Genomic DNA, 72,089 nt, shown 5'->3' with positions numbered 1-72,089 from the left:
AACAAACTCCCACTTGTCCTCACAAGTGTATGTGCGATAACCGATTCTCATATCCTTTAAAATTTCTCCCACTCAATGTAAAACAATTTGCAAATCCGAAATCACAAAGGTCGTATTTTACAAGTGATCGATATCAAGAGTGGTTTTCCCGACTAGAGAGTAACTTAACTGATAAACGAATCAACATTCGAGCATGGCCATGCATTTCAGTTACAACTCCTCGAGTGGCCCTGAGAAATAACTATACCTGATAAGGGATGGATATTTTCCTCAACTCGAATCCTGCGACGTAAGCACGTATGAAATGACCCGGATAAAATCTACTTAGCCCCGATTCACGGTGAGACCGTGAGAAAGAAACCAAAGTCACCCAAAAACTGCCTTAATCTCAAGAGACAGTCGATAGTCAAAAGAATCGACTCTAGGAACACAATGGATGTCCTATCCACGACCTGGCACCGAATGTTATTAAACATTTAGAATTCCATTACGTTGTCACAAAAAAATTGTCCTACGAGGTATCGTCATAATCTCGTATCTGTGATCGATTAGTCAACCGTTTAACTTATGGCTCGTTGAACCCACCATCAATCGACTGCACAATATAATAGCCGGAGTTATCAGCTCACATTGGCAATTACGGACCTAAACAAATATAATGTAATTCGATTCACTTTGTATGCGTTCAATGTTGTCAATACAATCCACATGAAAAACAAAATATTATATATAATACGATGAAGTTGTAAATAATATATGAAAAAGATAATGTATCAAATCCATAATCAAGTACTACAACTTAGGAACATGTTTAATTCCCATGGAATTAACATGCCCTACATGCTTATCATAATTCAACGGTTTGGTGAGAGGATCTGCGATGTTATCATCCGTCGCAATCTTGTCAATCACTATCTCTTCTTGCTCCACGTAATCACGGATCAGGTGAGCCTTCCGAAGTACATGTCTATATTTGTTGCTAGACTTTGGATCCTTAGCCTGGAAGATGGCACCTCTATTGTCACAATAGATGGTGATCGGGTCATTCGAACTAGGAACTACCGAAAGCCCTTGTAAGAATTGACGCATCCATATCGCTTCCTTTCTGCCTCCGAAGCGGCATAGTACTCGGATTCAATAGTAGAATCTGCTACAACACTCTGTTTGGAACTCTTCCAGTGACCGCACACCATTAAGAGTGAAGACGAACCCGGATCGAGATTTGAATCATCTCGATCCGTTTGGAAGGTAGCATCTGCAGAAACCGTTCGCGTATAGCTTAGTATCGCCTCCATAAGTCAGTACCCAATCCTTAGTCCTCCGTAGGTACTTGAGGATATTTTTACTGCTATCCGAAGTGTGTTTCACCGGAGTCTTTTGGTACCGACTCGTCATACTCAATGCATATGCCACGTCCGGGCGTGTGCATATCATGGCATACATGATCGATCCTATTGCAGAAGCATAAGGAACACGACTCATGCGCTCAATACCTTCAGGGCGTCGTGGGTGATCGAGACTTGCTCAACTGCATCCCGATCGTCATAGGAAGGTTCCCCTTCTTGGAGTTGGTCATGCTTTGAACCTCTCAAGAACCTTATCTAGATAAGACTCGACTAAGTGATAACGTCCGTCGTGATCTATCTCGGTAGATACGGATTCCCAAAATACGCTGTGCCTCACCCCGGATCTTTCATCCGGAAATGGTTCTTCAACCATTCTTTAACCGAAGAAAGGAGAGGAATGTCATTCCCAATCAAGAGTATGTCATCGACATACAATATCAAGAATACAATCTTGCTCCCACTCGACTTGATATATAAGCATGGTTCTTCGACCGATCGAGTGAAACCATACTCTTTTATCACTTGGTCGAAACGATGATTCCAACTCCGAGAAGCTTGCTTAAGTCCATAAATGGAACGCTTAAGCTTGCATACTTTCTTAGGATGTTTAGGATCTATGAAACCTTCGGGTTGCACCATGTACAACTCTTCCTCCAAATAACCGTTTAAGAAGGCGGTTTTCACATCCATTTGCCAAATCTCATAATCATGAAATGCGGCAATCGCTAAGATTATCCGAATGGAACGTAGCATGACTACAGGTGCAAAAATCTCATCATAATGCAATCCTTGCACTTGAGTGAAACCTTTTGCCACAAGTCGTGCCTTATAGATATCTGGTTGCGCGTCTACAGAACGCTTTATTTTGTAAAGCCATTTGCACTGTAGAGGTTTTACCTTATTAGGTAAATCAACTAGATCCCATACGTTATTCTCATACATGGAGTCCATCTCGGATTGCATGGCTTCGAGCCATAGCTTTGAGTCAGAACAGGCCATAGCACCTTTATAGGTTGCGGGTTCATTACTTTCTAGAAGTAAAACATCATTTTCCTCGACCATACCAATGTATCTGTCCGGAGGATGAGAGTCTCTACCCGACCTCCTAGGTTCCTCAGGAATATTAACCGTATCATCAGTTGGAGGTACAGCTTCCTCCATCTGTTCCTCGGTTGTTGGTTCTGGAATCTCCGATAGCTCGAAGGTTCTATTACTCGACTTGTTCTCGAGAAATTCTTTCTCTAAGAACGTCACACTAGCCGCAACAAGTACTCGATGTTCGGTAGGCGAATAGAAGTAATGACCAAATGTTTCTTTTGGATAACCTATAAAGTATATCTTGACCGATCGCGGGCCGAGCTTATCTTCGTGTCTCCACTTGACATAAGCCTCGCAGCCCCAAACCCGAATAAAGGACAAGTTAGGTACCGTTCCCTTCCACATTTCATATGGAGTCTTGTCGACAGCTTTAGACGGACTTCGGTTAAGTATAAGAGCAGCTGACAAAAGAGCATAACCCCATAATGAATCAGGCACTACGGTGTGACTCATCATGGATCGAACCATATCAAGTAAGGTTCGATTTCTCCGTTCGGACACACCATTTAATTGAGGTGTTCCAGGTGAAGTTAACTGTAGAGCGATTCCACAGTCTTTCAGGTGTTGATCAAACTCATTTGAAAGATATTCGCCACCCCGATCTGAACGGAGTGCTTTAATCTTTCTACCCAGTTGGTTTTGTACCCTATTCTGGTATTCCTTGAATTTCTCAAAGGACTCACTTTTATGCTTCATTAAGTAGACATATCCGTATCTACTCAAATCGTCCGTGAAAGTGATAAAATATCTATAGCCATCTCTAGCGGTAATTGACATAGGTCCACATACGTCCGTATGTATGAGTCCTAATAGGTCACTAGCGCGCATTCCAACACCTTTGAAGGAAATTCGAGTCTTCTTGCCAATGAGACATGATTCACACGTGCCATATGCAGAAAATCCGAATGAGGGAATAGTCCCATTATCGACGAGTTTCTTTACGCGTTTCTCATTTATGTGTCCTATTCGACAATGCCATAGATAGGTTTGATCTTTGTCACCAACCTTTAATTTCTTATTATTCATGTGTAATACTTCCATGGTTTGATCTAAGATATAAATTCCATTCATGGAAACTGCTTTGCCATAAATCATTTCATTAAAAGAGAAAATACAACTATTATCCTTTATTGAAAATGTAAAACCGTCTTTAGCAAGTACGGAAACAGAAATAATGTTCTTAGATAAACTGGGTACATAGTAACAGTTATTTAAAGATAACTCAAAACCACTAGGGAGTTGGATTACATATGTTCCCTTTGAGGCAGCAGCTACTCATGCTCCATTCCCGACTCGCAGGGCCACATCACCTTTTTCGAGAGGTATGATGTTCTTTAGGCCCTGCAAATGATTATACAGATGAGAACCACAACCAGTATCTAGTACCCAAGTTCCGAAACTTGCATGGTTAATCTCAATCATATGAATATAAGATGACATACCAACAGGAGCGAAGCGGCCTGCCTTGATGTCCTCACGGTAGACGGGATAGTTCCTCCTCCAATGTCCAGTCTTGTGACAATGGTGGCACTCTATGTCACCGCCCTTGCTCTTTGTCTTGCCCTGTGAGCCACTAGTCTCACCAGGCGCACTCTTACCGTTTCCTGGCTTCTTGAACTTTAGCTTACCTACAGCTAGGTCGCCATGAACCTTGCCCTTACCTTTACTCTTGTTGTGAATCGTGAGAACATCCTGCTTCATGCTCCCACTCAATTTCATATCCTTCTCGGTCTGTACGAGAAGGGAGTGTAGCTCATGAGGACTCTTTTTCAAGTCATTCATGTAGTAGTTTGCCCTGAAAAGGGCAAAACCATCGTGAAGAGAATGAAGCATTCGGTCAATGACAATGCTCTCACTGATTCTACAATTCAGTGACTCCAGTTTCTCGACATTCTCAATCATGTGAAGAATGTGTGGGCTAACCGGTTGGCCCATTAAGAGTTTCGCATCAAAGAAGCGACAGGTATGCTCATATGTAACGATTCTCGGTGCCTTTGAGAACTCGTTAGTGAGCGTGGTGAAAATCTTGTTTGCACCTTGGGCAATGAAGCGTCTCTGCAAATTGGTTTCCATTGCAAAGATGAGTACGTTCTTTATCGCACCCGCTTCCATAACGAAATCACTATAAGCGAGTGACTCGTTGATTCCTGCATTTGGGCCTGGTTGGCCGGTATTGGCTCGATTAAATACCCGAGCTTATCGTCGCGATGGCGATATTCCGTAGTGCCGCCTCCCAGTCCCCAAAATTGGACCCATCATTCTTCAGTCGTGTGGACTGATTCATTTGGTCCATGAACATTTTAAGCCAGGACGAACGATCTAGTGTGGCACTTGGCATTGGGATTGCGTTATTTCCAGCCATTTGTTGTAACAGTATTATTGATAATAAGCGTGTTCTACACTGCGAAAGAAGATTAAATAATAAGCATGCATCGTTTTTATTTTAAGTCTAATGAACTAATGTCATAACGCGAAGACTCAAAAACATTTATACAATTGACCTCCCTCAAGAATTATATAAATGACCCCAAGACTCAATTCTCTGTAAATTGATAAGCTAACTTGTTAGCTAATTCTACCGTTAGAATTCCTGGTTGATAAGTTTCTGTAAATTCTATCTTTAGTCCATCATAATCACGAGAAACTCTTCGGACTATGATGTTGAGGTAAACTAAGTCAACACAACTACTTACCCAACGTAGAAGGGGTCATATTAGGCCTACCGACGAAGAAGGGACTCATAGATGTTTGCCCTTATAAAGACTAATCTCAATTTCCGTTTTAGAGGAATATCCCATCAAATATTTTTAATTCATTTTAAGTGAACTATAATCTAGCATGCGAGAATGATTTAAACTAAAGTGATGGCTTATAGACTGTGACATCTGCATGTCCATGAAAACTAACATACAACTATATGAGTCAATTTTCATGCATTTTAGTAGTAGGTGGTTTGGTTTTAGGCGGAATATGATGCAATTACTAGCATGTGAATGAAAAGCAATAAAATGAAAAACGTAAAAAACAATAAAAAGTCCTAGTGTGGCCTATCCTATCAAAATGAACAATAAATACAAGTTTGGAATCCATCCTTGGACCCGAGAAGCTTGTCTTGATGTTCCATCTTGATCCATGTAGCGGGAGTGAGCTTGAATCTTCATCTTTAGTCTTCTTTGAAATTACAATAATTAAAATTACAATAATTGACCTATTAATTACATTCTAATTTCAAAACCCAAAACTAAAATAAAGGAGATTCGAGATCTCATAATTACATAAAAATTATGTTTCCTTCATTACGAAAACATAATTAACTAAGGCCACACTAAGTATTACGAATTACAACCGATTGCAAAATTAAATACGTAAATAAAATTCATTCATTCGATTCATTCAACATAATTAAAAGTATCAACTAAAATAAATTAAACATACATAATACAATAAATTAATTATGTTGATTAATTTATCCAAACCACCTATTTAAATTAAATTAAGTGACAATTCCGTAATTTAATCACATTAATTCATACATAATCCATATTAAACTTGTAATATGAATTCTATCCGTCAAAATTTTACACTGCTTTAAAATAACTCGGTATCATTAAATTGTGAACCGATTCACAATAACTAATTGGCCAAAATAAAAAATAAAAAACAAAATCCAATGCTTTAAATATGTCTCGGCCAAAAAAAACAAAAATTTTTTTTTTTTAATTGTCACGGCTGAAATAAAAAAACAACCCCTTTCCTATTTAAATTTGGTAAATAGGAAAAAAAAAACAAGGAAAAACTTTCCATAAAAATTTTTCTCCATCTTTTTCGGTAAAAAGGCAATAAAAAAAACTTTCCTAATTTTTTTCTTTTCTTTTTCTCGGTTTACCAAAAACAAAAAAAATTAACAAAAATTTTTTTTTTTCGGTAAACCCTAAAAACGGCCTCTCCTTTTTTTTTTCTTTTTGCGGCAAAATGCCCTAAAACTAGATTTGATGACTAAATTGTTTACCTTTGCTATTAGAACATGATTAGCATATGAAATAATGAACATGATCAATTTATATGACAAAAACTATATAGCAAAAACAATCCTTTTATCATAAACATGATGATTCCATTCAATTTTAACTTAATTTGCATTAAATTAAAACAACCAATTCTTCATATGATAATTTTAACTGGTTATAAACTATAATATGAAAAATAGAATGGAAAAAATAACATCAAACTAGAAAGAAAAAACGGCACAAAAACGGCACACACAAAAAAAAAATTCCGAATCATGAAATTTGAAACCCTAATTTTTCGAAAAACAGGTTAAAGTTTACATACAATTTTTATGAAAATCATCAAGATTAAAATCGTAGCCTAGTGCTCTGATACCACTTGTGGGAAATAAGTCTGTATACTTCCCTTAAACTAGAAGGATTATAACGATTTAATGCAGATGATCAATGGTCATAAAATAAAATACATAAACAAAAGTAAAGGATTCAGAAATAACCTTTGGTCCTAGCAAATATGGCCAAAGAACAATATCAAAATTGATATTCGCCTATTAGTTGCACCCAAGACGATCTGAGATATGCCCTTTGATTATGCTAGAAATCAATCTAAAATTTTCTGTAAAATTTTATTGTCTTTGTGTTCTTGTGATGAGAAAGAGGAGGCAAGGTCAGAAAAATATTATTAGGTCAGAAATAATTCTCTACATTTCTTTTTATATAGACCGAAATCCGAAATCAATTAGGAAAGAAATCACCTCCTAATTTTCGGCCAAACAGACCGAAAATAAGGAGTGTATTTTCCTTATTTTGGTCTTTCCAAAAATATATAAAGTGTGTTAAATTGTCATCTAGTGAGGATCGAACCCATGACCTCTTGGCTTGTGTACCCTCACTATTACCACTATGACACATTCAACTTGTTGATATTAAATACAGCTGATTATATTTAACTAAGAATTAACAGATTAATTCGTCCAAACTAACCTTATATATATTAAATTTAAATATAACTTATTATATTTAATTTACGAATTGACAGTTAATTCGTCTCAACTTAATATTATTTAATTTTCATTAAATAATTATCTCATCAACACATTGACTAACTTTTTAGTCATTTTTGGCATCAATGTAATTATATTTCTATAACCACATTTCTCAAATACGTCCTATAGGTGTGACCTTTAGGGACCAGTTGATCACCGCCATCTGTATGATAATAACGTCAAACTTTTTAGCAAGCCAACCGTTATTAGGTAAACGTTAATCAACTGATTAAATATACGAATTATACCCTTGTGAACCTGTAAGAGATTTACAAATGTTATCACACTAATTTGTGGAGGACACCAGCTCCAACAATATTGGCTTATGATGACTCAAGGAGTCGGGATAATTAAGTAAAATATGTCCATGACATGTTGAAGAGTGTATTTCATAATTAGTCGTACTTTGATGTGTGGTGTTGCATATTATATCATTGTTGTTGTTGTATATGTTGAGGATATGGTTGTTGTTGAGGAGACGTAAGATGGTTGGGAGACTGTTTTACGATTGAGTCGACTCTTGGAGCTTCCTACTCCAAGAGGGATGTGCACATTAATGACTTGAGTACGGAGGGACTTGTGTGGTTGAGGCATGGCGTCTGGCAGGGGATCTGAGTCTCTCTCGGGCCCGGTACCACGGCCGTGTTCCGAGTACCTATTTGTGAGGTGTGATGTCGTGAGCGTGTCCCTGACACCGGTGGTTGTGGGTACGTCTGGGCGTGTCCCGGTACCGGCATGGTGATTGTATAATAATGTCTCATTCATATCATTGGCATGTTGCGTATTTATCTATTATGTTATGTCTTATGTTTACATATTGAAACTGATGTGTGTATGTGTCTGTGTAAATTGTCACCTATTTCCGGGGTGGCCTATGTCGATCCATATGATATTGATCATATGGGGACCAGGTTAAGTACAGGTTGGTTTGATGTCACGTGGGGGACGGGGCACGCTTTGGACTTGAAGTCGTTCTGCCTAGTTAGATGACTTAGATAACAGTCGAGTTGTATAATGTCTAGTTTACATTTATTATTCATTTATTCTCTCAGTTGTAGATTACTAAACTTGTTATTTTTTTAAGTTATTTCTTAATTGCAACTCCGATTCACCGCGTCGAAAAACTGAGATGGTAACATCCTCCCATTACCTTGGCCGGGTAAGAAGGGGGTGTTACAAAGTGGTATCAGAGCGACAATTTTGGAACCTAAACCAATGAACCAAATTGAACCTAGGCGTGTCTAATAAAATGAACCCGACATGAGTACAATAAGAGATCGGTTTTGGATGAGTAGGCGCCCTCATATCAAAACTAGTGCATATTATCTCGGTTGGTCACTATGTGGGTGGATGTAAGTACGGGTGAACGCTATGTGGAATGTTGTGTAGATACATGTATGTGCGATTATTGTTATGTTTCTCGCATGATATACTTGTTCAAATGAGGTGTGATCATGTATAAGAGTTGGATGCTTGGGTTAATATATGTATCATGTTTTGGAAATGATTAACACGCGTTAGTTGAGGACAACAATCCTGTTCTTTTGATTCATATTGCGTGCTAGTTGAGTGCTTGTTAGTGTTATCGATAGTGTATGATTAGTAAGGGATGTTGGTGGAGTAGCTACTAGTTCTACGGTAGTGCATCAAAGGCGGTAAGTAGGAGGATGTATGGACTAACTCGGGTGAGTCACCAATAGCCGGTGGACTCCCGAACCTTCTCTTTATGTTGCAGGGACATCATCATCCTAGTTCGATTCGAAATTGCAAGCGGTAGGCAATCACTCTAACGAGTGCGAGTCAACACTAGGCCAAGTATAGTGCACTTGATTGAGTGGACCAATTTCCAGAATCTGGAAATTGTAGGCACTCGACCGAGTGAACTCGGCCACTCGACCGAGTGAAAGGTCACTCGACCGAGTTCTTTATCGGGCTGAATATTACACGAGTCAATCCCTTTTTACTCGTGTCTTATCTCCTTCTTATCTTCTTCAACCTTCATATCTAACATCATAAATCCCCAAAAATTAATCCCAAAACTCCATTTTCATCATTTTGGTGCTTAGATTCAAGATTCTTACTCCCTTTTACTTATCTAATCCTTCTTATTTAACAAATGTAAGTGATTTATTCTTTGTTTAGTTTTTCCCCAATTTGATTTTTCTAGATCTACTCCAATTTGCTCAAGTTTCATGAATCTCTTGCATGTTTTTGTTTCATTCATAGTAGTAATTGCATTCTACATCACTATTGTTGTCAAAAATCAAATTTTTATGTTGAAACCTTGTCTACCATTAAAGAACTCGAAAATGCATATTAGTGAGTCATTATTTGATTTTTGTGTTTGTTGTTGGGTTTAGTGGACAACAAAAGCCTAACCTTTGTTGTTAGTGTTGGATCTTATTTTATATATGCAAATTTCGTCTTAAAATTTCGAAATATAGAGAGGTGATGCCAAAATTTTGATTTTTCATGTGTAAAACTTAGCTTATTTCCCTCATAAGACTACTATCTTTGTTAAAAATGCGGTACATTGTTTTAAAAACGAGATTTCCATCTTCAAAATTGACCCAAAGGTTCGAAATATGTATTGTACTTAACTAGAATTTGACTTTGTGTCTTAAACATAGTTTAATTATGTCATTAAGCTATAGTCTTGTAAGTGTTGTTATGAAATGGTTTGAGACAAAAAATTTCGCATCTTAAAAGGGTATACATTTTCGAAAATGATAATACAAATATTAAAGTTCCGGTTTTCATGCTCAACATGGTTTAATTGTTTCATATGGGTGTTAAATTCTTCACCATGATGTCTTGTGTAGCCTTACAATGAGAAAAATTTCCGTCTTAAGACTCTTAAAAATCTCAAGAATGGGTAGTAAGTGTACCCGGATTTTGATTTTTATGCTTAAATCACACTTGAGATTGTCTATTAGTTCTTCCATTCTTGCTAATAATGTGTTGCATTGACTTGAACTAGAAAGTTCGCCTTAAGATTTTCTACATTTTCGAAATATGGGATTATGCCAAATAAATTTTATCTCTATATTTATTCTTGAAGTAATGGTATTAAGGTCAATAAAAGTTTTCATCATTTTAATTGTTTTGGAATGTGACATAACTTCACCAAGACATCGTTTTTCCGAAAAAATTTGTTTTAAGTGAACTTTGTTTGGATGAAAATTTAAGAATATCATGTCAAGCATATTCTCAAGTGTTGGTTATCAATTTAAGTCATTGAGGGGAAAAACTTCTATTCATTCCCAAGTTGTTTTGATTCTTACCTTTTCTATCCTATATCTTGTTGCGTGGTTCCATTTTGTAGCATGTCAAGGAACACAAGAAGCACCCGTGGGACAAACAACCGTCAACTCCAACCCGAACCGGAGGCACCACCCGCCATTACCCTTCTGGGATACCCGGGAATAGAGTTTGAGAGTGATCCTCACAAAAATGCCTTCTTAGCCTATGTCCAATGACGTATGAATGCTACTAGGTGTGTGTCGTAGAGTGCCTTGGAAACCTTGGAAATAGAGGAACAAGTACATGACATTTTTAAGGTACTTGGTATGGAGGGGCTATACAACTTGGCGGAGATAAGCTACCGCAACCTCACCCTCGAATTTTTGAGCTCTTTTGTCTACAATAAGAGAGACCATTCCGTGAGTTTCGGACTCAAAAACACCTCCTTCAACCTATCCAGTGATGTCTTTGCGGAATGTTTAGGTGTAGGAAAAGGACCGACTTCACCCACGACAAGGTGGGAAAGGATATGAAAGCCACCAAGTACATTGACCTTTATATGGATAACCAAGATACCGAGGTGAGTGCCATGAAGATAAATGATGTGGAGCGCCCCGTCTTGAAAATTTTCCTTCACCTCATGACCAACGTCCTTTATGAAAGGAGAGACCCTAGAGAGCTTAGCTCCATAAAAGTGTTACTTTTGAGCTCTTACCTCATCCCATGCTATGAAAGATGCTTCAACTTTAGCCCCGTGACTATGGTGAGTCTAGCCTTTGAGAGGATGACCAAATCCGACAAGTGCTTTTTTAATTGCAATGCTCTAGTGACTAGATTGGCAAAGACCCTATTGGGATATGAACCGGGGAGATTGATAGGCCTATGAGTGTGGAGGTGCCGTACTTCGACATATCTTATATGAAGAGCATGTTTTGGCTTGCGGATAGGAAAGAGAAGTATGGCTACTCGTGGAAAGTGAATGCGAACTTGTACATGAAACTTCCAGCGCCGGGGAGATTTGATGTAAAACTAGTACAGTTTTTGTGTTAGTTTTAGTTTAAATTAAATACACAGCGGATTTAATGTGTTTATGTTTAGTTTTTTTGTATGACTAAAACAAAAAATAACAAGGATATGACGTGAATAAACTCTCCTCCCTCGCAAGTAACTCGAAGATACACACGAATGGGTTGTATGGCTCTCACCTCGCAAGGATTGAATCATACACAAATCTCAACCTCGCAAGGAAGAAATAAAGAACTTATAACTCGCAAACAATAAGCACACAACAAGAAACTCTTGTATTAAATCTTAAACTCCATTTTTTTAATAAAACTGAATACAATTACCTTTATTTATACTAAAAATAATAACCTAATATTTCTAAAAATAATAATAATAATAATAATAATAATAATAATAATAATAATAATAATAATAATAATAATAATAATAATAATAATAATAATAATAATAATAATAATAATAATAATAATAATAATAATAATAATAATAATAATAATAATAATAATAATAATAATAATAATAATAATAATAATAATAATAATAATAATAATAATAATAATAATAATAATAATGTGGACAGCGGGCCGCCCACGGGGGCGCTTGGTGAGAAACGAAACAAGCGTTTGCATTTTGTATGGAGTCGCCACCAATTTTTATGGGAAATTGGAACCGTTCGAGTACCTCGTGTCATGTCAAGACACAAAGTAGTGACATGAACACTAAGCAATCGTTACCCTTAGCATTCTATGTCTAGAATGACTCTCGTGGATGCCAATGAACACGGGTGCTCACGGAGATCTGGAGTAAGGGGTGAGGGTACGTATTAGGAAGCTCTTTTGATCGAACACCTAATCCCGCCCGCCTCGATAGCGGCCTCTACTAATGATTAGGGAAGTTATTTCGTACTTGATATATCGTCGATTATATGCATGCAATGCAACATCCAAGTTTTAATCCTAACATGTGAAGATTTAACTAAGTTGGTGAACAATTAAGTTAGCAAACAATTGATGTCGAAGTTGGGATTTAATGTTCAATTACATGTGAAAACATACAAACAATACAAGGAATACAATAACTATGAATTACAATAATGAAAATTACAATAATTACATTGGATAGGCGATTTATGTCGAAAATACCTTTAAAACGGATAATTTGAGAAAATGGAATAAAAGAATAAAAAATAACAAATTAACGAACAGGAATTAGCGTGATAATACGGATATTAGTTAATTAATACGTAAACTAAATAACTATGTCAAGGCAAAAACGGAGTTCGGGACGAAACTCGGCCGAGAACAAAGCGCAGCAGAGTGCGTCCTTTGAATAAGCGCGGCGAGACGCGCTGCGTCTGTTCCTTGGCTCAGTTCTGGCTGTGAAGCCGTAATTGCAAGCCGTTAATGTTAATTGGTGATTTTAATGATCAATTAAATTATTTACTCGGATGAAAGTGATTAACATGTTATTTAACATATGAATAGGTCATGAAAACAAGAAAACATGAATAAGACGGAATTAAACGAATTAATTACATAAACGAACGAGCGATTAATTAACGAATTAAAAACAAACTAAACAAATTAGACTAAACATGATGAGTTAATGACGAACATATGATGGTGACGACAAATAACGATGCAAATATATCAATGACGAATTCCGAAACTCAATATGAACGAATTGAATCTCTACAACCCGTAATTGAATTTAATGACGAAAACCCGCAAATATTGGATTATTAGGGATTTAAGTCGGATTTATAACGAATTAAAACATGTTAATGAATGATAAATTATACATGTGAAATTAATATGCTATTGTGGCCAAAGAATTAAAGGAAACGAAAACAAATATGAACAATTACGAGAGGACGAAGGAAGAAGAAAGGAAGCGAGGAGAATCTGGCCCTCACGAAGAGGCGCGGCGGAATGCGCTCCTTCGAAGAGGCGCAACGATTCTTTGCGTCCTTTCTCGACGGTTATCTACTGGAAATCCGCAAAAACAAGTTTTAACAAAGGGTTTTAGAAATCGGTTTTAATGGTATTTTCGACGTAAACCTTACAATTGATGATACGAAAAGTAAAATACAATAAATAAAGAGGAATTATACACCCTCAGACTTACATGTTGACGGAACGAGATGAACTAAGATATCGACTAGTGAATGCTCGACGCGAATGCAAAGAGAGTGCCCTCGTAAGAGGAAAACGATTGATTGATTAAGTTGATTGAGTGTAGTTGGTCAAATTGGTCGGTCATGCAACGGAGAGGGTGGTACCGGAAGATCCGAGCTTACGTGGTCGGAAGTCCAAGCACGTAGGCGCCAATTAGTAAGAACGAAGTCTAGAATGCAAAGGGAGAAGAGAAGGGCGGACACTCGCGTGAGAAATATGAGGAGCGAAGGCTCCTATTTATACTAATCACGTGAAGGAATAGGGTTTCGGAGACTCTTTGGAAGTGAATCTCGGAAAGATATAAAAAAGATACGTAAATCATGCAAAGAAGGGCCTGGGAAGAGGCGCAGCGATCATCAAGTCGTCCCTTGGAAGAGGCGCAAAGACTGGCTGCTGCGTCTATTCCCAGGAGGTTTCCTCCTGCTGAAGAAAGATTTCCGCGTTTGAGTTATGGTAGGACGGAAATAATTCGATTATCTTATGAATATTACGGGATATTACTTGCCAAAAGATAAAATTTATAAAATATGGAATAGAAATATCCTAACATTCCGAACATTCGACTCGGGATTTAACAGTTATCAGAAAATGGAGACGGTTTTTGACCCGGACTCCGAATGTACTCTAATTACTGCCAAAACGACCGTATCAGGACGTAGATGACAACTAAGAGGTTGACATTAATATTTGAGCAAACACTTGACGATAATCTTACGAACTGTCACAAATCGTTCCGCGAATCAAACATGCGGCCCAATCATCACCGGGTGGTTTGCGGGAGGTGCAGAAATGAGGTATCTACAGAGCCCCCACTTTGACTGAGGCTTGGACAAGGCGAAAGTCAAAGTATAGCCATCAGGTCAATCGAAGATTACAACCTGACGACTATGGCGACGCGAGGCGGCTCAAGGGGTCTGAACCAAGGACCTGTCGTCGGGAACATTTTAGAGTCTGTCGACTTCCGGGGAGGGTCGTTTAAAGTCCATTAGACTACGTAAGGAAGCTCGCCAGCCATAAGAAGAGACCATACCTGAGACCTCTTTCTCGAGATGCTTCCGGAGTTGCGTAGGAGCTAAGGTTAAGCGTAGGAGCTAAGGGTAAGACCTAAAAGATATATAAAGATTTGTGCTAGGGTATGGGGCCCTAAAGGAAAGCATCAACGGGAAGGAGGTCAAATATAAGTCCAACCTAAGGGGTAACCAAAGTTTGGGTGTAAGAACTCTAAGAAAAGGTGATCCTAAAGGATGTGATCCTAAAGGAAAAAAGGTGACTCTAAAGGATATGATCCTAAAGGGTATATGTATGTGAACTCTAGGGAGTTTGGGAACTTAAAAGAAGCTATGTGTGTGAACCTGGGTATATGAACCTAAAAGAACGGCTGGTATGAGAATTTAAAGGCTTGTGAACCTAAGAGGATTTGGGATCCTAGGGTTAAGTTTAGGGACTAATGGTTTACTAATTCTTGTTTTAAACACGTGCGTTTAAGCTTTCTGAGGTATGAGAACTCCAAAAGGATTTATGGGTTTATGAACCTAAGGTCGTTTGGTGCGGGAGCTTAAAGGCTTATGAACCTAAAGGAGGCCATTTGGGATCTAAGAATCTAGGGGTAAGAATCCTAACTTTGGGTTTACGAACCTAAAGAAGGAGGCTTTGGTTTGGGAACTTCTGGAGAACGACACCTTTGCCGAACTCTACGGGGAAACAATAATATCGAGGGTAGCAGGACGTCGGTAGAAACTGCTGGGGAATCTGCTTGCGTCGGTCTCAAGCGAACTCTGGCAAAAACTTGAGGTTGAATCTGCTTGCGTCGGTCTCAAGCGAACTCTTGTTGGGGAACATATTGACGATTAGGAACATCTTGATCGCCATGGAAGAAATCTTGAGTGAGCAATATCGCAAAATCTTTATGCTACTGGGACAAATATTTTGACGACTAGGAACATCTTGATCGTCATGGAAAAAATCTTGAGTGAGCAATACTGCAAAATACTGCTGCGCTGGGGAGAATGAAGACTTGGGTGAAGCCCCCAGTCGGAGTGAGCACTGCTTCTGATACTTACCTGCATGGTTAGTAGCCACACAAGAATGCAATCTAATATATGCACGTAAGCGATTATCTCATGGACCTCGAATGAGGAAACACATAGGTTTTGCAAAAGGCGTTTCTTTATAAAAGTTGTTTAAAACTTGTGTAAAGGAAATTTGTCGTTCGTAATGTGTTATGCATATTCAATGGGCTTTAGTAATAGTTCTTGACATGACACAGACCTACTAGGACACGATGCGAAATGTAGACTTAGGTTGGACTGACGCGATACTAACTTAGATTTGACGCGACACAGGGATAACTTTGACAGACTTTGCTTAAGCATGCGCAACCCCTAGCCAAGTGTGGGTGGCAACGCGTATCAGTTCCAAAGGTATAAGAATTGCAAGAATGATGAAGGCATATAAAGTTAAGGCATGAGCCATGGATCAGCTGTCTACTAGGACTTCTTTCACCACCGTTTGCTGTAAAAGAGACCCCTCTTGAGGCACGATAAATCGGAGAATCGATCTAAGACCCTTGTCATTGTCCGGACCGAGTACTAGCTAGACTTAGAGGAATAAAGGAAGGGTGGCATCTTGGAAGAGAAGCCCCCAGGATGAGAAGATGACTACGGACTTTGGTAAAAAAGAGGTCAGCGACAATAAGAAGCCCCAGGATAGAGGTGTTGGTTGTAGAAGGGATGTTAATTGAGGTTGGAAGGTTGAAAATAGAGGTTGAAAGTTGGAAGTGGAGATGGTTGTGTCCTTGAGGACTGCCTATGTATTCACGTGAAGTGAAATCAAACCAGATCGTAGTTCTGAGGCTTGGTTAATTTTGTTTGGGTGTTGTGGTTGTATCCTTCTTGTGTAAGAAAAGACTGCCTACGTATCCACCTGAAAAGGTGAAATCAAACCATGCTCGTAGTTCAAGTGTGTGCCTAAGCTATGTTGTTAGGGCCTTAAAGTGCAGGGTCACAAGGGTGTATTCCTTTGGTGACTCGAAGAATTGATTTGAGATAACTCCCTCTGATCATAGACCAAAGAGGTATAATTAAGTTTGTAAAAATTTCCTTGTCGCGTGAGCACACTTAGAGTGGACCCTAAGGATGTTGGGTATGTCCCGTTAAGGTAGCAAAGTATTTGAAGACTCCGTGTATGAGTCGAGGTGAAACTGGATTAGATATTTGGAATGTGGAGCTCGGTAATAAGAGGCTTTGATGAACAAATCTCTGGAGCTTCATTTTGTGGAGTTAAGGCTTAATGGGATTATGGCTTGTAATATGGCTTGGAAATGGAGTCTCTTGGCTTGATGTAGCCTGAGCACATAAAGGGTAGGTTAAATGACGTGGGATCAAGTTTCCATGTCTTGGCCCTAAAGGATAGGTATACTTGACGAGCTCGAGAGGATTCTCAAAATTCCTAACTATCTCCTCGTAACGGTCTCGAGAAGGACTTAGGGTGTGTGATGTGTGAAAGGCTAAGTGAGGGTGCTAGCTGACCATCTTCATTGATGTCTTGATTCTATATAGACTTCAGCAGTATTCCGTTTAGTATTTGATTTCAGACTTGTTCTTGATTCAGATTCAGATTCTTGGTCTAAAATATATTTCGGCTTTTGCTCGATTTTTGATCGGGTTTTGAAGATAACTTTGACCTTGGGTATTGACTTGACTTGATCGATTGAGCCTTCTTCTTATTTTGACTCTTTTGTGTTGGATTACGGGTATAACTGCGACTTTGAATATTGATCTCATTTTCTCTTGCTTGAGCCTTTTGTCTTTGATCATGGCTCGTATCGTCTTGGACTTGCTCGTTAACATGGATTTAGGTCAGACTAGCACCTTTGGTGTGAAACGGGTTGGTCTTTAGTAACACGGGTTGTTTATTGTGGGGAATGGGTTTGCCTTCCGTCATGGATTGTTAACAAGGGAGATGGTCTGGATTTGTCCTAGAATCTCTTGAGATATGCTCGTCCTAGACTAGGGTTATATTGTGGTTTCTATTGCCAGACATGGAATAGGTTAAGAAAAGAACACGGAGTTTCAGGTCCTCTACAACTTGGAATGGAACATCATCTAAGTGCACTCACATTGACTGTCATGCGTTCGTTTTAAAAATGTCTCAAATCAATTCTTGTTGTCACAGGAAATGGTAAAGGAAGAGATATGATAGAATATGTGGAGTGAAAAGTGTGCTTTTATTGATATGGAAAATGAATGTATTTAACATAGACTCGAGAAGACATGTGACTCGTGGGACGGCCCCAGTTGTCACTAGAAACGGAAATGGACACGAAGAAAGACACTATGATAAAAATTATGGGATAGAAAGCCTAAGACTCGGACTCGGATTCGGACTTTGACTCGATTTCAGATCTAGACTCGTAATCATCGGCCCACGCTTGAACGTTTACTCTTCTAGCAATCGGCTTCGGCATCTGACTTTGAGCATTCACCCATTTGAGCACCTCGTCCTCATCATTAGGAACATTGGAAGGATAACAGTCAAGAAGAGTTTCTTGATAAGTGGTATATCCATGAGGATTGCCTAAGCTACCTTGTGGGTTAAAAGTTGAGAGGGACAACTTCCCGTTTTCGATCATATCCTGAATGACATGTTTTAATTTGAAACATTTCTCTGTATCATGCCCTTTGCCTCTATGGTATTTGCAGTAGGCATTCTCATCCCAGAATTTGGATTTCTTATCTGGTTCTGGCGTAGGTCCTATAGGCTTCAACATTCGTCGCTCCATGAGTTTTTGAAGGGCATCGTTGTATGTAATACCAATGTTGGTAAATTTCCTAGGAGGTGTGCCCTTATTTTCGGAAGCCTTTGTAAATGACCTTGGAGGGTTATTAGGTTTCTTTGAGGAAGGATCCATGAGGATGCCTTTATTGATTTTGATTCCTTGATGATAAGAACTAAGAATAGATTGTCCATTTGTTGCTTTCTCCTTAGGACTGTCAAGTTGAGGGTTTGTCTGGACATTTTTCATCTTAAGAGGTTGGGCATCAAGCTTCTTACCTATTTCGGCAAACTGTTTCTCCATGTTGGAAAGCCGAAAGTTTAAGCTATCAATAGCTCCGTCTATTTTGGAAAATTTGTTGTCGAAGGCCATGGAAAGCATGAGCATTCCATTTTGGATATCTTCGTCTTCGAGGACATTGATCTCTTCATCGTTACGAGGATTGAGGAGATGAGAACAATCCAGGAACGATTCTTCTTCATGTTTAATGATATTAGACCCAAGAGGGTCGATCTTCTTGGATTTCTTGGCGGAAGGTGGCTTAGGAAGCTTGCCCTCTTCGATCATATCTTCGATGGTGTGTTTCAAGAGAAAACACTCTTCAATATCATGACCTCTACCTTGGTGATATAGGCAATATTTGTTGCCCTTCCAGAGGTTCACTTGTTTCTCTAAAGGTGGATCCGGAGTCGGTCCTATTGGATGTAGCATGCCTTGGGCAGAAAGTCTCTTCAAAGCATCGGCATAAGACATGCCTAAATCGGTAAGCACCCTTTGATGCCTCCCAGGTTTCTTTTCAGCTGTTTTTGGCTTTCTAGGACGATTGTTATTGCAAGAGGTAAGCTTTGGATGACCTAGACTAGAGGTTTCTCTAGGTGGTGTGTTCTTTTCCACCATTCCATTTTCAAGGGTGAGGACGCGAATGCTCAAATTCTCCACTGTAGCTTGAACTCGTAGGACCATGGCATAAACGTCCTGGAGAGACATGGTGATTGTGGCTTGATCTGCTTTGTGACCTTGCTGATTGACAGAACTTGCTGGATTCCTACTCGACAGAAATGACGCGCGTTACACTCGGTTCGACATGGGATCACGCATACTAAGGCAACCAACAAAGGAAGGGACAAGATGACAAATCTAGAGTTGACTTGTGAATTCATGAAATGTCGTGAGCGACTTCTCGTGTTTGAATTCAAGGTGCTTGACTTTAATTTTAGACTCGAGTGTTAACTTTGACGGAGTGACATTTATACAGTTGACCTTGTTGACGGGATTGAAGACACGTGTTGATTCTGGACTCGAGGTTTGCTTATAGGTGTTAAGAAGACTGTTGTAGTTTAGACTCAAATATGAGGCCCATTGAGACTCGTGTGTTGAGTCTCGGAACGTGTGACTCGAGGTGTGGAAATGTTTAGATCCTAATTGAATTGGGGTAGGGAGTCCAAAATGACGGCGTGACGCCTTAGGACTTGACTTGAATTTGAAAAGACCAAAAAATGTAAAGGAAGACGGGTTTATGACTCGACAGAGTTCCGACTAGGACATAGTTGGTTTGAACTTTGACTCTAACTTAGCCCAATTAAATTTACATATTTACATTTACATGTTGGAAAATATTTTGAATAAAACGTTTTTGTTTTTTTTTTTTTTTTTTTGGATTTTTTTTTCGTTTTTTTGTTTTTTTGTTTTTGTTGTTTTGTATTTAGTTTTGAAATGGGTTTTAGGCCCGAAGTTTGACTCGATATTTGGACAGAGTTTTGACTCATTTTGCGCTATTTTGAAGGCCCTTTTTTCGAAATTTTGATTAAAGAAAAGGGTTTTGATTTTTGCAAAATCGTCATGGTTTTGTTTAGAAAATGGTGATCACATATGGTACAAACATTATACAAGCATTATAACGGGATGCTGAGTGCTTTTAAAAGGGTTTTGGTTTAAAGGGTGGGTTGCCATACCGAACCATCAAACCCGAAGTCTGTGGAGAGGCTCGTGCCAAACAAGAGTAAGGCCGATTCCTAGTCCATTTCCTCAAGTAGTGAAGGCCCTTGATACAAACAAGAGTAAGTACCATGGTATGGATGACGTCAATCGCTATCCATCCTTAGGCCCAAATAAGAATTAGGACCGTTTAGACGGGACGATTGGTCGAATGGGTTGGGTTGGGCCTAGGAAGGCCGAATGAAACGATCTAGGAAGACCGAGTTATGAAAACCGACAATTGTCTTGTACAAACTATTCCCTAACCTTGTTCAAGTTTCACCCTTGCTACACGTAAGTGTATTGTCCCCAGCGGAGTCGCCAAACTGTGGACAGCGGGCCGCCCACGGGGGCGCTTGGTGAGAAACGAAACAAGCGTTTGCATTTTGTATGGAGTCGCCACCATTTTTTATGGGAAATTGGAACCGTTCGAGTACCTCGTGTCATGTCAAGACACAAAGTAGTGACATGAACACTAAGCAATCGTTACCCTTAGCATTCTATGTCTAGAATGACTCTCGTGGATGCCAATGAACACGGGTGCTCACGGAGATCTGGAGTAAGGGGTGAGGGTACGTATTAGGAAGCTCTTTTGATCGAACACCTAATCCCGCCCGCCTCGATAGCGGCCTCTACTAATGATTAGGGAAGTTATTTCGTACTTGATATATCGTCGATTATATGCATGCAATGCAACATCCAAGTTTTAATCCTAACATGTGAAGATTTAACTAAGTTGGTGAACAATTAAGTTAGCCAACAATTGATGTCGAAGTTGGGATTTAATGTTCAATTACATGTGAAAACATACAAACAATACAAGGAATACAATAACTATGAATTACAATAATGAAAATTACAATAATTACATTGGATAGGCGATTTATGTCGAAAATACCTTTAAAACGGATAATTTGAGAAAATGGAATAAAAGAATAAAAAATAACAAATTAACGAACAGGAATTAGCGTGATAATACGGATATTAGTTAATTAATACGTAAACTAAATAACTATGTCAAGGCAAAACGGAGTTCGGGGACGAACTCGGCCAGGGAATAGGCGCAGCGAGAGCTGCCTTTGAATAGCGCAGCAGACGCTGCGTCTGTTCCTTGGCTCAGTTCTGGCTGTGAAGCCGTAATTGCAAGCCGTTAATGTTAATTGGTGATTTTAATGATCAATTAAATTATTTACTCGGATGAAAGTGATTAACATGTTATTTAACATATGAATAGGTCATGAAAACAGTAAAACATGAATAAGACGGAATTAAACGAATTAATTACATAAACGAACGAGTGATTAATTAACGAATTAAAAACAAACTAAACAAATTAGACTAAACATGATGAGTTAATGACGAACATATGATGGTGACGACAAATAAAAGATGCAAATATATCAATGACGAATTCCAGAAACTCAATATGAACGAATTGAATCTCTATAACCCGGAATTGAATTTAATGACGAAAACCCGCAAATATTGGATTATTAGGGATTTAAGTCGGATTTATAACGAATTAAAACATGTTAATGAATGATAAATTATACATGTGAAATTAATATGCTATTGTGGCCAAAGAATTAAAGGAAACGAAAACAAATATGAACGAATTACGAGAGGATTTAAGGAAGAAGAAAGGAAGCGAGAATCATGGCGACCCTCACGAAGAGGCGCAGCAGAATCTAGCGCTCCTTCAAGAGGCGCAGCGATTCTTTGCGTCCTTTCTCGACGATTATCTCTCGGAAATCCGCAAAAACAGGTTTTAACAAAGGGTTTTAGAAATCGGTTTTAATGGTATTTTCGACGTAAACCTTACAATTGATGATACGAAAAGTAAAATACAATAAATAAAAGAGGAATTATACACCCTCAGACTTACATGTTGACGGAACGAGATGAACTAAGATATCGACTAGTGAATGCTCGACGCGAATGCAAAGAGAGTGCCCTCGTAAGAGGAAAACGATTGATTGATTAAGTTGATTGAGTGTAGTTGGTCAAATTGGTCGGTCATGCAACGGAGAGGCGGTACCGGAAAGATCCGAGCTTACGTGGTCGGAAGTCCAAGCACGTAGGCGCCAATTAGTAAGAACGAAGTCTAGAATGCAAAGGGAGAAGAGAAGGGCGGACACTCGCGTGAGAAATATGAGGAGCGAAGGCTCCTATTTATACTAATCACGTGAAGGAATAGGGTTTCGGAGACTCTTTGGAAGTGAATCTCGGAAAGATATAAAAAAGATACGTAAATCATGCAAAGAAGGGCCTGGGAAGAGGCGCAGCGATCATGCGTCCCTTGGAAGAGCGCGCAAAGACTGCGTCTATTCCCGAGAGGTTTCCTCTGCTTTGAAGAAAGATTTCCGCGTTTGAGTTATGGTAGGATGGAAATAATTCGATTATCTTATGAATATTACGGGATATTACTTGCCAAAAGATAAAATTTATAAAATATGGAATAGAAATATCCGGAACATTCCGAACATTCGACTCGGGATTTAACAAATTATCGAAAAATGGAGACGGTTTTTGACCGGACTCAAATGTACTCTAATTACTGCCAAAACGACCGTATCGGGACGTAGATGACAACTAAGAGGTTGACATTAATATTTGAGCAAACACTTGACGATAATCTTACGAATCACACAAATCGTTCCGCGAATCAAACATGCGGCCCAATCATCACCGGGTGGTTTGCGGGAGGTGCAGAAATGAGGTATCTACAAATAATAATAATAATAATAATAATAATAATAATAATAATAATAATAATAATAATAATAATAATAATAATAATAATAATAATAATAATAATAATAATAATAATAATAATAATAATAATAATAATAATAATAATAATAATAATAATAATAATAATAATAATAATAATAATAATAATAATAATAATAATAATAATAATAATAATAATAATAATAATAATAATAATAATAATAATAATAATAATAATAATAATATTAATAATAATAATAATAATAATAATATTAATAATAATAATAATAATAATAATAATAATAATAATAATAATATTAATAATAATAATAATAATAATAATAATAATAATAATAATAATAATAATAATAATAATAATAATAATAATAATAATAATAATAATAATAATAATAATAATAATAATAATAATAATAATAATAATAATAATAATAATAATAATAATAATAATAATAATAATAATAATAATAATAATAATAATAATAATAATAATAATAATAATAATAATAATAATAATAATAATAATAATAATAATAATAATAAATTTTCCTAATCAAATTAGGAAATAAAAATTAATCTATTTAGAATTAGGAAACTAAGCTTTCCTAAATAAATTAGAAAAGTATTACACCAATTTGACTAAGGAAAATATAAGATAATCTTATTTGTACTCAAATTACTTATTACCTAAATACAATTAAACTAGGACATGACTCCTTATGGTAGAAGTCTCGACATCTCTGCCTTGGATGCCAAGTAAACATGTGAACAATGCTGGAGTCTATTAAACAGTCCCGGTGAGTGTTCATTGATATGTCTCGGTTCTGACTGATTTCTTCCCAAATTACAACGTTTGCTTGTCTCAAATAAATCTTAAACCCTTTAATCTTTGAAATATCTCGACTTATCAATAACTCATTATTTATTAATTCCCCTGCATCAATATTGCCTGAAACCTCTCACATACCGGAAATGACACCACCTCGTCCTCCGGCCCAAACTTATCTTACTCCGGTTGAGCTTACCTATGCCCTTAGTGATGAAGAAGTAGAACGGGTTCGTAAACCGACACTACCCCATGGACTCCCTCAACACTCGGTGCATGATCCATCGTCCTCATACATAGCCATGCCTTCACCGCCCAGACGAACGTTCTAGACATTCTACATATGCCCCCATCATCTTCCTACATGCCCATGCCTTCACCACTTCGTGACCCTCCTAGGTATTCTATGCACATACCATCGCATACCGGGAATATACCCAACCTCAACCGACCTATGACCACAATTACCATATGTCGGACCTTATCAATCGGGTGAACACTGACCTAATGCTAAGGGACATGCATGAGTGGACCTATAACCAAGGTGTGCGACCCGCACATCGTCCTAGCTATTGGTCCGGGGATGGGAATACTTCGAGAGTCTTCAAAGCTTATGGGATCCAGCCATCGGATTGGGGTACTAGAACCCCTCACAATGATGGACACTTGCTTGGTCCATGGGCAAGAGCCCACTATGCCACCAGAAATTTCTTTGGCGATGCTTATCAAGGAGGTGGAATTGGTGCTTACTAAGGGAGTGGAAGCGGAGGAGGAGCATCGGGTATGGCATCGAGGCCTATGGACCATGATCGCCGCTATGATAGGGTGGTGATTGAGGATGCGGAAACGGACACCTCGGGAGAGGCAAGTAGCGAAGAACGTAGCACCCGAATAGAGGAGTCGCCGGTGAACAATGAAGAAGCCTTAGTCCAGTGGGAAAAAAGACTTGGTAAGAAGAGGAAGTTCTTATGTTAGATTTGGTTGTTTTGAGTCGGACTAGCTTAACATTTGTCTCGATTGAGACTTGAACATTCTATTTCATGGTATGTAATCTTGGTCACAAGACCAAAGACTCATTTACATTTGGTAGTATGGTAATATGGTAGCCACCGTTGAGACTTCATTTCTTTTGTGTGAATAGGTACATTTGAAGGTCATTTACGAGCAAATGACACTTTGCTCAGGTGACACTCGACCGGGTACTAACTTCACTCGACCGAGTAGATCCCTTCACTCGATCGAGTAGGACCATTAACATAACCTGGAAACCTCCTGGAAATTGGGCACTCGACCGAGTAAGTTCGGTCACTCGACCGAGTGGATTTGCTCACTCGACCGAGTTGACTGTTTGTACCCCGTTTTGGATAATTTTGACCAAATATCAAGTGTGTACCATTGCTTAGTACCATAATTAACGGCCTCTTAGTAGTTGAGTGGGCCAAGTAGGACTTGCATGATCGATTTTTGTGATTTGTTTACGTTTGGCAATGATATTTGGTGTGCCATTAGTGCTTGATGTATTAACATTTAAGATGTGTTTAAATAATCAATAGCGACATAGCATGACTAAATATATGGCATGTGATAATCTTATGTGACATGTGATGATTTCCAGGACTTTATAGTGAGTACCATTTATGAATTTCATGATATTTGTTTGATACACAAACGAACCTTGTGATGGTTATAGACGGAATACTTGCATGAAGTGAAAATAGACACAAATACATGTGCGATCATGTGGTACATTTGACGCGGTATATGTGTGGCTTGAGGATGGTAATTGAGTTCCATGAGAATACATAATTTATTATGTGGTGTTCATCACTTTATTAAATCATATGTTACGTTAGGTAGTTTATGAGAGTATCCATGATCTTGAGTGTTGAACTTCGGGACGATGTTCTCTTTTAGGGGGGTGAATGTAACAATCGGGAAGTTAAGGAAAAGAAACCAGGTGTTATGAGAGCGACAATGTCGAGGAAACCTTGAGTTGAGAAGTGTTTGTGTATAAGAGAGTGGACCCGGTAAAGTGCTCAGGAAAGAGAGGAACTTGAGATTTGGTAGCGAGGTGGGGAGAAACCTGAGAGAGTGGTGGGAAACAGAGAGTGAGGCGAACTTCGGGGACGAATTTCATTTTAACGGGGGAAGATTGTAATACCCGGCCGGATTATTTGGGGCCCGCAAAGATACCTTGGGATGCTTGAGGAGACCGCATGAATGGTGGAGAACTACTCAGAAGCAAAGGATGGTCGTATACTAGACCAAGTGTGACCTAGACTAGACCTAGTGAGGCTGCAGTGGACCGAGTATGGGGTTTACTTGATCGAGTAGCTGACGCTCGGTCTTGTGGACGAGCACTCAACCGAGTAAGTGGCACTCGACAGAGTGGACTCGGCACTCGACCGAGTGTCGCTGAACAATACCTGATAAACAGCAATTTCGGGATCGTAGCTTATCTTATCCAAATCATTTCATTCTTTTTCCTTCTTACTCCAGATCCTCTCTCTTCTCTCTAAAACCCTCACAAACACCTTCCTAATGGGATCCAAGCTTGGTTAGTGGATTGTTCACCTCCCTTCTTCCTTCCGTCCACCTTGGTAAGTTAAAATCTACCCTTTTCTAATTAGTTTGAACCCTAACTTTTGGGGATTTTCTTTGGGTTAATTAATTAGTAGTTAGTGTAAGTAATATGGGTAACAAATGGGTTATAATAAGGGGTTTTGTAGTGTATAATATTGTAGGATGTATTGTGATAATATTTTGTGATTTGTATAGGATGAGGTGGTTTTATGAAACAGAATCGAGTCGGATTTGAGTAGCTTATGAAGATTTACTAAAAGGTAGGTTTATCCTACTCGGTTTCAATAATGTGTGTGCATACTTGTGTGTCTTTTACATCATTTGCATATTATGAGTCATATTGCATCACATGGTAATATTTGAGGATCCTGGTGAGTCTCTTCTGTTGTCGGAAATGCATTATAACATGATATTGGTGTATGATGACTCAAGGAGTCGGGATAATTGAGTAATAGATGTCCATGACATGTTGAAGAGTGTATTTCCTAATTAGTCGTACTTTGATGTGTGGTGTTGCATATTATATCATTGTTGTTGTATATGTTAAAGGATATGGTTGTTGTTGAGGAGACGTAAGATGGTTGGGAAATCGTTTTACGCTTGAGTTGCCTCTTCGAGCTTTCCACTCCAAGAGGGATGTGCACATTAATGACTTGAGTACGGAGGGACTCGTGTGGTTGAGGCACGGCGTCTGGCAGGGGATCCGAGTCGCTCTCGGGCCCGGTACCACGGGCGTGTTCCGAGTACCTATTTGTGAGGCGTGATGTCGTGAGCGTGTCCCTGACACCGGTGATTGTGGTTACGTCTGGGCGTGTCCCGGTACCGGCATGGTGATTGTATAATAATGTCTCATTCATATCATTGGCATGTTGCATATTTATCTATCACGTTGTGTCTTATATTTACATATTGAAACTGAGGTGCGTGTATCTGTGTAAATTGTCAAGGTGGCCTATGTCGATCCATATGATATTTTCGATCATATGGGGACCAAGTTAAGTACAGGTTGGTTTGATGTCACGCGGGAGACGGGACGCACTTTGGACTTGAAGTCGTGCTGCCTAGTTAGATGACTTAGATAACAGTCGATTTGTATAATGTCTAGTTTACATTTATTATTCATTTATTCTTTCAGTTGTAGATCACTAAACTTGTTATTTATTTAAGTTGTTTCATAATTGCAACTCCGATTCACCGCCTCGAAAAACCGAGATGGTAACATCCTCCCATTACCTTGGCCGGGTAAGAAGGGGTGTTACAATAACTATGATAGACATCCTATCACCTCTACAGAACATTAAGAGGTCATCCCGAAAGCATAAATGGCTCAACTACAATGCTTTACAGGGAGGGTGATAGTGTAACAGCCCCATTTATCTAAGAGCCTTTAGCAAGAAATTCCTAGATAAATATGACTATTACCACCTCGGTTTCCCGAGGTAGTGAATAACAAAGTCCAACTCACCAAAGTACTTTAAATAAAACTTTAGTGAATACATGTTTATTACAAATTAACCAACTAAAACTTAATATAAATTAAAGTACAACTCGCAGCGGAAATAAATAAAGTGATTAAAATAATCTATGTGGTCTAGACTTCTAGGTAGACTGGTCAAGTCCTCACGCATCCCATAGCTCCCAAGTCAGCTAATCTTTAATACCTATCAAATCTGCTCCCCATTATAGTTCATCACAGGTGTTCACGAATACACAGTCAACCACGAGGTTGGGTAGGAATAAACACTAACAAGAACATACGATAGGTAATCCAATTCAGTCCACATTGCATAACTCCCTGAACAACGTGCTCCTTTCCATGATTTAGCACACCTCCCTTAACAACGTGCTCACATTACTTTGGTACCCCTCCCTTAACAAAGTACCGCCATTATGTAATAGTACCCCTCCCTCACAACGTACATATTACCATCACCCCAGAGTACAAACTCTATCAACAACGTACATCTGACTGTAGCACAGCTTATCACAATTTCCACATTCACTATCAACGGTAATATCAATTAAATCACCTTATCACAATTATTATTAACAACCAACACAATGTAATATAATTCTCCCTTCCAACAAATACGATAATATTAACCAATGAATAATTCACTTATCAAATCAATCTCACTTCAACATATATAATTCACCATACCGAACATTAATAAACAAGAGTTGAGTAAGATTTATCCCTACATGGAAAACAATTCCAAATAAGCAGCTTAAGCGATCCAAATAATTAAAGCAACCCGAACCCGATTATAATTTCTTCACAAATCGTCACCTAACATAAATATTATAATTTCCATCAATTATTAATTATTACCTTCCATTAATTATTTACTAATTTATAAATTATATTCATTAATCAAATTAATTCTTTATTATTATTATTATTAAAGGGTTACGATATTAAAACCTAATTCCAATACAAACCCGAGTCACCCAAACTCCCAAATAAAACCCGTCACAAATTACCCAATTTATAAATCCCGTCTTAACTCTCCAACAACTCGTGTTGAACAGCCCACAAGCAAACACCCCAAAACCCGCGTAACAAACCCATGACCAACACCCACATAGAACCCGCTTAAGATACCCAAACCCGACACCGCCAAGCTTACCACCAGGCCCCACCGTGATTACCCACTGTCGACAACCCAGACACACCCCAAACACCAAACCCAGCCACCACACACGGCCACACGACTTCGCCCTATCCAACCACTCACTAACTATATAAATACAACAACATTCACAACACCCTACACCGCCACCAAACTTGCCTTACCACAGCCACCACACTGCCTCATATCACCCATAACCACCACCATTGTCACCTCTGACACACGGTGGTTCCATAGGTGGCATTCACTTCCCCTAGTCGCAACTACACCGGTCACAGTAGTCGTCTTAAGACGGTCACATATTCGCCCATGTTTTCCCTTATTTTCGCGTTTTCCGACTGTCACCACCATAAACCACCACCTGCAACCACCACGACACCTCCCCTATGGTCGACTCTCACCCCTGGTCTCAACCCAAGTCCCGGTCAGGTCTGGATCACACGAAACAAGGGTCAACACCGAGTCTTGCGTATTATTGTTTACCCCAACAAACACCACCACAAAACCCCGGTCAAACACCCCCTCCCTGCCGGTCAACGGTGGTCCAATGTGGGTCCGGTCACCCCCTGGTGTCCCACGGTCAAGGTCACGGTCCTAGCTAGTCTAGAGACGGTCTAAATTACGAGTTATATAAGTTATAAAATCGATACATTAAACTATAAGACGGTCTTACCTTTTATCGCTTAATTGCTCCTTTCGTCTCTTAAATCTCCTTCTTCTTTCTTTGTGATTTATTTTTCAGAAATCATGGTATTTATAGTCTAAGTTTAGAGAGTATATGAGACCAATTAGAAAACTATTGCCTTATTCCGATTATTATTAGGAATTACCATATTATTATTATCATTATTATTATTATTATTATTATTATTATTATTATTATTATTATTAGTATTATTATTATTATTATTATTATATTAATATTAAATCCCGCTTCAAATCCCGACTACTACTCATACTAGGCCTAACATAATCAGCCCATTAATCCATATCACACGGCCCAAGGCTTAACTGGCTTTAAGTCCAATTCCCGACTTGCTTACTTACTTTATTATTTAATTAACGTCTTATTTGTAATTATTATTAGAAATGTCATTAATTAATTATTTAAATTACATAAATTATTATTAAATTATGGGGTATTACAGTCTTCCCCCTTACAATGAACTTCGTTCCGAAGTTTGCCCATAACTACTATAACAACATCTATAAACATCCACACAACTGAGCACCATCCAACTTATGATAACATAATTATCCATTTACGATTATCAACTACATCAATCTTATCACAAGATGTCATAATAATAACTTAAAATATTTGTAGTATCACAGATACTTAACCTCCAGTCTATTAGTCACGTCACATAATTAATGCGCTACTCAAGTACTCCATACAAACAGTACAAAGCAAAGGAAACATGGAATTTCCCTGCCTAATCTTTCTCTTGCCTTGAAAATACCAAAAACTATTGTCATTCACAAAAATAGTAAACCAAGGGGTAAAAATACAAACCATTATCCAATGCACCATTTTAGCAGTAAACCCAAGAGCTTGCAACATTTGTTCAATGAAACACCACTTAATAGAATTATAGCCTTTCTCAATATAATTAAATATCCAAGAGACAAGAGATTGAAGAGTCTGTAATAGATGAGAGAATTGAGAGATTGCGTGGGGATTAGTGTTGGCATGGACGAGTATTGATAGGGAAAAAAATTAGTAAAGCAAAAAAATGTTGAATTTAACGGCTAGAATGGGAAGAGTAGTAATTTTGCAACACCTCGTAGACTATCGTGAGTGGATCGTCAGGCCGAGTCAAGGAGTGGGCCATAAACCGGCGGGCTCAGTGAGCTAAGCCAGCCCATATGCCAAACTGGGGCGGGTGGGCCTCTAAAACTTGTGCATGACTGAAGAGTTGACCCGCCCGTATTGTTGGTCCGGTCTAGTTTAGAGGAGACTGATGACACACTATTTAAACTAATGTTGTTATTCCGTTGAGAGACGGATTTGAAATCGGAGTGATTAGGGATGTCAGCGGGGTGGGTAAAAGTGGGTACTGCCCCAGTTGGGACGGGGATGGGTAGAGTTTTGGCAGGTGGTGGGGCGGGTGCGGATATGAAAATTATACCTGCCATGGGTAATGGGGCGGGGATGGATTTTGCATCTTAACCGCCAATTGCTAAAAAACTTAGTGCGATTATGACATTTTTTTAAATCTTATTTAGTTATAATTAACATATAATGTAAATAATAGTTATTTCATGAGGTTTTTACTAACTTCTTTGGTGAAAAACTAAACTTATAAAGATAAATTCAAACAAAATGGAAATTAATAATTATAAAATCGACATTCGCAAAAAAATTTATAGATTAAAATTATGGTGTAGCGGGTTAATGGATAAGCGGGGCGGGTACGGTTTTATATTTCCACCCGTTGGGGTGGGGATGGTTTTGGAAATTTGTACCCGCCACGGGTGATGGGGCGGGAACAGGTATGAGTTTTTCTTGGTGGATACGGGTACGGGGGAGCCTATATCCACCACTGTCCCGCCCCAATGACATCCCTGGGAGTGATACGTTAGTCAACCTTAGAAATCAACGAATCTTACCATCAATCCTTAACGGTCTTCAAGAAAGAGAGGTTTCAGCCTTCAGGTTTGTTTATCATTTTCCACTTCAAAATCTTAAATCAGCCAATTGATATTTCAATTATTCAAGATTTTTGATGCTGATTTGTCTCATCAAATTTCTAATTGATGACTCCATTTGAATTGAAATATTAATCATAGATTTGATGTGGGTCTTTCAATTTTTGCTGGGTTTTTAAATTTCTGGGTTTTGATCATTAGTTATGCTCAAATTGAATGATTGATGGATTTGAGAAGATTAATTTGCTTGTAACAGTAAAAATGTGCAAAGTTCTCGTCTTTCTTTCTTCATGTCTTAATTTATTATGTTCAATTAGTAAAGCAAATGCCCAAGTTTTATACTCCCCTGTTCCCGATCATTTGTTTACCTATTCTATTTTGAGACGTGTTCAGTCAATTGTTTACCTTTCCATTTATAGAATGTCTTTGATGAACAATTTGATCCTCTACACTCAATTTGGTCCTCTTTCCTTGGTCTTTCTGCCAAAACCAAAGGTAAAGAAATGACTGGCATGGAGGGATGTCATAGGAAGCACTCGTTAGTATATTTTTTTTTTCCCTCTAACTTTCTCCTTCATGGGAATCGCGTTGAGGTTATTTTGAGATCATTGGTTTTATATAATCAAAGATTTAGGTTAATGGATCACGCAGTGACAACAATGAGAAAAAATAAGTTAGGTTCTTAAACTTGTTAACTTTGAAACCTATGTTACTCCGACTCTTCTAATTCCCTCACGTACCCGTGTCTGACACTCAACACTCGGACATGAGTATGACACTTCGACACCTCATTTTAAGCAAAAATATGCATATTTTTCATAAAAATGGCCGAGTCCGACACTTGGACACGCACCCGTGTCGGATCCTTCTAAATGAGTCTGAGCAACGTAGTAATTGAAACACACAAAATTTTATGAGGTATAGACATCATTCTTGTTGTCATTTCTCATGTGTTTGATCACCTTCTGTCTAAAACCATTTTGTGTATAAGAAAGTGGTGTTTATGGCTGAATAAGTTGTTCATTATTTCCCTACAAATGATGTTGAGAAAGCTCTTAGACAGACTCTTTTTTGTTGTTCGAGCACCATTTGTCGCTTTTGTTATTTTCTTTTTGGATTTTGCTAGAGTATGCAGCTAGAATTGTCTTGTATGAATTAGAAATTCTGAGAAAGAGAGTGGAGAGAGGATTATGGGATATACCAGAGGAATTTCTTGACAAATTTCTGTGTTGCCTCGTGCTCAAGTTATAAAGATGTTACCATTATTGTGATGCATCCTAGGACGGGTCTTAACTAGCCGCAAATCAATCTCCACATTCTCAAGTATCAAGCTTGCAACAGAAAGTTTAGAAACATAGCTTTGGAAACATAGAAGGAAGGTCAGATATTTTTATCTTGTCCTAATAGTCTGGTTTCAAGACAAGATATAGTTTGGTTGGCAGAATGTGTTATGATCTCTAGTTAAGTGTTCTGATTCATACCATATGTTATATGTTTAATATATGTGAAGAGTGTTTTATTCAAATGGTATGAATTGAAAGAATGGGAGGGAGTATTATCTAACAGTAGTTTGCGGAGAGTTTGCTATTACTATTTTTTTTTTCTTCAAAATATTGTAACCAAACACTATTTTTCATTATTCTTGTGTTGACTACTTGACTAGCTGTTATACTCTTATCTTTCTGTCACAGGTAGCATGCGATTATGAGGTGTTCACAACCAAGCATATAGGAGAGTGTAAAGATGCAAAATAAGGCAACGCTATCTCACATAATATTTTCATATTTATATGTAGTTTGGTAGTGACAACGAGCAAAGCGCGTGCCAAAAACGAGTCTTCTACATAGAAAAGAGAAAAGTATTGGGAATGGAAGAGAGGGAGAAAATGCGAAAAGCAAGAAAGGGGAAACAAAAGGGGGAAGATGTAAGACGATATTGGAAGAACGTGAAGGTGAAAGGGAAGGTGAAGGTGGAAGGGACAGAGCGTAGTGGCGACGGCAGAGGAAGATTTTTTGGATGCTATCTGTTGACAAGCCTCAACCCCCGCCATAAAGGTTCTACCTACATTGGGTAACTGAATCTCCATATTTTCTGACCCAGATGTACATATGTATATATGTGATGATTGGACATTGATTGAATCGGATACTCCTTGATTGTTGAACTTTTGCAGCTTTACTGTGAATCCCAAGTGGCGTATTCGACAACACAATGGCGAAATTACATGCGGAGCCTCGTCCACAAAAAAGAAGCGCCCCTGGGAAATGGTTCTCTGCATCCACGGCTTTCCTTCTAATGTTGCTGCTCTTCAGGTTTCTTTCTTTGCTTTCTTCCCCAATGTCTCTGTATATAATACCACCAGAAGGTAAAGGGTCGCTTTGATTGCAGTTTGAATGGGCATGGCAGCATCCAAGAGATTCGATAGCCGTCAGGGAAACTGCTGCAAGCTTTAAAACCCTAGGGGGACTTGCCAACAAGATCAAACTTGCACTAACTATGCTTACTCTACCCTCCTGGCACTGGTATTCTTTCTTTTGATATTATAAGGGAATTTATTCTCATTTTGCCTTGAGCAGTAGACGTTCAGCCATTGGGTTATGATGATGTTATATATGTTTGGAATGCTACTGCTTTTGTCTCTAAAATTAAAAATTGCTTTGTTTTCATTTATCTGTTTGTGTGGTCACCGGTCTGCCTCCATGTTTACTCAGCATGGACCTCACTGTAAGCTTCTTCTCCACAAACTACATGAAGCATGCTGCTGGTTGCCCCTCCTTGCCTCCCCAGATGAAGCTTCATTTGTCATCCTTGGATGAGCTCCCTTGTTATTCAGATCCGCACTGTCCCAATGTTTCTGACCATGATGATGAGGATTTCGTTGTCCATTTCCCATCCTTTGACAGAACTCCTGAATCTGGTTTCATTGAGAATGATCCCTCTATTGATGCTCAAAGCTATACCCTACAATATTCTCCGGAACACACGTGCAATCAGCACGGCACTGGTGGAACCTCGGATGAAGATGCAATCTACTTAAATGCTAGACCAGATGAGCAGTTACCCCCTCATCAGTTTCGTACTAATGTCTCTGGATCAGATGTTGAGCTCCTACAGCCTAGTCTAGGGGACAATGTGACCCCATTTGCTAGCAACAATTTTCCCAAAACTATGCTTCCTACATTAATCATTTTGGGATTAAGGCTCTGATGTTGTTGTTGTTGTTGTTGTTGTTGTATGCTTCCTACATTAAAGAAACACGTGTACCCATGTCATCATCTACCTGCTGTGACTCATTGCTCCACCGAGAACAACTTGAATGACTACACAAGTCCCAGCAAAGAAGAGCCATTTCGACAAGCTGTTCCGTTTTTGAGAGAGGAACCTTCGACATTTGATTATCTGTCACCCACTAATACATGTATATTTTATTAATGAGAGTCCTGAGGAAAAACGTCCTCGGCCAAAGGGTTCTGTTGACATTGTCAGTCCATCCTCTGCGGCAATAGAGCCAGTTGAGGTGATAGATCTATATACACCTCCCTCGGACTGTAGAATCACAGTTAGCAAGAAGAGGAGAATTTCCAGTAATTGTTCTGATTTTATAGACCTGACCAATTCACCTCTTTTCCTCGAACTATAGCATGTTGGATATCAATCATCAATCAATCAATCAATACTATATATTAATTCCAGAAACCTAAAGAAAGATACAAATTAATTATACTATATAGTTTTAAATCACTAGCACCGTGTGATGGACCCGATTAAGGGATTTCAATGCAAATATTATATAGTTTGGGTTAAAATTAAATTATATAGAAGCTTGATAATTTTCCTAAACATTTGTAAGAGACTAAAACTTGGTCAATTTCCTTAAAATAAAATAATTAATTAAGAAGGTCAATTTCCTTAAAAGTAAAATAATTAATTAGTATAAACATGCACACTTATGGTATTAATAATTATCATCATAAAATTATGTATTAAACTTAAAATCTATGCAATTTTATTAAACTTTATAGTTTATTAGATGTATAGAGATGTTAATTATTTAACATACAAGAATATAATATAAGTGGGTTATAAATAAATCAAGTTAGATTCCATAATATATAATACTAGTATTGGTGCCCGGCTTCGCCCGGGCTACCTTTAATTACCATTAATTTTTTTTTCATTAAATAAAATTACTCAAAGTTGCATAATCTATAAATTTATCATTAATATATTTTTTTATGACATATTATAGAATTACGATGAAATAAATTTTGAGACAAATTCACTACTCCCGCTTTAAATATTTTGCTCTTATTAGTGAAACAATAGTAATAAAATTTCACTACTTGCCCATAATCATTATTACTTTTACTACTCCCGCCGTAATTATTGTTACTGTCAATACTGCCGCATTAATGTTGATAATTTCGCTATTCCCGCCATAATTATTGTTACTTTAACTATTACCGCATTAATATTATTATTTCACTACTCCCGTCGTTGTTTCTACCACTTTACTAATCTCGCTAATAATATTGTTACTTTTACTATTCAAATGAGTGATTACTATCATATAACTATGTCAATGATACTACAATTATTTTCTTTAATCACGAAATACTTTTACTACTTATGCATGCAATTTTAAGAGAATTTTATATTTATATAAATATATTACATATATGCATTAAGTCAAATCGAAAGAATTATGCAATATTATATACTATGGAATCTAACTTGAATTATTTATAACCTACTTATATTATATTTTTGTATGTTAAATAAGTAACATCTCTTTACATCTAATAAACTATAAAGTTTAATAAAATTGCATAGATTTTAAATTTAATATATAATTTTATGTTGATAATAACTAATACCATAAGTGTGCATGTTTATACTAATTAATTACTCTGAAAAATTGGAAGAAACCCGTGATTTTTGGTGTATTTGCCCCCTTCCGGGGGGGCCCGAGCCATCTCATTTCTTTCCTGAGATTAGTTTCGCTTCGCTTTGTAAGTTAGGCCGGAGTTCACGGCAATGATCTATGTTTCACACGGCGCACGATTCCATGGGGAACTTCTCTCCTCTCTTACCCGAGCAGCATATTCTTCTAACCCTTTGACCCCATTAATAAAAGATTTTTTAGCATTCCTGTGTTCGCAGTGACAACCTTGATCGAATGTGTAGGATAGGTGGGAGGTGGTGACACACAACGACCAATCTTTCGTATTTTATTTTAAGGAAATTGACCATATTCTAGTCTTCTATAAATATTTAGGAAAATTACCAACCATCTTCTTTCTTTTATTCTCCTTGAAATTGACCATCTTAATTAATTATTTTATTTTAAGGAAATTGACCATCTTAATTAATTAATTATTTTATTTTAAGGAAATTAACCATGTTTTAGTCTCTTACAAATATTTAGGGAAATTATCAAGCTTCTATATGATATTTGCATTGAGATCCCTTAATCGGGTCCATCACACGGTGCTAGTGATTTAAAACTATATAGTATAATTAATTTGTATAACTTTCTTTAATTACATTGAAGTCCCTTGGTTTCTGGAATTAATATATAGTATTGATGAAATCTAACTTGAATTATTTATAACCTACTTATATTATATTTTTGTATGTTAAATAATTAACATCTCTATACATCTATATAGTATAATTAATTTGTATAGATTTCTTTAATTACATTAAAGTCCCTTGGTTTCTGGAATTAATATATAGTATTGATTGCATAATTCTTTCGATTTGATTTAATGCATATATTTAATATATTTATATAAATATATAACCCTCTTAAAATTGCATGCCTAAGTAGTGAAAGTAATTTCGTCAGTAAAAAAAATAATTGTAGTAACATTGGATATAGTTTTTTTTTTGAAGGTGCATTGGATATAGTTATATGATATTAATCACTCATTTGAATAGAAAAGTAACAATATTATCAGCGAGATTAGTGAAAGTGGTAGAAACAACGGGAGTAGTGAAATAATCAATATTAATGCGCCAATAGTGACAGTAACAATAACTACGGCGCGAGTAATGAAATTATCAATATTAATGCGGCAGTAGTGACAGTAACAATAACTACGGGGGAGTAATAAAATTATCAATATTAATGCGGCAGTGGTGACAGTAACAATAACTACGGCGGGAGTAGTTAAAGTAACAATGATTACGGACAAGTAGTGAAATGTTATTACTATTGTTTCATTAATAAGAGTAAAATATTAATAGCGGGAGTAGTGAATTTGTCTCAAAAATTATTTCATCGTAATTTTAGGACATGTCATAGAAAAATATGTTAATGATAAATTTATGTGTTATGCAACTTTAAGTAATTTTATTTAATTAAAAAAAAATTAATGATAAGTAAAGGTAGCCCTGGCGGAGCCGGGCACCAATACTAGTTGATTATGTTTTAGAAACCATAAACTTGTTTTTTCTTGGAATAAGCATGTGCAATATGATGCATTGTTGAGTGTTGTGCTTGGAGGTAGACATTCATGAGTATCTCCATTGATACGTTTGATAGTGCCTGTATAGTATTTGCTGTGTAAAAGTTGGAAGTTGGAACATCGGCAACTCTCGATAAGTTTGTTTGTTGTATACGCTGTTTACTTGTAAAAGTTGAAGAATTGGCAGCTGAAATAAAATCAACATTTACTTCATTGTTCTTCATGGAGCATCTTTTATTAGCCAAATGGCAAACAAAATTGTGACACGCCAGCACGTACGACTTGAGAAGATGAAGGAATAGAATTATATAAGTAAAGAGCAATAGAAAAAGGAACGGAATATCCTTTGATTGTCCAACAGGTATGCTTTTTCTCACAGAAGGAGACTGTGTTTTATAATCTAGTAGCATGACTCATTATGTCATACTTATAACCAATGTAAAACATAACATAATAAAATAGAGGAACGACTTCTCAGTAGTAGCATGGCTCATTATGTCATACTTATAAACTACGGAAGATGATATAAAAGCGCCGAGATTCTGCAGTGTGGTGGAGTACGAAAGATTGGGCAAAAGATTCATCACCAACAAAATCTACAAAGCTGCTAACTCACATGGACAATCGAGTCATCTGGAATGACGTATGACAAGAGCAAGATGCACTTACGTCATTACAATCATACCGTCCCTGACCACCACCAAACCGCCAAAACCAAACCCTAAATATTATAAGCCCCAAACAAACAAAAAAACGAAATATAAAATAAATTTGAAGACCCCGCAATTAATTTAAAGTTAACGAATAAAGAATACTTCAATACTATATATTAAATCCAGAAACCAAGGGACTTCAATGTAATTAAAGAAAGTTATACAAATTAATTATACTATATAGTTTTAAATCAATAACACCGTGTGATGGACCCGATTAAGGGATCTCAATGCAATTATTATATAGTTTGGGTTAAAATTAAATTATATAGAAGCTTGGTAATTTCCTAAACATGGTCAATTTCCTTACAATAAAATAATCAATACTATATATTAAATCCAGAAACCAAGGGACTTCAATGTAATTAAAGAAAGTTATACAAATTAATTATACTATATAGTTTTAAATCAATAACACCGTGTGATGGACCCGATTAAGGGATCTCAATGCAATTATTATATAGTTTGGGTTAAAATTAAATTATATAGAAGCTTGGAAATTTCCTAAACATGGTCAATTTCCTTACAATAAAATAATTAACTAAGATGATCAATTTCCTTAAAATAAAATACGTAATTAATTAAGATGGACAATTTCAAGGAGACTAAAAGAAAGAAAATGTCTGGTAATTTTCCTAAATATTTATAGAAAACTAGAAGATGGTCAATTTTCTTAAAATAAAATAATTAATTAGTATAAACATGCACACTTATGGTATTAATTATTATCATCATAAAATTATATATTAAATTTAAAATCTATGCAATTTTATTAAACTTTATAGTTGATTAGATGTATAGAGATGTTAATTATTTAACATACAAAAATATAATAAGTAGGTTATAAATAATTCAAGTTAGATTCCATAATATATAATATTGCATAATTCTTTTGATTTGGTTTAATGCATATATGTAATATATTTATATAAATATATTTATATGATATTAATCACTCATTTGAATAATAAAAGTAACAATAAACGAGATTAGTGAGAGTGGTAGAAATAACAACGGGAGTAGTGAAATAATCAATATTAATGCGGCAATAGTGAAAGTAACAATAATTACGGCGGAAGTAGTAAAATTATCAATATTAATGCGGCGATGGTACAAGAACAATAATTACGGCGGGAGTAGTAAAAGTAACAATGATTATGGGCAAGTAGTGAAATGTTATTACTATTGTTTCATTAATAAGAGTAAAATATTAATAGCGGGAGTAGTGAATTTGTCTCAAAATTTATTTCATCGTAATTTTAGGATATGTTATAAAAAATATATTAATGACAAATTTATGGATTATGCAACTTTACATAGTTTTATTTAATGAAAACAAAATTAATGGTAAGTAGAGGTAGCCCCGGGCGAAGCCGGGCACCAATACTAGTACTATATATTAAATCCAGAAACCAAGGGTGTAACACCCCGATTTATGAAGGAGCCTTTAGCAAGACATTCCCTAATAAACCGGACTGTTACCATCTCGGTTTCCCGAGGTAGTGAATAACAAATTAAACTCCAAGGCAAAATATATAATTACTTTAACTTAATTATTACAAAACCTCTTTTACATCAAATTACAAGGAACTAACATAAATGAAAGTGAAAGTCTTCTAAATGATGATCTAGCTACTAAGTCTTCTGATCCAGTGTCTCACGCCCATCAAGCTCCCAGCCTATCTCATAAACCTGTCAAGCCTGCTCCCCAATATTTGGATCGTCACAGGTGTTCACGAATACACAGGGTCAACCACGAGGTTGAGTAGGGAATACAATGAAACAACAAAATATGATATGCATGCTCCTCCGTCACCTCCATCTCCATCTCAACTCATATCTCATAACCGGAACACCCACCATACCGATCCCAGTAGACTATATATCGACCGTAGCCGATCGTCTGCCTTTCCTTGTTGAGGACACCGAGGGCAAGTCTGCAGAACCCGCCCGGGCCTTATCACAACATCATCTTCACCACACCACATCACCACAACATCCTCCATCTCCAATGCATATGAATGCTCAAAAGAAATTAATGAAACACAATATATATATCTTTGAACTGATCAATCATAAAATCATGCCGGTTACCAAATGTTGTGATAACATACTCAATACGATCAATTCAGTCAATCACCTTCCAGTATATGAACCATAACGTAAATCAACGGCCACGAAGCAAGTCAACGTTCACAGTTTGGTCATGCGAAACACAAACAAGTCAACACAATTCAACATCAACGATAATAAGTCAAGTCTATTTCCCTACCTTTTCGCAATCCAAGCACACACAAGCAATCACTTATGATCCTTCACTTATCCATCACCTACATAACATAATTATGTATAATTACCATCTACTCAGTCAATTAATCATGCACATAACCTAGACTCATCATAACTTAATAGGAATATCAATTTAAAGAACAAACACGACTTTTCCTGATTTTCCTACTCATGGCAGACTCGGTATAAAATGAATAACTAATTCCAGAAATTTCGAATTGATGCAAGGCCAATTGAATTGGAACCCCATGAGTCTTAGCTACAATTTATATCTAACGTGTTTTTCTCAAATTCCAAACTTATCAAGGGTTTTCAGACTGATTTCCAAAAACTGACAGAAACCGTCGCATAAAAAGTATTGATTCATAAAACGAGTTTGACAAATGATTCTTAAGTAAAACCAACGCCTAACTCATCTAAACTCTTTAAATTAAATATATGAAAAAGACCCAGCACCAATTCAATATCTAAATTATGTTTTAGAAGTAATCTTTCAGCCTCTACTGATTTGCGGACGTTTTAGATAGACGTTCACAAATAATTTCTTCAGGAAAAACTACACGGTGAAATGCTACCAATTTTCACAGGCATAAATTAGGCTTGGAATAAACATGAGTCTCTTCTTTAACTTTTTGCATCCCACGGCTTTAAGACAGGTAAAACACTCAAATAACACAGACCAACGAATCTGTAAATTGCTGTAACTATTCCATTCATTTATCTCATACAATTTATAATCAAAAACCCCTAAACCAATTCTAGGGTTACGAAAATTATCCCAATACTACTATAATTATGCTAATAATTGAATAAAGAGGTAATAGAATAGTCTACTTACGAAATAGGATGAGAATAGGCTGAGAAATCGCCTCGCAATTCCTCACGCGGCTCCCTTCACACACGGCTCCCTCTTCTCTCTTTTCTCTCTTTTCTCATGGTTAAAATGAATATGGTGATAGGGAGATTAGGGTTTGGTTAGATGGGTTATACATATAGGATAGGTGCTATTAAGACGATACGGGCCTAGCCTAGTTAGATTAATTAAAACCCGAGTCACATAATTACCCGAGTCACAAATACACTACACGACCCAGCTGGTAACTCGGCCTAATATAATATCATATTAAAATACCGGGTATTACAAAGGGATTTCAGTGTAATTAAAGAAAGTTATACAAATTAATTATACTATATAGTTTTAAATCATTAGCACCGTGTGATGGACCCGATTAAGAGATCTCAATGCAAATATTATATAGCTTGGGTTAAAATTAAATTATCTAGAAGCTTGGTAATTTTCCTAAACATTTGTTAGAGACTAAAACATGGCAATTTCCTTAAAATAAAATAATTAATTAAGATGATCAATTTCCTTAAAATAAAATAATTAATTAAGATGGTCAATTTCAAGGAAACTAAAAGAAAGAAGATGTTTGGTAATTTCCTAAATATTTATAGAAGACTAGAAGATTGTCAATTTCCTTAAAATAAAATAATTAATTAGTATCAACATGCACGCTTATGGTATTAATTATTATCATCATAAAATTATATATTAAATTTAAAATATATGCAATTTTATTAAACTTTATAGTTTATTAGATGTATAGAGATGTTAATTATTTAACATACAAAAATATAATATAAGTAGGTTATAAATAATTCAAGTTAGATTCCATAATATATAATATTGCATAATTCTTTCGATTTGATTTAATGCATATATGTAATATATTTATATAAATATATAATCATCTTAAAATTGCATGTCTAAGTAGTAAAAAGTAATTTCGTCAGTAAAAAAAGAATTGTAGTAACATTGGATATAGTTATATGATAGTAATCACTCATTTTGAATAGTAAAAATAACAATAATATTAGCGAGATTGGTGAAAGTGGTAGAAACAACAAGGGGAGTAGTGAAATAATCAATATTAATGTGGCAATAGTGAAAGTAACAATAATTACGACGAGAGTAGTGAAATTATCAATATTAATGTGGCAGTAGTAACAGTAACAATAATTACGTCGGGAGTAGTGAAAGTAACAATGATTACGGGTAACTAGTGAAATGTTATTACTATTGTTTCATTAATAAGAGTAAAATATTAATAGTGGGAGTAATGAATTTGTCTCGAAATTTATTTCATCGTAATTTTAGGATACGTCATAGAAAAATATATTAATGATAAATTTATGGGTTGTGCAACTTTAAGTAATTTTATTTAATGAAAAAAAAAATGGTAAGTAGAGGTAGCCCGGGCGAAGCCGGGCACCAATACTAGTTATCTATAAAAGCTGAAACCAATAAAGCTCTCCTATTGGTCCATGGTTTTTTAAAGATTAAAAAGAAAAAAAAATAAATGTAGGACCCCCCATGTTCATCTTACACATTTAATTACCCTCTCTCTTATATTTCACTTGATTTGCTTTTCTTTTTCTCCTTTTCAAACTACTGAGTTTACGATATTTTAATTTTAGTTTTAGCTTTTTTTCATAGTTACATATTATACATATATACTTTCCTGAAATGTTAGGAATACATCTGAATGAAACCATTTAAAAAAAATTACAAAATGAATAAAATTACAAATTATTTGTACTGGTTTTCTTATTGATATGTACCCAAATAACATTCATATAAAAAAATGCAAGTCTCGATAAGAATTAAAGCACATTCATATAATTATAATTCATAATGTTAAGAAATATACAAAATTTAGCAAAATTTGAAGAAGATTCATATAATTATAATGTTAAAAAAAATACACATGGTAAAGATTTTAATGATTTTAAAAAAGTATCAACACTAATTTTCTTATCTTAAAAAAAATCACAAGTCTTACAAAGCATTATTATGAGACAAAAATATTTATTTAGTAATCAGGCATCAACAATATCATATTTACAATTTCAATATCGTCATTTGAATTTAACATTTGAATAAAGAAGTTCAATTCATTATATGTGGTTATAATAATAAATAAGAGCCCCGATTAAATTCAATACCGTCTCTATGAACAATTTATATTATTACGATATTGAAAACTTAACATCTGTTGTTATGACCTGTGCATTTTTTTGCACGGGTGTAAAACTAGTAAAATATAATACTGAATTTGAATTAGAGCTTATACTTGAACTTTGGTCAATTTGAAAGGTTGTATTGTTGAGAGGATCAGATATTCAGATTTATTGGATGTGCTTTGTTTTTAGTCAATGGTAAGCAAATGGAAAGTATTGCCAAAAATGTAATGTATATTGGGTAACGGAGTTTATTTTCGCAGTACGACTTTTACTCATTTTAGTACTTTTTACATCAAACTTTCCATTTGTTACCCTTCACTAAAAAACACATCAAACCTAATTTTCTCTACCTTCTCTCTACCTGGCCTTCTCTCTCTATTGTTAACACATTAACCTTTTCCCTAATTCTTGTATTTAATTCGTTAATCCCATATTAATAATTTAATTGACTCTTTCTTATATTATTATTAAAAAAAGGGTTTTATGTCTTAATTAACTAATTGCTAATTAGTGTATGGTGAGTTTGTTGTTGGTAGTTTAGCATATGGTGTCGTTGGTGTCGTTCAATGGTGGTCCGCCGCCAAAGGTAGTAACTATTGTGACGGAGGGTGTGGTGGTTTATGAAATTAACGAATTACGTGGTAACGGAGGGGACGTTGGCCGGCAAAGGGTAGTAACAGTAGTACATATTATTAATCGTACTATCAAAAAAAAAAAAAAATTAATCAATGTAGTACATGGATTACGTACAACACAGTACAACAATCAATATGAATCCACACCGGTGCCGCATTATCATCGTCGGCTCGTCACTGACGGCCTCTCACCGGCGCATCCACGGTGGTGACAGGGCCGCATATCCACCGATTCCAAATCTCCACCGGCCACGACCCTCCCCCGATGTCGACATCAACTGCCTAATATTCGAAATTATATTGTTAATGCTTCGGTTTTGAGTAACAAAGTTTCAATTTTCAATGAGGCTAATGAGTGCCTGATTCATGCATTAGCGAAGAAAAACATGCATTTCGTGAATTATCAGTCGTTTGTATTGTATATTGTTAATAAAGTGGAATTTAAGATGAAGGGATGTATTGATATTAGAGAGAATAAACATTAGAGAGGGAAAATGGGCAAAGAAATGAGAAGGGTAATATGGTCACAAGCGTACTGAGATGAGTAAAATGCGTACTGCGAAAATCAAGACCCATTGGGTAAAAAGCATAGTGAGAAAATCAATTATGTTGAATAATTGTAAAAAAACGCCGACTTTTCCATTTGTCGTCGTTAATAATTCCACTACTAATTTTTTACTTTGATAATTACCTTTTTTTTTTTGTTCAATTCAAAGGTTCTAATTTAACAAATTTCCACTACTAATTGCTATAACTAAAATGAAAATTAAATTGAGAGATTGCAAGTGGAGGCGAGAAAGAGGGAGGGAGGCTTCTGGTGGCCTGGTGGGGGCAAATACGTAAGGAACTTTATGGCACAACGAGACGAGAATGTTAGTAAACGCCCATCTGAGTATGTTAGTCAACCAATATGAGCATCAACAGTTATCTACCATAACCCCAAAACCATATTTGATTCCATACAAATTGATAACTGAAATAAGAATCCATATAGGTAGGACTCAAAGAAAGAAGCAGCTAGAAGAGTAGCTTCACCGTGCAAAATTTCTCACACCACAGCGGCAACAAAGCCACACCCACTGTGCCAAAATAAAAAGAGCAACAAACCAAAGTAGGCTAGGCATAGTCTTAATATTCAGAAGGGGTGATGACATCGTCGATCTTCAAAATCATCTTGACAACCTGTGTCGCCAGCATTATCTGTTGTTTCTTTCCTATCAATGTCTCAAATACGTTCTGCTCACGCATGTCATTGATGCCCACGTCATTACAATCCACCCCACACCAAGGATTGTTCTCCTGCTCGATTCCAAGACCCATATCAATATGAAGGGCTTCAGTAATTCATATACATTATTCTCAAAAAAAAAAAAAAAAAAAAAAAAAAAAAAAAAAAAAAAGTCCTATGCGTGGAGTATATAATACACCACAGTCCACATAGCATGGTGTCAAAATTGCTTCAGTTTACATTGTTATTTTATTTTATTTTGAAAAAAAACTCATTTTAAAAAAATTATACACAACAGTGACTCACTTATGTTTCGTCAGGGTTGATTTGTTATATTTAATGTCACCAATCACCTTCATCACTTGTAATGTTCAAGTAATACAAGTACCAACAAAAACCTATGAGAAATAAACCAAGGGAAACAAGCATAAATTGGTGTCTGCAACAAATTTGGCTTCTGAGTTCTGACTACAGATTCTGCCATAATATTAGACAGCCGGTCAATTATTTTTGCGCGAGGAAAACCCATTTACCCACCCATTAGTTAAACCGATCTTAACTGAAAGAGCGATAAGTGCATCTATCTCGCAAAACCAATTGTGTAAGACCACCTATTTTACGAATTGGTGCTTTAGAAGATGCAGCAGCAACTAAATAAATTAAAAAAAAAAAAAAAAAAAGACATCTTCTCCTAATCATGCACTCCTCCTAAACAATAACCTACCAGGAAATCTAAATAAATTATACTATATACCACTTCTATAGGCAGAAATCATATACATTTCACTTAATCAAAACAGCTCAGAAATTTAATATCAAGTACAGTAAAACCACTTACCTTAATCTGCTGAGCCTTAATGGCGCTCAGAGTTTCAATAGGCTGAAGACCACTGTTCTCGGCCAACGCCATAGGAATTGCTTCTAAAGCTTCAGCAAAAGCCCTAATAGCATACTGCGGATGAGGAAAAAAGAATGTTAAGACATCAAACTTTTTCCTAATATTGTTAACTAAAAACAAACTCTATAAAAGCACCTGCTCAACTCCTGGGTATCGGTCAGCAGCAGCATCAACAGCAATGGAACAGGCTATTTCAGCAGAGCCACCACCATACACGATAGAATTGTTGCGAATCAGGTTCCTTGCCACACAAAGGGCATCATGGATGCTCCTCTTGGTCTCTTCAATCATCATTTTGTTACCTAAGTCGAGCAGAGACAGAAAATTAACATGCAACAAATATCAGATTTTCAGCATGTAAATAGATTCCTCAACTTTCATGGGGAAAAAAATAGGACAATAGATAATAACAGCATGTATGTGTATCATTGGTAAAAGAAACATACCACCACGGATGAAGATGGTTACAGCCCTCGAGTTGGCGCAATGTTCAATATACAGCATTCTATCTTTAGTTGTACCAAATGCTTTCTCACGAACTAATCCAGCCTGCAGATATCAGAGAAGCATAAACATAAGGAAACGCCAAAGAAACTGCAAACAATCTAAATATGGGTATTAGTAAGACACTGAAAAGTAAGCACTACACGAATTCACTGCCCATTTAACACTGATGAAAAAAATACTTGCAAATCTAGTGACCACAAATCATCTACAAAGTATGCTATAACAATAGTGATCACATCAAAACCAAACATAGTAAAGTGATCATATAAGTCCATAAAGACGTTGATAGAGAGCGCCAACATGATTTGAAGATAAGAACATCTCTTTGCAGCAAAAACAATTTCAATTACACTCAAAGTGAACTATTAACGACAAAAAGCCATAAGAGCAATTTAAATGCTGTCAGGTTTAAAACCCACACCATGAGTAATACTGTCAATGACCTAACCGATTCTCAAGCTGACGTATGCATGATAACTTGATCTACTGATGTACTATGAAATCTAGGATGAACTAGAATCCATATCTTCATAAAAAAAATGAGAACAATCATCTCAAGCAAGCAATGTGCTCCAACAAAATGGCAATCCACATATATCGAGGCTTACATCTATAAAAAAAATGCATACAACAAACTAAGATCATCAACGGGTAGAAGACAGATCACATTCCCCACTTCATCCAACTAAATAAATAACACTATATCATGTTTTCTGAGCAAAATCATGTAATGTCAAGGCAATAAAAGAACAGTATGGAACAAGCATTTAAGTAAATGATGGTTTTATCAATCATGCATTGGACAACTGATCAGCCTTACCCGTCCTAGCTTTTCAGGGATCAGTTCTTGAAACCTTGGGACAATTCTCCCCCCTGAGAATTTAAAAAACAACAATAGTACATAAATAAAGTTACTGTTACTCTGCAATCAAGTAAAAACTGCTCAAACAATTCAGAAGATGATGAAATAAACTGAAGCAACAAATTATCACATACCTGTAGCAATTGCAATAAGTTCCAACTCAACGCCACCGACCCATCTGACAGCAGGTAAATTCCTGTGCATTAGCAAATGATTTGCCTCATCATCAAATCCCCACTGACAGATAACTAACGTTGCACCAACATCCTGCAACACGCATGTACACAACCCACAAACACATCAGATATGCATGACAGAACGCATTGCCTTAAAACCAGCAAGGTGATCAACTCAACTTAATCACACAGCTTAAAAGTCAACACGTTTATCAAAAACAGGCTCCAACTTGAACGTGGAAAAATCCAGTACCAAAAACAAAGCCCAAAGCTGAAACATAAACATTATATATCACCACCTACATGCCAACATAAACAATGGTGTTCCAAGTTCCCAACCATGTCCGCCAAGCAAAATGATTCCAAAGTGGGTGCAGATTGAAGTCAAGCTAATACGAAAACAAGCTAAACATGAGTAACTAAAGTGAAAACGAGCTTACCAGGCATCACATACACATTTAGTAAAGAAAAGAACACACATTCAAAGCAAAAGACACCAAACAACATCATCTGACAATCAATGACCATGACAACCCACCTTACACTTCTGAACCATGTCATCAAAGTACTGTTGTTCTTGCTTACGCAGCGTCTCAAACTTCTCTACGGTGTCAATCTCAACCTTATGCTTAGTTTTAGGCTTAGGTGGCTCAAAGGGGCAAGTCAAAATAGCTATATTAGCATCTTCAATTTGCTTTGGCATTTGAGGATGACTCATGTCCTTATCAACAATAATTCCATAAATAAGTTCAGTATCTTCCAGCTTTCCTCCGACTTTCCCCTCCACCTTTATCAGATCAAGGTTAACATCCTTGCGCTCCAGGTCTGCAACAGCCATAACAGCTTTAACAGCAATCTCAGCCAAACTGCGCTTACAACGGTTCACGCTGAAAAGAAAAATAATTAAAATCCAATAATGTTAGACAATTCTATAAAGATCTTAGAATTTGGCATAGTTCATTGAAATATTGTAAAAGACCAAGTATAAGCAGACAAAACATGTAACATTGTAAGCACATATTTTTAGCATGTATCTATACACCTTTCCAGACACTCAAAGAAAAGGCCGTATAATGTACCAATTACCTATTAATCCTAGCTAACAATAGACTATCTATTTGATAAGCCTGAAAAAGAGTCAGCTTTCAATCAAGACGAACCTTATCCATCACTTGGCTAACAAATGTTCGAATGAAGCAAGGCTGTGAAATAGTGGGGGAGGGGGGAGGGGGAGGGGGGAGGGGGAGATGGCAAGAAAAAAGATAAAACATCAGACTGAAAAATGGTGTCATTGCGGCACAGGCATTCATGTATATAAAGATGATGACAGCCAAAACAAGCAATAATAATGAGTGTCGACACCTGCACTTTTAGTAAAAGATAAAAACCACTCTATCACTTCAATTATAAACTAAAGTTATCGTCTGATGAGACTCTGATCTCAAAAGGTGAATAGTAAATTCATATTCATGACATTCAAATCAACTAAAAACGATATTTTGTTTCTCCCACATCATAGGATGTCCATACGTCATGGCGGTCCTTCAACCCTACTTCCTTTTATCCTAACCAACTCCCTCATTCCATATAATATCCTTCTCAAAGAGTATCTTAAAAACAAATGGGGTTGCTACTCCACCATCAGAACTCGAATAATTAACAAGGATAGCAACAAATAAGCTGATCTGAAATCTCATAGATTAGCTAAATAAGCATCACAGAATTAACATGAGAGAAGTTAAGCATACATCTTGGATGACAAGGTAGTCATGCAGGTCTGAACTAAAGGCTCTATATTTCCTTCTCCAAACTCAAAAGTATTAGCAATCTTCTGTAATTGTTCAACAGCAATCCGAGAGGCGACTTCATATCCCTCTGAAATTCTAATAGGATGAATGCCACGATCCAAGAGGGTTTCAGCCATTTCTAAAAGGGCACCCGCCAAAACAACAACACCAGTAGTGCCATCACCAATCTCATAATCTTGACTACGAGACAACTCAACCATCAACTTGGCAATCTGATTATTAACGTCCATCTGCTCTAAGATTGTAGCCCCGTCATTTGCTGTTGAAGAAGAGGAAAAAGATGAGAACTTTACAGCCAAAGAATCAAAATAGAAATTCTTAAATTCCAATCATTTACTCCCTTATAAAAAAAAAAAAAAAAAAAAAAAAAATAGGAAAAGAAAGGATGAAAAAAGAGAAAGGAAAGCATACTGATAATAACATCGCCGTCGGGAGATTGAAGCATCTTGTCCATGCCTTTAGGACCGAGAGAAGAGCGAAGTATACGAGCCACAGCTTTAGCGGCGGAGATGTTTGATTTCTGGGCTTCAATGCCTCTAACTCTATTCTTTGATTCTTGCTCTCTTAGTATTATGAATGGCCGACCGTACTCGTCGAACACCATCGCCATTTTTCAGATTCTTTGTTGCTTTTCGAGCTCAGATCTCTCTTTCTCTTGTCAAAATGGGGGGGGGACGAAGATATTAGTGAAGAGGGGAAGATCAAGGTTTCTCTTTAAAACCTTGCAAAATGCACTCTCAACAATGGGCTTCTAGATGGGTCATCTATCAAATGAAACGGATAATTTTGTAGGTCAAGTCTCAACTCAACCCTTCCATTTTAGAGCATGTTTGTCCTAATTTATGAAAAATGAGTTTTTTTGTTTTTCAAACTTAATCTTTTAAATGTGTTTTTTAAAAGTAAAAACGTTAAATTGATACTTCTATTTTTATGGATAAAAAGTTGGTTTTTTAGCTTTTGAGAAATTCTTTTTTAGCTTCTAAATAATTATATGTTTGACCAAAAGTGTTTTTAAGTCCAAAAACACTTTCAAAAACTTGGCCAAATACACACTTAATATCTTACTAGATTTAATGCCCGGGCGATGCACGGGGATCTTGGTAGAGTCTTTTGTTTAATTATATTAAAAACGTTATTGATTAGCTTAACTATGAGTGTCTACATTCAAAGTCGGTGCAAGTAATTGATATTGACCCGTTAACAGTTGTTAGGTCAATCATCAATACATTATTTGGAGAAAATATTTATACATCCACATGTACAATAGCATTATCCAATCATATCAAATTAAGTAAAGTAATTCACTTGACATTTCCCATATAATAATTTTCAGACAATTATAATTATAATTAATTAATATTTTGTTACCTAATAAATTCTTTTTATCTATACTACTACAATATCATCTGCCCAATGGTCAAAGGCGCGCACTATTATGATACGCTAATTATTTTAATTTGCAAAAGGTGTTTAGCACCTACACTAATTCCAATTCAAATAAGCTTATCTTAATAGAGGGATCCAAACAGTACACTCGAGACGATATAATGGAGTAGTGTATGTAGTTAGAATCAATGAATCTACAATTTTCCTTTGAAGCTTTCAAACCTCCCTGGGTGTTTTCAGAAAATAAATGATGCACAACACCAATAATTTTTTTTTTTTTTTTTTTTTTTTTTTACAATCGGGTTAAAAGAGTTCTACAATTTAGCAGCACGCTTAGCTAATCTATGAGCGGCTTTATTACAAATTCTAGGAACATAAGCAAAAGAAACGCAAAGAAAGTTTGCCGCTAATTGATGATATCTTCAACGTATTCCTAATCCAATGTTTGAGTTGAGAACACTTGAACTTGAGCAAGAACCCAGACAATCGGATAAAATTGTAACATGGAGGATATTGCGAGAGAGCGCCCACTTCAAGGCCTCCCTAATTGCCAAAGCTTGACTTGCTCGGATTCTCGCGCTTCCTTTGATACAGAATTCAGACACAACCTCATTATCAAATATGATACACCCACCCAAACCAGCAACAAGCTCTTTTGACCATGCAGCATCCACATAAATATGAGATTGTGAGCAGTTAAGAGAACCCTGGATCAAAGGAAAGATAACTCCATTCCTAAGGTTAGTCAATTCTTCCTCCAAAGGTGTTTGGAATGTTATAGACTCTGATTTCTTATCCTCGGCCAAAAGAGCCCATTTAAGAGAATCTTGGTATAGTAAGATAGCACCAATAGGGGAACACTCAGAATTATCAAAAACCTTTCTGCACCTTACCACCCAGATAGTCCAAAAGGTACACAAAAAGGAAAGACAAGCCTCTTGTTTATTATCGGCCTTAGAAAGAACAAAAGCCAATTGCAAACCCAAGACTGGAGGTTCAAATTATCCCCGATTGAGCCCGGATCCCCAAAACGCTTCCCGGCCCAAACTCTACTAGCAAATGAACAATCACGGAAAAGATGATCAGGCGTTTCCGTTTCTTGTGAATCACAAAGCACACAAGTAAATGGACCATCAAAACCCCTCTTTAAGAAACCCTCCCCACAAGGCAAAGTTTCAGTGAGAGTTTTCCAAATAAGAATGATCCAGCTTTTCGGCCCTGGAAGATTCCATAGGATTTTCTGAAAAACACCCATACACGCAGCTGGAACTCTTGAAAGGTCCTTCGGTGTAGTGAAGTATTCCGGGAGTTTTTAGAGCAATGTGGTAGCCAATCTTAACGAGTAATCTCCAGACGAAGAAGCCGACCAAAAGAAGTTATCACTGCCTTCAGAGCATCGAATCGGAATAGCAAGAATGTCTTTCACCGATGTTTCATCAAAAAACATAGACACTAATCTACGGTCCCAACACCTATAGTTAAGAATAATGTTTTTGATTCTCAAGTTACTCAAATTAGGGGGATCGGTAAGAAGCTCTAAACATCGTGGTTTCGGCACCCTTCCATTAACCCATCTAGTGTTCCAAACACTAAGATCAGAAGATGGAGAGATGTTCCAAGCTAAAAGAGGTTTAATGAGTTGCAGACCCCAAACAATACCTTTCCATCCCCATGAAGAATTACTCTTACCATTATTAAAGATCAGGTCGCCATCTCGCCACCTTAGGCCATATTTGGCACCAATAGACCTACTAAGAATAGAATCTGGGTGTGTGATCATTCTCCATCCAATCTTTGCTAAGAGAGCTTGATTGAACTCTTTCATACGTCTAATACCCAGACCACCATTCCCTTTAGGTTGGCTTAGGAATAGCCGACTACACCAACTAATAGAAGGAGATTTCTTTTGACCCGCCCACCAAAAATGTGACAATATAGCATCTAATCTTTTTGTCACACTTATCGGTATTTTGAATACCGATAGAAAGTAAACAGAAAGGGAAGACAAGACCGAAGAAATCAAAGCCAACCTACCAAATAGACGATAGAAGAACACAATTCCACGATGATAATCGCTTCCTAACCTTGTCAATGATAAACTCAAAAATTTCTCTTTTACTTTTATTACACCCTGAGAGACCCACATCAGTAGGAACACCCAAGTAGGAACCCATATTAGTACCACACGGTATGTTGAAGGTTTTCAAACATGTTCGAGCAAAGGAAAGACTAGAGCTCGAGCTTAGAGTCATAGAAGATTTATTATCATTAATAACCTGACCCGATGCATGACAGTACTCCTTAATAACTTTGTCCAGTTAACGCACTCTTAGAATTACCTTCAATAAAAAACATAGAATCATCCGCGAAGAGCAAATGAGAGATAGGGATACTCTTTCTGCTAACCTTAATTCCTTGTATAAGCCCAGCCCTCTCCATGCGCAGAATGTTTAACGAGAGAATTTCAGTGCACAGAACAAAAATATATGGGGAAAGTGGATCGCCCTGACGAAGTCCGCAACTCGGGTAGATACGCCGAGAAGGAACACCATTAACCAAAATTTCATAGGACACCGTCGTGATACACTTCATAATCAGCTGAATGAAGTTGCAGGGAAAACCCATCAAAACCAGCGTACTTCTAATAAAATTCCAGTCTAACCGGTCATAGGCTTTGCTCATGTCCGCTTTAAACGCCATTCTACCCACCCTGCCATTTTTAGAAGATGAAATTTTTTGCAAAATTTCATTGGTAATTAAAATATTATCACCAATATTCCTCCCGGAACAAACGCATTTTGAAGTCGCCCACTAGTTTTCCCATGAACTTCTTGACCGATTAGTGATACACCTTGTAATAATTTTCATTATAACATTGCACAAGCTAATAGGGCGGAAGTTATCAACTGTTTCAGGGGCACTAGACTTAGGAATAAGAACTAAGAAGGTCTTATTCAGGAATTCTGGTGAACTATTTCCATTCAGGATAGCTAAGGCTGTCCTAATAACATCATGCTTGATGAAGTGCCAACATTTATGGAAGAAAATAGCAGGAATACCATCAGGTCCGGGAGATTTTAAAGGGCCAAGCTGAAACACTGCCGTGCGAACCTCTTTAGGAGTGAAATGGTTGCCAAGAGCATCACTGTCATCCGGAGAAAGGAACCCTTTATTGACAGTGAACAAATTCTTAACAAAGAGGGGAAGTACTCATCAAATGAGACCCCATTCACTCCTTCCTTAAAGGACTGAGTAGAATTGGACAAATAATGCCATAATGTCCTCGGTGTCAAAATTCCACTCCCCATTATCCATTTTAATCCCAGCAATAAAATTCCTGCCAGCTCTACCCTTAACCCAATTAAAGAAGTACTTGGAGCATGTATCTCCCTCTATATTCCATTTAATCTTGGCACGCTGTTTCCAATACTTAGCCGAAACCTTAGCATACTCCACTTGACTATCATACGCCGTAGTAAAAGTCCGAGTCACTCCCATTGTCTCGATTTCATGCAAACCTTTTTCCAAATTGTCATCAAAATCACTCCATTTCTTATTCCACTCTTTTCTTTTAGAAATAGACCAGAGACGCATACAATTTCTAGCCCTAGAGAATTTTCGTATCATTCGACCGTAATAATAGAGCCGAGGGACAGAGAGACCCATTCTTTATGTACCAAACAAATACACTCCTCGTAGTCCGTCCGATTCCAGGCCTCCATTCTGTAAGGTCTTCTACCATTACAAGAAAGTAAATCTGTTTCAAAAATAATAGGTGCATGGTCTGAAACTTGAATAGGAAGGTGAGTGATACCAGAATTCGGAAAGATATCATTCCAATCCCACGATCCGTATCCCTTATCAAGTCGTTCCAACACTATACTATGATCTTCTCTCTTGTTACACCATGTAAATCTTGTCCCCTTAAAAGGAATATCCATCAAAAAATGCTGAGCCTTCCATTTATTAAAACATGAAGCTCCTGGGATCCTACCTTTACTACCTCCCCATTTATCTTCTTGATAGTCTACTTGGTTAAAGTCCCCTAGAAGAAGGAAAGGGTTTTCAAAAGATCGGATCCATTGACTGAGATCATTCCAAACGACTTCTCTCTTATGAGTGACTGGTTCGCCGTAAATAAGACACAAATACCAAAAGCTCTCTTTACATTGCATGACTTTGATGATAATGAAGTTTTGACAAGCAAAAATACACTCAAACTGAGCATTAGGCCTAAAACCAAACCAGAGGCCTCCTTTTGTTTCATGAGCATCTACACCAAAACTCTGGGTGAACCCAAAGGATCGGAAAATAGGATCAACTAATCTTACTTTACACTTTGTTTCAGATAAGAACAGAAAATCAAAATAAGTACTCGAAATAATTTCTCTAGTCTTCGCAATCGTAGGAGCAAGAGGGTTATTTAACCCCCTTACATTCCAACAAAGTCCTTTCATGAAGAAGAAATCCACCACTACAGGACCACCAACTCCACACCAGGCTCATATCGACACAACCCAATGATTCACCCCAAACAAGAACCCAACCATCAAAGACACACCATCGACAGAAGGAAACTACAAAGCCCACCCATACATCTCACATAACCGACACACACAGGGAACGGGTCCAAAAGGTGGGGGAAATGGGGGGATCACCATTTCAGACCCAAAAGACACTCACAGCCTCACACACCATCACACACACACCTGACCTTAGAGCCTTTTTTACCCTTAAATTTTGTAAAAAAGCTGAACCAAACTATAAAACTTAACCAAAGACTCAATCCATCACAACCTAAAATCAACAGCACAGCATGAGCGTTAGTCAGCTGCCAGCAACAAGGACCAACGAGGTCCCAAACCATTTAAATGCAGAAAAGAAAGAGTAAAGGTCAGACCATGAAACCCAATTTCGCCACACGATACCTCCCAGGACCACCGCCATATAAGCAACAAGGCCAATACTAAAGACGACACAGACACAAGTGACAGAGAAAAAGGGTCCGAAAGGTGGGGGAGAGGGGGGAAACACCATAAACGACCCAAACCAAAACCACAAAGAACAGCTCCATGTCAACGGCCGAAAAACCGTAAACACCGAAAACAAGGGATGAGCTCGGCTCATCAACACCAACCAACAAATCACATTAAATAGGCCAAACCAGGGGTGGGGGGAGTGGGGGGATCACCCCTAGGTTGCTCACACGATTTCCGATGACAGGACGAGGATCGGTGGGGCGGGAATCTAACTAAAAAAAGGTACAGGAGGTGCTCCTAAACAGGTGCTTCAACAAGGCTGCTGCTAAAGACAAGTTGGCCAAAGACAACCAATGTGAGACGAGAATGGAATCGCATTTCGCAACCACCATAGCTGAAAACTCGGAGGGGCAATTCCCTGGAAAAGGGACAACGCAAAATGGGGGATCATTCCGCCGGAGATGAGCAAAGAGCCCACCTCATCTCCGGCGGCCGGCCGATCGATAGAGGAGCGCAGGCGTTAGGAGTGGCGGCTGGAGATGGTGGAGCAGATTAGGTTTTTAATTGGGGGTTTTTGGGAGCTATTTGGGGGTTTTCGCGAGAGGTTCTTTTGACTTATTGCAACCCACAACACCAATAATTAAAGAAGGAGAGAACATAAAGATGCTTACAAATGACGAAGGAGAACATTTACTAGAGGAAAAAGCAGCTTAAAAGCGCATTACTTGGTAAAGCAAAACTAAACCGGGGTATACCCTCCCCATATTCACCAACAATTCATGAAAAATTGCTTTTTAATTCTTAACTAGTTTTGTATCCCGTGCAAAAATGCACGATTCTTTTCGGTTAATTACATACACCCCTTCACAATATAAAAAGTTAGCCTATCTAAAACACAAAGACTTAAAAATTAACGACTTTGTGTGATCCTTGAAAGACACCGATTTGCATTCATATTATGGTTAATTTGGATACTGTGTATTATAAAAGTCGCATTGGCATTTTATATACTCCATTTATCCCAGTCATTTGTTTACCTATTTTATTTTGGGAGGTCTCAGTCATTTGTGCCTTTCTATTTTCGTCTTTAGTGTGCAATTTGATCTACACACTCAATTTAGTCCAATTGTCATCTAATAATTGGCCTTTGCCTCTTTCTTTGGTTTTGGCATCTTTTCTTGGTCTTTGTGCTAAAACTAAAGATAAATAATCGGGACGAAGGGAGTACAACATTGGACATATAATCATTGCGTAAAATAGCTTAGGACAAATGACTATTTTAGCAAAATAACGGTTTTTCTCATAGGAAAGATGGCAAGGAAGTCTTTGTAACATTAGACTTTTCTAGTTTAAATATTCCCATAAAAATTTTTAATTACTATCTCATTTACGCTAACTCCTCCATTAGATTTTTCTAGTTTAATTCCTCCATTACGTGGAGCTTCCGTGAATGATGAAAGGAGAGTTTCACTAACATGTATGTATATTGGCCAAATATAATGGCTATTAATGATCGGGTACAAAGTTTAAGTTTTATTTCAGTTGATTAACACAAAACCACGTCATATAGAAATCTATAATAAAAAAAAACATATACAATGGCTATCAAATATCAAGCACAAAGATTACATTTTGAAATAAATTATTAGGAAGTGCGACGATGTCAGCTTACACCGAGTTCTACTTTTGTGAGTCTTAGCAATCAACATTATACAGTAAATTGAATTAGCATTACAATCACAATATGAAAAAGTCACTTATTTTTTAGAATCAAAGATACAAACCTAAAATATATAATAAAACACAAGTTAGGGAATAAGACGATGTCATAACATGAGACGGCCCTTTTCGATTGAAAAATTATTCATTTCATGCTTATGATTTAGTTGTCTTTTTACTTAATAGAACTATGTCAAAGTATGAGACAACCTCACATAATTATTACTCAGAATAATGGATATAACTAGTTTTGGAGTCCGTGAAAATCACGCGATCGTTAATAATTGACTGTGTTTAAGTGTTTAATGTGTGAATAACTTATATCGAGTAGTGTCCCTCTCTCAATCATTTGTTTAATTTTAATTAAAAAACCACTCACAAATAATTTAAAAAAAAAAAAGTAAATAAATGAACACGACTGAGGGAGCTGTATTTTAAAACAAAAGTTTAATACACTCCAAATTTTTGATTTTGGATGATACGCAAACCAAAATGTGAATAGCTTGGTTGTTTTGCAGCGATGACACAATCCGTTAAATTGAATTTTCGGGTACTTCTGGTCTTATGGACAAAATCTTGACATCATAGAAGTATTAGAACATGAATTTGCGCTCCATTGTCGTCCCCTGTTTTCAAAGGATTTAAAAATATGAGTACAAGTTTCTACCAATAAAACAAAACATTAAAATAAATCACCCTTCCATATATGAACAAATTGCATTGAAATTTATTTTCTACTACATATGCAGTTAAAAACCTCATAACTTCGAAATATATAGCGTGATTACTTTTCATTCATTATCCTTTCTTTCTCTACAAAAATATAACCTTCTTATTACTTCACTTATAGTAGTACACATATAGATATAGAATTTAAATAAATATTCCCGTCAAAATCCTAAAACTCGTACAATATGGATAATTATGCTAGTCTCGTAAAAATATTTCTTATTGGGTATGCAAAAGAATTACGCGAAGTTCAAAGCACATCCATTTTAGGATCGCATTAACATATACATACCTCCTACAATAACATCATTAATTAAATTATCAAGTTAATTAATTGAATTGGCACCTCCAATTAAGACTATTAAATATAAATACATGAACAAAAAGAAAAGGAAAAAGGAGACACAAAATTCCAATAAAATACTCTAAATTACAGAGAGAACAAAAAAAACTGACTTCTATAAAGACGGGTAATGTTGGTTTGGACAACCTGGTATCAAATAAGACATTATGAATTGGTATTTTGATGAGATTTTATAGAAAGAAAATCAGTGACTCTCCATTTTCTCATTTGAGTTGCTAATGATTCTTCAATTGCCTGTTTAATTAATGGTTCTTCAATTGCCTCTTTAATTAGTGATTCTTCAATTGTCTCTTTATTAGTTAACCATTGCTTTGACCGACTTAAAGATTATAGAATATGAATGGTTTTCTTCACCAACAAACATTGCAACTTGCCTCTTTATTGCTTGAATGAAGACATTGTTTTTATTGTCGTTTTGGTGCATTTTAAAGTACTTGGCCCTATGTTTATCTTGCAAAGAAACGGTCGTGAACTTTTATGTGAGCAACTTTAACAACTACTCCGAATAATTTCAAGGAAAGGTAACATATATTTAAAATATCACATTATGTGTTATAATAATATATTCCGTAGTATATATAAGATTAGATTTGGGACAAAAAATAAGAGAGTAAAGTAAAGATCAAAACTTTATAGGTGAACTCTTATAATTATTATTAGTAGTATAAGATGAGCAAAACTAATTACACATTTCTCGGAATCACACAATAAATAGAGATTTATGCATATATATACGATTCTAAACATAGCTTCTTCATATTCGATCATTCATCAAAAGTTATAATCAAAACAATACTATTATACTTCATACGAAATATTAGCCTTTCTTAATTCAGGAGAAAATAAAATATAAACAAATCATTCAAAAAAATATTTATCCAAAAAATATTGTGAGTTACAAAATAGTATATTTGATGGAAAACAAAAAAAATGATTTAAAAGCTTGAAAGCATTAGAATTGGAACAATGAATTGGAGAATAAGAATCGGTTTCTAACTAATTACTATTTTTGCATATAATAACACTATGATAAGATCAAATTGACATATGTGCATCGTACTTTAACAATTTGGTAAGCAATTTGATTTGTAACCTGTTTGACAAAATAAAAATAAAACATAAGTGTTACAAAGGAGACTAAAGTGTAGGAAAGAGTGAAGGATAATAATGCAACAACATGTCAACAACTTATTAAATATTTTTGCTACCATTCGATATTTCAAATTCACCAATGTAGAAAAAAGAAAAACCGACAAAAATGAAAGAGTCATCCAAACCAAGAAAAAAAAATCTGTAAAGAAGATCTATAGCCATTATTTCGAATCTCGTGCATTGTTATTAATATGTGAGTATGTCATCCTCCTATAATATTAATACAAACACACAGACAAAAATAACTAATAAAATTCTAATTCATTCAAAACATAATAAAAATAAAAAGTGAAACAATTAATTTAGTTCTCATTGTATAGTTTACCTACCAATTTTTTGAATAAAGTTGAAAATTCATTCTCCTGCATTATTAATATAAACACAAAATAATAACTAATAAGATTCTAATTAGTTCAAAACATAATAAAAATAAAAGGCAAAATAATTAATTTAGTGCTTTAGCTATACCTTACCTACCAATTTTTTGAATAAAATTTGAAATTCATTCTCCTGCAATATTAATACAAACACAAAAAATAATAACAAATTAATACAAAACATAAGAAAATTAAAAAACGAAACAATTAGTTTACTTTTTTATGTATACTTTAGGTGCTATTTTTTTTGAATAAAATTGAAAATTAGGGTGAATATAATAGTTATATATATGAAAAATTCTATTACAAATTCTCTCAAAATTTTATGAATGAAAGAAAAATAAAAAATATGGTACATAAATACGGAGTATATATAGTAATGATGAAAGGAAAGTTAAAAGGTCCTTTCATTAAATAAAGGAAATAATGGTTAAATAAATAAGGTAAATAAATAACAAAAATTATGAGAGGAGATCAATGGTTTACAAAATTTTTTCTCTTTCTTTTTTGTGTTTATACCTTATACTTTTTAAATTTTTTTACCTTATATTTTTAAATTTTATTAAATTTGTAATCCATATCACTTTTTTTTACCATGTTACATTAAAAGTTGCCACGTCACAATTAAACTTGCAATGTCACTGTTTTTAGGTTAGGCTTTTAATAAGATTTTATAGATAGATATAAACTATTATAGGTATTATATGTTTTATAGACATTATACCACCACAGATTCCAATATTTAAATTTTATTTTTAATTTATTTTGTGGTATTATTTAATTAGATAATTGATTGCCGAGAAACTTAAGAGGTGAATTAAATAGGAAAACAATGTTAATGAAAATTATCGGTGTTAACTGTTAAGTAATATAAAGAGTTTTAATCACTTTATTAACATATTATATTATAAAAATTAATTAAATAGGAAAAACTTTTAATTAATTTGGTGGATATTAAGTATTATGAAGAGTTTTAATCAATTTATTACCATGTTTAATTAAAAAAATGAATTAAATAGGAAAAAATGTTAATAAAAATGGTGGGTGCTAAGTAATATGAAGAGTTTTAATCAGTAAGTTTTAATTAATTTATTAACATGTTTTATTATAAGAATTTCAATTTTAATTATAAATTATAAATTTTATTAACATGTTTTATCACAAAAGTTTCAATTAAAATATAAATTTCTAAGGGTTACATAAATTTTGGAAAACAATGTATTTAATATACAAAAATCATTTAAGAATATAGATAATATCTTTTAATATTATAGATAAGTGAATTAAATTAATTTCTAGATAAATGAATTAAATTAATATCACGTAATAATAAATTAATGCCGGTTGACGAAGTGAGAGGAAAAAGGGGGACTGTCGTTGTCGGTAGGAACAATGATGATAAGAGACGGTGTAATTAGGTATGAATGTGTGTGTGTGGCATTTGGGTTATGCGATGTCTACGTGGCTTTTTTATCCTACGCGGCATTGTCTACGTGGACTTAATTGATTATTTAAGGGTAGCCTTTTAATAATATTTATAGATTTAGGCAAATAAAAAAAGACTAAAAACTAAGAAAATCTAATTATTTTTTTGAACACACTATGTGACCAAAGTTTAAATATTCTACATTTTCTCATGAATAAACTATTTCTAGAAACTCTTTATAGCATTCAGAAGTCAAAATCATCCAAACACGCCCTGCAAAAAAAATCAGTTAAGAAGACATTAAATTTGTGATAATCAGATTAACAACTGCGAAATTGGTCCGGTTTAAACTCATCGTCAAAAACTACCAACCAAAACAATATTTATAACTTTACAAACTACTCTTAGCAAAGAGGCAAGTAAAGGCCGGATCCCAAGATTTTCAATTGCAAATGGTCGTGTCTCAGGGTGTCACAATTTGGGTTGAGATGAAATTGGTCTAAACTAATTAACAAGATGAATAAAAAACAAAGTAAAGCAATTAAAGGAGTTTGTAAACAATTGATTAAAAGCACTAGGGTGTCATGGGTTCATAGGAGATTCATGGGAGTTGATCATACAAACATGTTCTCAATTATATAGCAAGCACTTATTGTTGTTATGGGATCGAGTTGGTGTATAAGCTTACAATTCCTAAGAAGGTTTGGGTCCCGGAGCCGAATCGATTAGATTGTACAACACCTACAAGTCGACTTAATCCTTCCTATTCAACTATATGCATGGTCTAATGAGGCTCAAGTTGGTGTATAAGCTTACAAGCCTCATTGAAAAGATAGGTAATGGGTAAAAAATGCAAGGATTCATAGGCTCGCATTTCATCAAACATAACATGTGCATAAGTTGAAATCACAACAAGCAAGCAATTTAATTATGAAAAAAATATTAGATTAAGCATGAATCATTCCCCATGTTGGTTTCCCCTAATTCCCCATTAACTCTAGCTAAGGAAACTACTTACTCATGATCAAGTTTAACATGTTAATAAGGTTGTCAATCATACTAATAAGGCAAAACATGATGGATAAATGAAAGTGATTAACAATAATTAAACAAGGTTAAAAGAGAATTATACCTATGAAGATGATTCCAAATAATAAAGCAAAGAATAATAGAAGTACTTGATGATTGATGGAAGGTTGTCAATCCTCCAAATAAACCCAAATAATCTTCTAATTACCCAAAATAAAGGAAGAACAATAGAGAAATTAAGGAAAGGTTAAGATGTGATTAATATTGAGAATTGTATTACAACTAAATTAAGACTAATTTGATGAGTATAAGATATGATTAAGGGGTGATGCTAATCTAGGTAGTACAAAGGGGTATTTATACTAAAGATTAGGTACAAAGATTAGGGTTACTAAGGACTTAAATGACTATTAAGTCCCTAAGAAAAGTTGAGGAAATGCTCCTCTCGAAGGAAATGAGCGGATTCCCATGCTAGTCTTGCCACGATCCGCTCGTCCTATGCTATGGCACAGGCTCTCTAACTTGTGATCTGCTCGGATCCAGGGGAAGACGCTCGGCTCCTTTGGTTTCAAGCCGCCCGTCTTGGGCACGAGAAGCCCGGATCTTGGTGTTGTGAGACGCCAGGATCGTGCCTGATCCGCTCTGATTCCTGGGCAGACTGCTTCTCTTCTTTTCCTCCTTAACAATCCGCAAGGATCATTTCGGGGATGCAAGGATCCTTTCATCATTGCCCATTTCACTTTATTATCTATATAGGCCTCTAGTATTGGTCTTCTCTTTGATGCTTGGTCATTGAATGCGATCAATTTAGCTCCATTTCGCCTCATAAATGCAAGGTTAGTAATCCTTTCCTACCAAGGAGACAAAACCTCAAAGAATATGCAAAATGGGAAACTAAAGATAGTAAATGACCCAATTATGCACTATAAAGCATGGGAACGAGGTTAATTCGGGGACTAAATGTGCTCAAATATGAGTCGCATCAAACATCCCTAAACCGAACCTTTGCTCGTCCCGAGTAAAGAGGTGACTAAAACTAGGACCTTTATTTAAACTAACCTACTAATATAGCCGATATGAGACAATTAGCGGGTCTCACTCCGCCCCTTCAACTCACAATAAGACAACCATGAGGTAGGATGCCTTATTGCAAGGCAAGGTGGGGCTTGCCAAAATGGCGACACATCCAAGCATTAAGCACACAAAAGCAAGTAATGGATGCATCTACAAAAATGAATAGCCACTTTCCTCATCTAAGTGGCGGAAATTATCTAGAAGGGAAGCAATCTAAGGGTAAACATTCCATCATAGATACGGTTTCTTCAAACTACTAAGCCTAGAAGGATACCAATAAATCACCTCCAAGTTGTGTCAAGCTAGGGTACCTTTGTCCTCAATTGTTAAATGCTTTCGTCAAGAGTAGACTCCCTATGGTGTTAGAAACACTGGAGGATCGCGAAATTCCCCTTCTTGCCTAGACAAGAAGAAGGGCCGTCCCCTCTCTACCATGCACAAAAGTGAATTTGATGGATAAAGGGATCATTTGTATTTTGAGTTTCATATGGGAGTTTGATATTGTTGTTGTCCCCCCCCCCCTCCCCCCTAATTTCTTGTGGCATTTGACATTTTGAAAACACTTTCTTTTTGCCATTTCTTTTGGACATTTTCAAAGTCACCCCATTTGTAGCGAGGGTGCTTATTTTTGAAGCATAGAAGTTCTTATTTTTCTACTCCTCTTTTCTTTGATGCGAATTGCAAACTTCTTGTTTTTCATTTCAATGCTTGAACTCAAATTTGATAATTTTTGTACCCATTCACTTTTGTTGACAAAATATGGTAGAATGTGAAACATGGTTGGATGGTTTCAAGGGTCACCTTGGAATAAACGGTAGCCAAGGAGTTATCACACCACAAGGTACTCTTGACTAGGCCTTAATCCACGGGTCAAAGGATACTAGCATGATACATCCTAGGGTGTTTTACAAGCATTCTAATGAGCAAAGTCTTAAGAAGAAAAAGTATCTACAAGGGCCTTATATACACTTCTCAAGCTTCCCAAATAAATATTTTCACAAAATTTTCCTAAAATGCAACTACATGCCATAATGCAACTAACATTTATACAATCTAATGCTTATGCTTCTACCAACTAGTATGCCATATAAACTATATGCAACTCCTACAATCACATTGGTGTAAACCGGATCAATCAAAATAAAGCCACGTAGTCATTAACATAAAGAGGAAAAAGGAGATTGGAAAGATCATACCATGCGGTCTTCATAATCCTCATGTCTCGGATGTGGCATAGTCGATCAATGTGAAAGAAGGATAAACAAACACAAGCAAGTATATACAAAATATATACAATTCTACACTATAAAGGAATGAACATGTTTTTGTATTTTCAATTTTTCAATTTTTTATGGTTTTTATGTTTATGAAATAAAAAGACATGTTTTTGTATTTTTCAAAAATTTTCAATTTTTATCATTTTTGTTTTAAAAGTCAAGTTAGAATTTCCCATCCCCACACTAGTATGGGCATTGTCCTCAATGGCCAAAACGATAGGAAATTATGCAAGCTAAAGGAGAATGCATGATTTCTATACTAATATGCAAACTACATGACATATATACAAGTGATGCAATTTATACTACACTATATGATGCATAAATTTATCGGTTGGAGAGCTAATTTATATTAACTCCCAATGCTTGTGCTTGAACCTCCCCAAACCAAGTAAGACACTATTTCTAGTGTAAAAATGGGGGAGTTCATGCACAAAAATGCAATGCATGAAACTAGTTTGTCATTTGGATTTTCAAAGTGGGAACAATAAATTTATCATCACCTAGATGTTGCCAAGGTAGAATAATAGTCCTTCACTTTTACAAGGATACCACTTAAAGTCGAAACAATCAATTGTAAAACAAGTTAGCAAAGCATGAAATTTTTGACAAGAAAAATGATGGGGAAAGAAGAGCTTCACCTTGGCCATGGTGAGTAGCGCATGCCCACTCCACCTAGCTCATGAACATCTTCAATGGTTACTATCATCCCCTCCGAAATCACTATCCCCTTGTTCTTTCACATCGTCACTCTCATAGAAGTCCATGAACTCGTCCCCCTCGCTATTAACCTCCACCGTATCACCGCCACTTGACCCTCCTTCTTCTCCTACTCCATGTGTTCCACCGTTGGCATGCTCCGAGTTTGGAAAAAGGATATCCATTTGAGCCCAAGAGGGAAGCATTCCCTCTTCACTAATATGCCCTTGATGGGCCAACCGATGAAATTGTGGATAGAGAGCAAATTAGTTGTCCACTCTTACTTCTATATTGCTTTTGGTGCATGTCTTGGAGTAGACCCGTGATGAAGTCGTCTCTCGAGAGGATGAAGGGATTTGGGTGATTATACGGTTGATATGGAAATGGGTAAGGCAAGATAACAACTTTCTCTTTGTCATTTGTTTGAGGTTCATGTTGTTGAGGTTGGGTTGGAGGTGGGGTTTGATTTGCTTGGGTTGCATTTGTTGGGACGAGGTAGGATGGTACTTGTGAGAGATGACTCCTTCGAGGTGATATCCTTGTTAAGCCTTCCATTGGAAGGAAGATGGGGGTTCTCCCTTTGGTTATCCATTTAATCCTTTTCTCATAGCCTTCAAGGGCTATCCAATGGTGTTGTCGGAGAATCAACATTTCATCAATCTTGGTGTTTCCCGGAAGAGGTGTATAAGCATTGTTGTTGTTGAAATTGGGGTTGAAGAATCTTGCAAGCTTTGTTATTAATCCCCCATTGACAATGTGGATCATACCATCATCATCTCCATTCCGTAACTTTGCCCATCTTTTAAGAAGTACTAAGGGGGCGTTGAAGTGATAACTGCTCCTCCCTTGTATCTTTAGGTAGGACTCCATAAAAACAAGATCGAGTTCATTCACTACCGCGGGATCGCGGCGGGCTAAGAGAGTGCTTGTGATAAACCGGTAAGTAAATCAAATAATGGGGTTTTGAATGTAAGAGGTCGAGCATTCCTTAATGAAAGAGAAATCGCGTCCCGTCATGGCTCGCCATAGAGGTGCTATGCTATAATTCCGGGGCTTTGATGTACGGGTAGGCGATACATCAAGACCCAACACACTAGCAAACTCCACAAGAGTCATCATTCGAGTTGTGTTCTCTAGTCTAAACTCCACACAAATTATCTTGTTCAAGGTAGAAATCTTTAGAAAACTCAAGAATTCAAGAACTAAGGACCGATAAGTGAGTTCATGCATGTGGAACATAGTTGAAAGACCAAATAAGTCAAAAAGTGCCTCGGTTTGATGATAGATACCTAGTTTCCTCAATGTGTCATGGCACATAAACTTAGTAGGAAGAATGTTCTTACCAAGGAGACGATGAAAGACGAGTCTTTGCACATCATTGACGAATTCTATGTTAGAGAACTCATTAAGTCTTGAGAGATCAACTATTTCTTCATGCTCTCTCCTCAATGTGTTGAGGTGAGATGTGGAGGAGCTTCCAATTACTCTTGGTCTTCTTCTTTCTCTAGGGAAGGACCTTCTTGATCTCATCTTAAAGGTAGATCTAAAAATTTGGCTTGTTGAAGATGAAGGTATTCTTTGTAATTGAGATCCTTCTTGAAACCCTAGGTTGTGGGGGTTTTTAATTTAGAGAGGTGAAAGAGTGCTTTTGGTGTGATTTGAGTCATATGGGAGGGGATTTTATGTTTTATAGAGGAAGGAAGGATGAAGTGTCAAGAGATGTGTGGTGGGTGAAATATTGTATTTGTCGAAAATAGGGGAGCAATACGGGAGGGAGACGCACGGACCGTGTCTGGGACGGGCGAATCCTTGCTCTGGAGAAAAACATAAGAGCAGGTAGAGACGGGCAGATCGAGCTTAGGACGCTTGGATCCATGGTCAGTGCAGTCTGTTTTTTCCAACCCGTGCTGGGACGCGCAGATCTTGTTGAAGACGAGCGGATGCCAACTGGAGACGCTCGGATTCTTCTCAAGACGGGCAGATTTATAAACAGAGTGAAATCATTATTTTGAAGAAGGTCAGGATGCGCGGATCTCTTACAAGACGAGCGGATCCTGGACTGCGACGGGCGTCTTCTTTGTAATCTGCTCAGATTTTAAAACAGACCAATCTTTTCAATTTCAGCATTCCCAAGACGAGCGTCTTAGAGCCAAGACGCTCGGATTCTCTTAGGAGACGCCCAGATTGCCTTTAGTTCTCGTGGGCTCAGGTTTGCCCGTGGGGGTTTCCTCCTTTTTATTCTTTCCCTTATTTCGTTCATTTAAGAGTGCTTCCCCACACTTGAATTTCTAAATCCTTCATTCATCAAAAGAGTTAGTGACACTCCCTCACCAACTCTCATGTCAAAAATCATGCTTTATTGAAATTAAATGTAAATGCAATATAGTTAAAAATGCAAGTGAGAAGGGTTAGTATATTTACAAGGGGTGGTTTGGAGAGGACTCCACCAAACTCCCTCTTTGATGGTCTTTTCATGGTGGGAGAGGCCCGAGGCGGGTGACCTCGACTTCTCCGATGAATGCTCCTTCATAATATGGCTTCAACCTTTGGCCGTTGACTTTGAACTTGTTTCCATCTTCCGACTTTATTTCAAAGTCGCCATATTTTCCTACTTCGGTGATCACATAAGGCCCCATCCATCTTGAATTTAACTCCCCGGGAAAGAGTCGATATCGGGAGTTAAATAGAAGGACTTTGTCACCCTTGTGCAAGACTTTTTGTTTGATTCTCTTGTCATGAAGTAACTTTGTCCTCTCCTTGTAGATCTTTGCATTTTTGTAGGATTGTAGTCGGAATTCCTCCAACTCTTGAATTTGCATTATCCTCTTTTGACCACTTAACTTGAGATCAAGGTTGAGAGTTTTGATTGCCCAAAAAGCTTTGTACTCCAATTCAATTGGCAAATGACATGCCTTTCCATAGACTAGCTTCTAAGGGGAGGCTCCTATGGGAGTCTTATAGGCCGTCCTATAAGCCCAAAGAGTGTCATCAAGCTTCATGCTCCAATCCTTACGAGTCTTGTTAACAACCTTCTCAAGAATTTGTTTGATTTCTCTATTCGAAACTTCAACTTGACCGCTTGTTTGAGGATGGTATCCCAAGCCGGTTCTATGTTGAACACCATATTTTGTCAAAACAGAGGTGAGCTCCTTTTCATGGAAATGTGTTCCTCCATCACTAATGATTGCTCTAGGGACTCCGAATCTTGGGAAGATTACTTTCTTGAGAAGTTTGGTAACCGTTTTGGCATCATCGGTTGGGGTAGCAATTGCTTCTACCTATTTTGACACATAATTAATGGCTACAAGAATATACTTATTCCCTTAAGATGATACAAATGGTCCTTGGTAATCAATTCCCCATACAATGAAAATTTCTACCTCCAATATTCCTCGTTGTGGCATCTCATTTCTCCAAGAAATGTTCCCGGTTCTTTGGCAAGGATCACAATGGAGAATAAATTCCCTAGCATCTTCAAATATGGTAGGCCAAAAGATACCCGATTGAAGGACTTTGGCAATAGTTCTTCGTGCTCCATGGTGTCCTCCATACGGTGATGAATGACATCCCTCTAGAATGCCTTGAACTTCCCATTGGGGTATGCATCTTCGGTAAAGTCCATCACTACATTCTTTGTAGAGATTGAGATCATCCCAAAAATATCTCTTTACTTCAAACAAGAATCTCTTTCTTTGATTGTAGTTCAAGTTTGGAGGAAGAACTCCTCCAACAATGTAATTAGCATAGTCAGCAAACCATGGCGTGGTGTGCTTCTCAAGTTATGAATGGATGGCCATCAAAATATCATCGGGGAAAGAGTCATTGATTGGTGTCTCTCCCTCATCATCATGGAATCGAATTCTTGACAAGTGATCTGCTACTACATTCTCGACTCCCTTCTTATCTCTTATCTCCAAATCGAATTCTCGGAGTAGCAAAATCCATCTCAACAACCTTGGTTTCGCCTCTTTCTTTATCAAGAGATGTCAAAGAGCATGGTGATCCGAGAAGACAATCACTTTCGACCCAAGCAAATAGGAAGGGAACTTGTCTAAAGCATAGACAATGGCAAGGAGTTCCTTCTCGGTGGTGTCATAGTTCACTTAGGCGGCATCGAGAGTCTTGGTTATATAATAGATAGCATGCAAAGCCTTTCCTACCTATTGGCCAAGAACCGCTCCAACGGCGTAGTTACTCGTATCGCACATGATCTCAAATGGTAGTTCTCAATTTGGTGGTTGGATGATCGGTGCCGAGATCAATGCTTCCTTGATTCTATTAAAGGCTTCAACACACTCATTAGTGAATTGGAATTGGGCATCTTTAAGCAAAAGTTGAGTGAGGGGTTTCGCGATTTTGGAAAAATCTTTTATGAAACGGCGATAGAAACCCGCGTGACCGAGAAAGCTTCTCACCCCTCTAAAATTCACGGGAGGTGGGAGTTTCTCTATCACCTTAACCTTGGCTTTGTCAAATTCGATGCCCTTTTTCGAGATTAAATGACCCAAAAAATACCTTCATTGACCATAAAGTGACACTTTTCCCAATTCAAAACAAGGCTAACATCTTCACATTTTTGCAATACAAGAGAAAGGTTATGCAAGCAAGAGTCAAAGTCTTTTCCATAAACGCTAAAATCATCCATAAAAACTTCCATTATGGTTTCTAGATAATCGGAGTAGACACTCATCATGCATCTTTGGAAAGTAGCGGGGGCATTACATAAGCCGAAAGGCATTCTCCTATATGCAAAAGTATCGTAAGGAAATGTGAAAGTGGTCTTATGTTGGTCATCCGGGTGTATCGAGATTTGGAAGAATCCCGAAAATTAGTCAAGGTAGCAAAAGAATTTGTTAGAGGCTAACCTCTCAAGCATTTGGTCAATGAATGGTAGGGGGAAATTACCCTTTCTTGTTGCGGAATTCAATTTACGATAGTCAATACACATACGCCTGTTGGGAAATGTGTCCTCAACAATAGTGCGATCACATGATTTAAATATCATTATTAAATCTCATTTCAAGAATACGGAAGGGATGATACATTACATATATAGTCAACTGGTCCACACATATCGGTAATGATTGGCTGGCTAGAGTTTGACATTACTGTCGTGCGACGGTGGT

At 36.7% G+C, this 72,089-nt stretch overlaps 3 protein-coding genes across 4 annotated transcripts; 1 reads left to right on the top strand and 2 right to left on the bottom strand.

Moving 5' to 3' along the window:
- The first annotated feature begins 31,955 nt into the window (after positions 1–31,955).
- Positions 31,956–35,434, top strand: LOC141623625 (uncharacterized). Of its 2 annotated transcripts, XM_074439744.1 has the most exons (6): positions 31,956–32,143; positions 33,418–33,515; positions 33,828–34,206; positions 34,310–34,448; positions 34,525–34,658; positions 34,848–35,434. In XM_074439744.1, the coding sequence occupies exons 3-6, from the start codon at positions 34,004–34,006 to the stop codon at positions 35,341–35,343; spliced, it is 972 nt and encodes a 323-aa protein (XP_074295845.1). In that variant the 5' UTR covers positions 31,956–32,143; positions 33,418–33,515; positions 33,828–34,003; the 3' UTR covers positions 35,344–35,434. The 2 variants fall into 2 exon arrangements, with proteins under 2 accessions (XP_074295845.1, XP_074295844.1); XM_074439743.1 differs by lacking the exon at positions 33,418–33,515.
- A 10,750-nt stretch (positions 35,435–46,184) lies between these two features.
- LOC141623624 (T-complex protein 1 subunit epsilon) lies at positions 46,185–51,494 on the bottom strand. The gene is made up of 9 exons (XM_074439742.1): positions 51,164–51,494; positions 50,693–51,011; positions 49,483–49,831; positions 48,903–49,035; positions 48,727–48,779; positions 47,846–47,948; positions 47,535–47,701; positions 47,340–47,453; positions 46,185–46,572 (listed from the first exon to the last, which is right to left on the bottom strand). Exons 1-9 carry the CDS (start codon positions 51,360–51,362, stop codon positions 46,402–46,404), a joined length of 1,608 nt encoding a protein of 535 aa, XP_074295843.1. The 5' UTR covers positions 51,363–51,494; the 3' UTR covers positions 46,185–46,401.
- Positions 51,495–53,450: 1,956 nt separating this feature from the next.
- Positions 53,451–54,284, bottom strand: LOC141618402 (putative mitochondrial protein AtMg00310). The gene has a single exon (XM_074435498.1). It carries the CDS (start codon positions 54,282–54,284, stop codon positions 53,451–53,453), a length of 834 nt encoding a protein of 277 aa, XP_074291599.1.
- Positions 54,285–72,089: the final 17,805 nt, after the last annotated feature.

This window comes from Silene latifolia, chromosome X (genome assembly GCF_048544455.1).
Source record: "Silene latifolia isolate original U9 population chromosome X, ASM4854445v1, whole genome shotgun sequence".
NCBI lineage: Eukaryota > Viridiplantae > Streptophyta > Magnoliopsida > Caryophyllales > Caryophyllaceae > Silene > Silene latifolia.
Note: the sequence above shows the minus strand (reverse complement) of the source record. Positions and strands in the feature narration are given on the sequence as shown.

Excerpts from the sequence above, each read along its gene's own strand:
- LOC141618402 (XM_074435498.1), bottom strand. The coding sequence starts at position 54,284 with ATGTGGGTCTCTCAGGGTGTAATAAAAGTAAAAGAGAAATTTTTGAGT.
- LOC141623625 (XM_074439743.1), top strand. The coding sequence starts at position 34,004 with ATGGAAGAGAGGGAGAAAATGCGAAAAGCAAGAAAGGGGAAACAAAAG. Across the intron at positions 34,207-34,309 it reads AAAGGTTCTACCTACATTGG|CTTTACTGTGAATCCCAAGT; the intron begins GTAACTGAATCT and ends GAACTTTTGCAG. Across the intron at positions 34,659-34,847 it reads ACTCTACCCTCCTGGCACTG|CATGGACCTCACTGTAAGCT; the intron begins GTATTCTTTCTT and ends ATGTTTACTCAG.
- LOC141623624 (XM_074439742.1), bottom strand. The coding sequence starts at position 51,362 with ATGGCGATGGTGTTCGACGAGTACGGTCGGCCATTCATAATACTAAGA. Across the intron at positions 49,036-49,482 it reads ACATGGTTCAGAAGTGTAAG|GATGTTGGTGCAACGTTAGT; the intron begins GTGGGTTGTCAT and ends TGCGTGTTGCAG. Across the intron at positions 48,780-48,902 it reads ACTTATTGCAATTGCTACAG|GGGGGAGAATTGTCCCAAGG; the intron begins GTATGTGATAAT and ends TTAAATTCTCAG.